We start from the raw sequence: 69,388 nt of genomic DNA, 5'->3' as shown, positions 1-69,388 counted from the left end.
TCGCTCAGGCCGCCCTCCTTCAGGGATCTTGCAACACTTTGAAGCCTGCACAGTAAATGGTACTTAGCGAAGTTCCCAGGGTTTCGCCATGCTCTCCCTCGGCAGCTCCACTCCTGCAGGGACTCATGTTTGCTGTGAACTAGGATAGGTGGCCCTGCTTCGAAAAGCAGTCTTCTCCCCTTTGAAAATGTGGATTCTTGTAGCCTCGGAGCTGCTTGCGAAACCCTAGGAAGGCTAGGCTTCTACTCACTGCAGGCACGCCCGGGGAGGAAACGAGTATGTTCCCCCAGAGAAACAGGCTGCTTGCAAGTGTCGAGGGGAGCTTCTCAGGTGCCCAGTGGGTCCCGTTTGTTTCCCTTCGCAGCTCCCATCCTGCAGGTCCTTATGCTGGGTGCTAACAAGAGTAGGTGGCTCTGCCGACAAAAGCAGCCTTTTCCCTTTGGAAGCTTGGATTCTAGTGTCTCAGGGGCTGCTTGCCAAACCTTGAAGTTGCCCAGGATCTAACCTCCGTAGGTACGCTTGCGTAGCAAACGAGCACTTTCCCCCGAGAAACCGGGTTCCTGCCACGTTGGAGAAGAGTTAATCCCGCAGACCTCGTTCCTCCTGGGAAAGCGCAAGGCCACACTGAGACTCAGGGTAGTGCCTAAGTTTCCACCCGGTAAGCTCTGCGTGCCTCCGTTTCCATGAGGTCTCCACCGTTGTTGTGTTTCAATGGAAAGCGAGGATAGCTTTCAGGACTCCAAGCACTCTTGCCTCCGTACCGTTTCCCATGCTACCACACGGATCCCCCCCACGTCTCCTCTCAGTCTGCTGAGCCACAAGCTGCCGTGTAGGCCCTTCGGAACACTTCTTGCATGCACAGCCCAAGGCGTCATACTGCTCTCTCTCTACCTTTTGAAACCTAGGTTGCCGCAGCTTCTCCCAGCTCACGAAGACAGTCAGAGCCGGTCTCATGTGCTGGGTAACGTGGACTCACTGAGGACAAGGGCCCTACCTGCACTCAGAAAAACACTCTGCTCAGCTCTCCATCCAGGAGCTCACACCGCCTGACTCGGTTTAGCAGGACGTCGATGTGAGGTCCAAGCTGAGCAAAGAGCACAATTCCTCCTTTACCCTGCTAGGCCGCGGAAGAGGTAGTGCCAACTAGGCCTCGCTCAGGCCAGCCCTCCTTCAGGGATCTTGCCACACTTTGAAGCCTGCACAATAAAAGGTACTTAGCGAAGTTCCCAGGGTTTCGTCATGCTCTCCCTCGGCAGCTCCACTCCTGCAGGGACTCATGTTTGCTGTGAACTAGGATAGGTGGCCCTGCTTCGAAAAGCAGTCTTTTCCCCTTTGAAAATGCGGATTCTTGTAACCTCGGAGCTGTTTGCGAAACCCTAGGAAGGCCCAGCTTCTAGTCACTGCAGGCACGCCCGTTGAGGAAACGAGTATGTTCCCCCAGAGAAACAGGCTGCTTGCAAGTGTCGAGGGGAGCTTCTCAGGTGCCCAGTGGGTCCCGTTTGTTTCCCTTCGCAGCTCCCATCCTGCAGGTCCTTATGCTGGGTGCTAACAAGAGTAGGTGGCTCTGCCGACAAAAGCAGCCTTTTCCCTTTGGAAGCTTTGATTCTAGTGTCTAAGGGGCTGCTTGCCAAACCTTGAAGTTGCCCAGGATCTAACCTCCGTAGGTACGCTTGCGTAGCAAACGAGCACTTTCCCTCGAGAAATCGGGTTCCTGCCACGTTGGAGAAGAGTTAATCCCGCAGACCTCGTTCCTCCTGGGAAAGCGCAAGGCCACACTGAGCCTCAGGGTAGTGCCTAAGTTTCCACCCGGTAAGCTCTGCGTGCCTCCGTTTCCATGAGGTCTCCACCGTTGTTGTGTTTCAATGGAAAGCGAGGATAGCTTTCAGGACTCCAAGCACTCTTGCCTCCGTACCGTTTCCCATGCTACCACACGAATCCCCCCCACGTCTCCTCTCTGTCTGCTGAGCCACAAGCAGCCGTGTAGGCCCTTCGGAACACTTCTTGCATGCACAGCCCAAGGCGTCACACTGCTCTCTCTCTACCTTTTGAAACCTAGGTTGCCGCAGCTTCTCCCAGCTCACGAAGACAGTCAGAGTCGGTCTCATGTGCTGGGTAACGTGGACTCAGTGAGGACAAGGGCCCTACCTGCACTCAGAAAAACACTCTGCTCAGCTCTCCATCCAGGAGCTCACACCGCCTGACTCGGTTTAGCAGGACGTCGATGTGAGGTCCAAGCTGAGCAAAGAGCACAATTCCTCCTTTACCCTGCAAGGCCCCGGAAGAGGTAATGCCAACTAGGCCTCGCTCAGGCCAGCCCTCTTTCAGGGATCTTGCCACACTTTGAAGCCTGCAGTGTAAAAGGTACTTAGCGAAGTTCCCAGGGTTTCGCCATGCTCCCCCTCGGCAGCTCCACTCCTGCAGGGACTCATGTTTGCTGTGAACTAGGATAGGTGGCCCTGCTTCGAAAAGCAGTCTTTTCCCCTTTGGAAATGTGGATTCTTCTAGCCTCGGAGCTGCTTGCGAAACCCTAGGAAGGCCAGGCTTCTACTCACTGCAGGCACGCCCGGGGAGGAAACGAGTATGTTCCCCCAGAGAAACAGGCTGCTTGCAAGTGTCGAGGGGAGCTTCTCAGGTGCCCAGTGGGTCCCGTTTGTTTCCCTTCGCAGCTCCCATCCTGCAGGTCCTTATGCTGGGTGCTAACAAGAGTAGGTGGCTCTGCCGACAAAAGCAGCCTTTTCCCTTTGGAAGCTTGGATTCTAGTGTCTCAGGGGCTGCTTGCCAAACCTTGAAGTTGCCCAGGTTCTAACCTCAATAGGTACGCTTGCGAAGCAAACGAGCACTTTCCCCCGAGAAACCGGGTTCCTGCCACGTTGGAGAAGAGTTAATCCCGCAGACCTCGTTCCTCCTGGGAAAGCGCAAGGCCACACTGAGACTCAGGTTAGTTCCTAAGTTTCCACCGGGCAAGCTCTGCGTGCCTCGGTTTCCATGAGGTCTCCACCGTTGTTCTGCTTCAATGGAAAGCGAGGATAGCTTTCAGGACTCCAAGCACTCTTGCCTCCGTACAGTTTCCCATGCTACCACACGGATCCCCCCCACGTCTCCTCTCTGTCTGCTGAGCCACAAGCTGTCGTGTAGGCCCTTCGGAACACTTCTTGCATGCACAGCCCAAGGCGTCACACTTCTCTCTCTCTACCATTTGAAACCTAGGTTGCCGCAGCTTCTCCCAGCTCAGGAAGACAGTCAGAGCCGGTCTCATGTGCTGGGTACCGTGGACTCAGTGAGGACAAGGGCCCTACCTGCACTCAGAAAAACACTCTGCTCAGCTCTCCATCCAGGAGCTCACACCGCCTGACTCGGTTTAGCAGGACGTCGATGTGAGGTCCAAGCTGAGCAAAGAGCACAATTCCTCCTTTACCCTGCTAGGCCGCGGAAGAGGTAGTGCCAACTAGGCCTCGCTCAGGCCAGCCCTCCTTCAGGGATCTTGCCACACTTTGAAGCCTGCACAATAAAAGGTACTTAGCGAAGTTCCCAGGGTTTCGTCATGCTCTCCCTCGGCAGCTCCACTCCTGCAGGGACTCATGTTTGCTGTGAACTAGGATAGGTGGCCCTGCTTCGAAAAGCAGTCTTTTCCCCTTTGAAAATGCGGATTCTTGTAACCTCGGAGCTGTTTGCGAAACCCTAGGAAGGCCCAGCTTCTAGTCACTGCAGGCACGCCCGTTGAGGAAACGAGTATGTTCCCCCAGAGAAACAGGCTGCTTGCAAGTGTCGAGGGGAGCTTCTCAGGTGCCCAGTGGGTCCCGTTTGTTTCCCTTCGCAGCTCCCATCCTGCAGGTCCTTATGCTGGGTGCTAACAAGAGTAGGTGGCTCTGCCGACAAAAGCAGCCTTTTCCCTTTGGAAGCTTTGATTCTAGTGTCTAAGGGGCTGCTTGCCAAACCTTGAAGTTGCCCAGGATCTAACCTCCGTAGGTACGCTTGCGTAGCAAACGAGCACTTTCCCTCGAGAAATCGGGTTCCTGCCACGTTGGAGAAGAGTTAATCCCGCAGACCTCGTTCCTCCTGGGAAAGCGCAAGGCCACACTGAGCCTCAGGGTAGTGCCTAAGTTTCCACCCGGTAAGCTCTGCGTGCCTCCGTTTCCATGAGGTCTCCACCGTTGTTGTGTTTCAATGGAAAGCGAGGATAGCTTTCAGGACTCCAAGCACTCTTGCCTCCGTACCGTTTCCCATGCTACCACACGGATCCCCCCCACGTCTCCTCTCTGTCTGCTGAGCCACAAGCAGCCGTGTAGGCCCTTCGGAACACTTCTTGCATGCACAGCCCAAGGCGTCACACTGCTCTCTCTCTACCTTTTGAAACCTAGGTTGCCGCAGCTTCTCCCAGCTCACGAAGACAGTCAGAGTCGGTCTCATGTGCTGGGTAACGTGGACTCAGTGAGGACAAGGGCCCTACCTGCACTCAGAAAAACACTCTGCTCAGCTCTCCATCCAGGCGGTCACACCGCCTGACTCGGTTTAGCAGGACGTCGATGTGAGGTCCAAGCTGAGCAAAGAGCACAATTCCTCCTTTACCCTGCAAGGCCCCGGAAGAGGTAATGCCAACTAGGCCTCGCTCAGGCCAGCCCTCCTTCAGGGATCTTGCCACACTTTGAAGCCTGCACTGTAAAAGGTACTTAGCGAAGTTCCCAGGGTTTCGCCATGCTCCCCCTCGGCAGCTCCACTCCTGCAGGGACTCATGTTTGCTGTGAACTAGGATAGGTGGCCCTGCTTCGAAAAGCAGTCTTTTCCCCTTTGGAAATGTGGATTCTTGTAGCCTCGGAGCTGCTTGCGAAACCCTAGGAAGGCCAGGCTTCTACTCACTGCAGGCACGCCCGGGGAGGAAACGAGTATGTTCCCCCAGAGAAACAGGCTGCTTGCAAGTGTCGAGGGGAGCTTCTCAGGTGCCCAGTGGGTCCCGTTTGTTTCCCTTCGCAGCTCCCATCCTGCAGGTCCTTATGCTGGGTGCTAACAAGAGTAGGTGGCTCTGCCGACAAAAGCAGCCTTTTCCCTTTGGAAGCTTGGATTCTAGTGTCTCAGGGGCTGCTTGCCAAACCTTGAAGTTGCCCAGGTTCTAACCTCAATAGGTACGCTTGCGAAGCAAACGAGCACTTTCCCCCGAGAAACCGGGTTCCTGCCACGTTGGAGAAGAGTTAATCCCGCAGACCTCGTTCCTCCTGGGAAAGCGCAAGACCACACTGAGACTCAGGTTAGTTCCTAAGTTTCCACCGGGCAAGCTCTGCGTGCCTCGGTTTCCATGAGGTCTCCACCGTTGTTCTGCTTCAATGGAAAGCGAGGATAGCTTTCAGGACTCCAAGCACTCTTGCCTCCGTACAGTTTCCCATGCTACCACACGGATCCCCCCCACGTCTCCTCTCTGTCTGCTGAGCCACAAGCTGTCGTGTAGGCCCTTCGGAACACTTCTTGCATGCACAGCCCAAGGCGTCACACTGCTCTCTCTCTACCATTTGAAACCTAGGTTGCCGCAGCTTCTCCCAGCTCAGGAAGACAGTCAGAGCCGGTCTCATGTGCTGGGTACCGTGGACTCAGTGAGGACAAGGGCCCTACCTGCACTCAGAAAAACACTCTGCTCAGCTCTCCATCCAGGCGGTCACACCGCCTGACTCGGTTTAGCAGGACGTCGATGTGAGGTCCAAGCTGAGCAAAGAGCACAATTCCTCCTTTACCCTGCTAGGCCGCGGAAGAGGTAGTGCCAACTAGGCCTCGCTCAGGCCAGCCCTCCTTCAGGGATCTTGCCACACTTTGAAGCCTGCACAATAAAAGGTACTTAGCGAAGTTCCCAGGGTTTCGTCATGCTCTCCCTCGGCAGCTCCACTCCTGCAGGGACTCATGTTTGCTGTGAACTAGGATAGGTGGCCCTGCTTCGAAAAGCAGTCTTTTCCCCTTTGAAAATGCGGATTCTTGTAACCTCGGAGCTGTTTGCGAAACCCTAGGAAGGCCCAGCTTCTAGTCACTGCAGGCACGCCCGGTGAGGAAACGAGTATGTTCCCCCAGAGAAACAGGCTGCTTGCAAGTGTCGAGGGGAGCTTCTCAGGTGCCCAGTGGGTCCCGTTTGTTTCCCTTCGCAGCTCCCATCCTGCAGGTCCTTATGCTGGGTGCTAACAAGAGTAGGTGGCTCTGCCGACAAAAGCAGCCTTTTCCCTTTGGAAGCTTTGATTCTAGTGTCTAAGGGGCTGCTTGCCAAACCGTGAAGTTGCCCAGGATCTAACCTCCGTAGGTACGCTTGCGTAGCAAACGAGCACTTTCCCTCGAGAAACCGGGTTCCTGCCACGTTGGAGAAGAGTTAATCCCGCAGACCTCGTTCCTCCTGGGAAAGCGCAAGGCCACACTGAGACTCAGGGTAGTGCCTAAGTTTCCACCGGGCAAGCTCTGCGTGCCTCGGTTTCCATGAGGTCTCCACCGTTGTTGTGCTTCAATGGAAAGCGAGGATAGCTTTCAGGACTCCAAGCACTCTTGCCTCCGTACCGTTTCCCATGCTACCACACGGATCCCCCCCACGTCTCCTCTCAGTCTGCTGAGCCACAAGCTGCCGTGTAGGCCCTTCGGAACACTTCTTGCATGCACAGCCCAAGGCGTCATACTGCTCTCTCTCTACCTTTTGAAACCTATGTTGCCGCAGCTTCTCCCAGCTCACGAAGACAGTCAGAGCCGGTCTCATGTGCTGGGTAACGTGGACTCAGTGAGGACAAGGGCCCTACCTGCACTCAGAAAAACACTCTGCTCAGCTCTCCATCCAGGAGCTCACACCGCCTGACTCGGTTTAGCAGGACGTCGATGTGAGGTCCAAGCTGAGCAAAGAGCACAATTCCTCCTTTACCCTGCTAGGCCCCGGAAGAGGTAGTGCCAACTAGGCCTCGCTCAGGCCAGACCTCCTTCAGGGATCTTGCCACACTTTGAAGCCTGCACAGTAAAAGGTACTTAGCGAAGTTCCCAGGGTTTCGCCATGCTCTCCCTCGGCAGCTCCACTCCTGCAGGGACTCATGTTTGCTGTGAACTAGGATAGGTGGCCCTGCTTCGAAAAGCAGTCTTTTCCCCTTTGAAAATGTGGATTCTTGTAGCCTCGGAGCTGTTTGCGAAACCCTAGGAAGGCCCAGCTTCTAGTCACTGCAGGCACGCCCGGGGAGGAAACGAGTATGTTCTCCCAGAGTAACAGGCTGCTTGCAAGTGTCGAGGGGAGCTTCTCAGGTGCCCAGTGGGTCCCGTTTGTTTCCCTTCGCAGATCCCATCCTGCAGGTCCTTATGCTGGGTGCTAACAAGAGTAGGTGGCTCTGCCGACAAAAGCAGCCTTTTCCCTTTGGAAGCTTGGATTCTAGTGTCTAAGGGGCTGCTTGCCAAACCTTGAAGTTGCCCAGGTTCTAACCTCCGTAGGTACGCTTGCGTAGCAAACGAGCACTTTCCCCCGAGAAACCGGGTTCCTGCCACGTTGGAGAAGAGTTAATCCCGCAGACCTCGTTCCTCCTGGGAAAGCGCAAGGCCACACTGAGCCTCAGGGTAGTGCCTAAGTTTCCACCCGGTAAGCTCTGCGTACCTCCGTTTCCATGAGGTCTCCACCGTTGTTGTGCTTCAATGGAAAGCGAGGATAGCTTTCAGGACTCCAAGCACTCTTGCCTCCGTACCGTTTCCCATGCTACCACACGGATCCCCCACACGTCTCCTCTCTGTCTGCTGAGCCACAAGCTGCCGTGTAGGCCCTTCGGAAAACTTCTTGCATGCACAGCCCAAGGCGTCACACTGCTCTCTCTCTACCTTTTGAAACCTAGGTTGCCGCAGCTTCTCCCAGCTGACGAAGACAGTCAGAGCCGGTCTCATGTGCTGGGTAACGTGGACTCAGTGAGGACAAGGGCCCTACCTGCACTCAGAAAAACACTCTGCTCAGCTCTCCATCCAGGAGCTCACACCGCCTGACTCGGTTTAGCAGGACGTCAATGTGAGGTCCAAGCTGAGCAAAGAGCACAATTCCTCCTTTACCCTGCTAGGCCCCGGAAGAGGTAGTGCCAACTAGGCCTCGCTCAGGCCATACCTCCTTCAGGGATCTTGCCACACTTTGAAGCCTGCACAGTAAAAGGTACTTAGCGAAGTTCCCATGGTTTCGCCATGCTCTCCCTCGGCAGCTCCACTCCTGCAGGGACTCATGTTTGCTGTGAACTAGGATAGGTGGCCCTGCTTCGAAAAGCAGTCTTTTCCCCTTTGAAAATGTGGATTCTTGTAGCCTCGGAGCTGTTTGCGAAACCCTAAGAAGGCCCAGCTTCTACTCACTGCAGGCACGCCCGGGGAGGAAAGGAGTATGTTCCCCCAGAGAAACAGGCTGCTTGCAAGTGTCGAGGGGAGCTTCTCAGGTGCCCAGTGGGTCCCGTTTGTTTCCCTTCGCAGCTCCCATCCTGCAGGTACTTATGCTGGGTGCTAACAAGAGTAGGTGGCTCTGCCGACAAAAGCAGCCTTTTCCCTTTGGAAGCTTTGATTCTAGTGTCTAAGGGGCTGCTTGCCAAACCTTGAAGTTGCCCAGGTTCTAACCTCCGTAGGTACGCTTGCTTAGCAAACGAGCACTTTCCCCCGAGAAACCGGGTTCCTGCCACGTTGGAGAAGAGTTAATCCCGCAGACCTCGTTCCTCCTGGGAAAGCGCAAGGCCACACTGAGCCTCAGGGTAGTGCCTAAGTTTCCACCCGGTAAGCTCTGCGTGCCTCCGTTTCCATGAGGTCTCCACCGTTGTTGTGTTTCAATGGAAAGCGAGGATAGCTTTCAGGACTCCAAGCACTCTTGCCTCCGTACCGTTTCCCATGCTACCACACGGATCCCCCCCACGTCTCCTCTCAGTCTGCTGAGCAACAAGCTGCCGTGTAGGCCCTTCGGAACACTTCTTGCATGCACAGCCCAAGGCGTCATACTGCTCTCTCTCTACCTTTTGAAACCTAGGTTGCCGCAGCTTCTCCCAGCTCACGAAGACAGTCAGAGCCGGTCTCATGTGCTGGGTAACGTGGACTCAGTGAGGACAAGGGCCCTACCTGCACTCAGAAAAACACTCTGCTCAGCTCTCCATCCAGGAGCTCACACCGCCTGACTCGGTTTAGCAGGACGTCGATGTGAGGTCCAAGCTGAGCAAAGAGCACAATTCCTCCTTTACCCTGCTAGGCCCCGGAAGAGGTAGTGCCAACTAGGCCTCGCTCAGGCCAGACCTCCTTCAGGGGTCTTGCCACACTTTGAAGCCTGCACAGTAAAAGGTACTTAGCGAAGTTCCCAGGGTTTCGCCATGATCTCCCTCGGCAGCTCCACTCCTGCAGGGACTCATGTTTGCTGTGAACTAGGATAGGTGGCCCTGCTTCGAAAAGCAGTCTTTTCCCCTTTGAAAATGTGGATTCTTGTAGCCTCGGAGCTGTTTGCGAAACCCTAGGAAGGCCCAGCTTCTAGTCACTGCAGGCACGCCCGGGGAGGAAACGAGTATGTTCCCCCAGAGAAACAGGCTGCTTGCAAGTGTCGAGGGGAGCTTCTCAGGTGCCCAGTGGGTCCCGTTTGTTTCCCTTCGCAGCTCCCATCCTGCAGGTCCTTATGCTGGGTTCTAACAAGAGTAGGTGGCTCTGCCGACAAAAGCAGCCTTTTCCCTTTGGAAGCTTTGATTCTAGTGTCTAAGGGGCTGCTTGCCAAACCTTGAAGTTGCCTAGGTTCTAACCTCCGTAGGTACGCTTGCTTAGCAAACAAGCACTTTCCCCCGAGAAACCGGGTTCCTGCCACGTTGGAGAAGAGTTAATCCCGCAGACCTCGTTCCTCCTGGGAAAGCGCAAGGCCACACTGAGCCTCAGGGTAGTGCCTAAGTTTCCACCCGGTAAGCTCTGCGTGCCTCCGTTTCCATGAAGTCTCCACCATTGTTGTGTTTCAATGGAAAGCGAGGATAGCTTTCAGGACTCCAAGCACTCTTGCCTCCGTACCGTTTCCCATGCTACCACACGGATCCCCCCCACGTCTCCTCTCTGTCTGCCGAGCCACAAGCAGCCGTGTAGGCCCTTCGGAACACTTCTTGCATGCACAGCCCAAGGCGTCACACTGCTCTCTCTCTACCTTTTGATACCTAGGTTGCCGCAGCTTCTCCCAGCTCACGAAGACAGTCAGAGCCGGTCTCATGTGCTGGGTAACGTGGACTCAGTGAGGACAAGGGCCCTACCTGCACTCAGAAAAACACTCTGCTCAGCTCTCCATCCAGGAGCTCACACCGCCTGACTCGGTTTAGCAGGACGTCGATGTGAGGTCCAAGCTGAGCAAAGAGCACAATTCCTCCTTTACCCTGCTAGGCCACGGAAGAGGTAATGCCAACTAGGCCTCGCTCAGGCCAGCCCTCCTTCAGGGATCTTGCCACACTTTGAAGCCTGCACAGTAAAAGGTACTTAGCGAAGTTCCCAGGGTTTCGTCATGCTCTCCCTCGGCAGCTCCACTCCTGCAGGGACTCATGTTTGCTGTGAACTAGGATAGGTGGCCCTGCTTCGAAAAGCAGTCTTTTCCCCTTTGAAAATGCGGATTCTTGTAGCCTCGGAGCTGTTTGCGAAACCCTAGGAAGGCCCAGCTTCTAGTCACTGCAGGCACGCCCGGTGAGGAAACGAGTATGTTCCCCCAGAGAAACAGGCTGCTTGCAATTGTCGAGGGGAGCTTCTCAGGTGCCCAGTAGGTCCCGTTTGTTTCCCTTCGCAGCTCCCATCCTGCAGGTCCTTATGCTGGGTGCTAACAAGAGTAGGTGGCTCTGCCGACAAAAGCAGCCTTTTCCCTTTGGAAGCTTTGATTCTAGTGTCTAAGGGGCTGCTTGCCAAACCTTGAAGTTGCCCAGGTTCTAACCTCCGTAGGTACGCTTGCTTAGCAAACGAGCACTTTCCCCCGAGAAACCGGGTTCCTGCCACGTTGGAGAAGAGTTAATCCCGCAGACCTCGTTCCTCCTGGGAAAGCGCAAGGCCACACTGAGCCTCAGGGTAGTGCCTAAGTTTCCACCCGGTAAGCTCTGCGTGCCTCCGTTTCCATGAGGTCTCCACCGTTGTTGTGTTTCAATGGAAAGCGAGGATAGCTTTCAGGACTCCAAGCACTCTTGCCTCCGTACCGTTTCCCATGCTACCACACGGATCCCCCCCACGTCTCCTCTCTGTCTGCTGAGCCACAAGCTGCCGTGTAGGCCCTTCGGAACACTTCTTGCATGCACAGCCCAAGGCGTCACACTGCTCTCTCTCTACCTTTTGAAACCTACGTTGCCGCAGCTTCTCCCCGCTGACGAAGACAGTCAGAGCCGGTCTCATGTGCTGGGTAACGTGGACTCAGTGAGGACAAGGGCCCTACCTGCACTCAGAAAAACACTCTGCTCAGATCTCCATCCAGGAGCTCACACCGCCTGACTCGGTTTAGCAGGACGTCGATGTGAGGTCCAAGCTGAGCAAAGAGCACAATTCCTCCTTTACCCTGCTAGGTCCCGGAAGAGGTAGTGCCAACTAGGCCTCGCTCAGGCCGCCCTCCTTCAGGGATCTTGCAACACTTTGAAGCCTGCACAGTAAATGGTACTTAGCGAAGTTCCCAGGGTTTCGCCATGCTCTCCCTCGGCAGCTCCACTCCTGCAGGGACTCATGTTTGCTGTGAACTAGGATAGGTGGCCCTGCTTCGAAAAGCAGTCTTCTCCCCTTTGAAAATGTGGATTCTTGTAGCCTCGGAGCTGCTTGCGAAACCCTAGGAAGGCCAGGCTTCTACTCACTGCAGGCACGCCCGGGGAGGAAACGAGTATGTTCCCCCAGAGAAACAGGCTGCTTGCAAGTGTCGAGGGGAGCTTCTCAGGTGCCCAGTGGGTCCCGTTTGTTTCCCTTCGCAGCTCCCATCCTGCAGGTCCTTATGCTGGGTGCTAACAAGAGTAGGTGGCTCTGCCGACAAAAGCAGCCTTTTCCCTTTGGAAGCTTGGATTCTAGTGTCTAAGGGGCTGCTTGCCAAACCTTGAAGTTGCCCAGGTTCCAACCTCCGTAGGTACGCTTGCGTAGCAAACGAGCACTTTGCCCCGAGAAACCGGGTTCCTGCCAGGTTGGAGCAGAGTTAATCCCGCAGACCTCGTTTCTCCTGGGAAAGCGCAAGGCCACACTGAGCCTCAGGGTTGCCTAAGTTTCCACCGGGTAAGCTCTGCGTGCCTCCGTTTCCATGAGGTCTCCACCGTTGTTGTGCTTCAATGGAAAGCGAGGATAGCTTTCAGGACTCCAAGCACTCTTGCCTCCGTACCGTTTCCCATGCTACCACACGGATCCCCCCCACGTCTCCTCTCAGTCTGCTGAGCCACAAGCTGCCGTGTAGGCCCTTCGGAACACTTCTTGCATGCACAGCCCAAGGCGTCACACTGCTCTCTCTCTACCTTTTGAAACCTAGGTTGCCGCAGCTTCTCCCAGCTCACGAAGACAGTCAGAGCCGGTCTCATGTGCTGGGTAACGTGGACTCAGTGAGGACAAGGGCCCTACCTGCACTCAGAAAAACACTCTGCTCAGCTCTCCATCCAGGAGCTCACACCGCCTGACTCGGTTTAGCAGGACGTCGATGTGAGGTCCAAGCTGAGCAAAGAGCACAATTCCTCCTTTACCCTGCTAGGTCCCGGAAGAGGTAGTGCCAACTAGGCCTCGCTCAGGCCGCCCTCCTTCAGGGATCTTGCAACACTTTGAAGCCTGCACAGTAAATGGTACTTAGCGAAGTTCCCAGGGTTTCGCCATGCTCTCCCTCGGCAGCTCCACTCCTGCAGGGACTCATGTTTGCTGTGAACTAGGATAGGTGGCCCTGCTTCGAAAAGCAGTCTTTTCCCCTTTGAAAATGTGGATTCTTGTAGCCTCGGAGCTGCTTGCGAAACCCTAGGAAGGCCAGGCTTCTACTCACTGCAGGCACGCCCGGGGAGGAAACGAGTATGTTCCCCCAGAGAAACAGGCTGCTTGCAAGTGTCGAGGGGAGCTTCTCAGGTGCCCAGTGGGTCCCGTTTGTTTCCCTTCGCAGCTCCCATCCTGCAGGTCCTTATGCTGGGTGCTAACAAGAGTAGGTGGCTCTGCCGACAAAAGCAGCCTTTTCCCTTTGGAAGCTTGGATTCTAGTGTCTAAGGGGCTGCTTGCCAAACCTTGAAGTTGCCCAGGTTCTAACCTCCGTAGGTACGCTTGCGTAGCAAACGAGCACTTTCCCCCGAGAAACCGGGTTCCTGCCACGTTGGAGAAGAGTTAATCCCGCAGACCTCGTTCCTCCTGGGAAAGCGCAAGGCCACACTGAGACTCACGGTAGTTCCTAAGTTTCCACCGGGCAAGCTCTGCGTGCCTCGGTTTCCATGAGGTCTCCACCGTTGTTGTGCTTCAATGGAAAGCGAGGATAACTTTCAGGACTCCAAGCACTCTTGCCTCCGTACAGTTTCCCATGCTACCACACGGATCCCCCCCACGTCTCCTCTCTGTCTGCTGAGCCACAAGCTGTCGTGTAGGCCCTTCGGAACACTTCTTGCATGCACAGCCCAAGGCGTCACACTGCTCTCTCTCTACCTTTTGAAACCTAGGTTGCCGCAGCTTCTCCCAGCTCACGAAGACAGTCAGAGTCGGTCTCATGTGCTGGGTAACGTGGACTCAGTGAGGACAAGGGCCCTACCTGCACTCAGAAAAACACTCTGCTCAGCTCTCCATCCAGGAGCTCACACCGCCTGACTCGGTTTAGCAGGACGTCGATGTGAGGTCCAAGCTGAGCAAAGAGCACAATTCCTCCTTTACCCTGCAAGGCCCGGAAGAGGTAATGCCAACTAGGCCTCGCTCAGGCCAGCGCTCCTTCAGGGATCTTGCCACACTTTGAAGCCTGCACTGTAAAAGGTACTTAGCGAAGTTCCCAGGGTTTCGCCATGCTCCCCCTCGGCAGCTCCACTCCTGCAGGGACTCATGTTTGCTGTGAACTAGGATAGGTGGCCCTGCTTCGAAAAGCAGTCTTTTCCCCTTTGGAAATATGGATTCTTGTAGCCTCGGAGCTGCTTGCGAAACCCTAGGAAGGCCAGGCTTCTACTCACTGCAGGCACGCCCGGGGAGGAAACGATTATGTTCCCCCAGAGAAACAGGCTGCTTGCAAGTGTCGAGGGGAGCTTCTCAGGGGCCCAGTGGGTCCCGTTTGTTTCCCTTCGCAGCTCCCATCCTGCAGGTCCTTATGCTGGGTGCTAACAAGAGTAGGTGGCTCTGCCGACAAAAGCAGCCTTTTCCCTTTGGAAGCTTGGATTCTAGTGTCTCAGGGGCTGCTTGCCAAACCTTGAAGTTGCCCAGGTTCTAACCTCAATAGGTACGATTGCGAAGCAAACGAGCACTTTCCCCCGAGAAACCGGGTTCCTGCCACGTTGGAGAAGAGTTAATCCCGCAGACCTCGTTCCTCCTGGGAAAGCGCAAGGCCACACTGAGACTCAGGGTAGTTCCTAAGTTTCCACCGGGCAAGCTCTGCGTGCCTCGGTTTCCATGAGGTCTCCACCGTTGTTCTGCTTCAATGGAAAGCGAGGATAGCTTTCAGGACTCCAAGCACTGTTGCCTCCGTACAGTTTCCCATGCTACCACACGGATCCCCCCCACGTCTCCTCTCTGTCTGCTGAGCCACAAGCTGTCGTGTAGGCCCTTCGGAACACTTCTTGCATGCACAGCCCAAGGCGTCACAGTGCTCTCTCTCTACCATTTGAAACCTAGGTTGCCGCAGCTTCTCCCAGCTCAGGAAGACAGTCAGAGCCGGTTTCATGTGCTGGGTACCGTGGACCCAGTGAGGACAAGGGCCCTACCTGCACTCAGAAAAACACTCTGCTCAGCTCTCCATCCAGGAGCTCACAACGCCTGACTCGGTTTAGCAGGACGTCGATGTGAGGTCCAAGCTGAGCAAAGAGCACAATTCCTCCTTTACCCTGCTAGGCCGCGGAAGAGGTAGTGCCAACTAGGCCTCGCTCAGGCCAGCCCTCCTTCAGGGATCTTGCCACACTTTGAAGCCTGCACAGTAAAAGGTACTTAGCGAAGTTCCCAGGGTTTCGTCATGCTCTCCCTCGGCAGCTCCACTCCTGCAGGGACTCATGTTTGCTGTGAACTAGGATAGGTGGCCCTGCTTCGAAAAGCAGTCTTTTCCCCTTTGAAAATGCGGATTCTTGTAGCCTCGGAGCTGTTTGCGAAACCCTAGGAAGGCCCAGCTTCTAGTCACTGCAGGCACGCCCGGTGAGGAAACGAGTATGTTCCCCCAGAGAAACAGGCTGCTTGCAAGTGTCGAGGGGAGCTTCTCAGGTGCCCAGTGGATCCCGTTTGTTTCCCTTCACAGCTCCCATCCTGCAGGTCCTTATGCTGGGTGCTAACAAGAGTAGGTGGCTCTGCCGACAAAAGCAGCCTTTTCCCTTTGGAAGCTTGGATTCTAGTGTCTAAGGGGCTGCTTGCCAAACCTTGAAGTTGCCCAGGTTCTAACCTCAGTAGGTACGCTGGCGTAGCAAACGAGCACTTTCCCCCGAGTAACCGGGTTCATGCCACGTTGGAGAAGAGTTAAACCCGCAGACCTCGTTCCTCCTGGGAAAGCGCAAGGCCACATTGAGCCTCAGGGTAGTGCCTAAGTTTCCACCTGGTAAGCTCTGCGTACCTCCGTTTCCATGAGGTCTCCACCGTTGTTGTGCTTCAATGGAAAGCGAGGATAGCTTTCAGGACTCCAAGCACTCTTGCCTCCGTACCGTTTCCCATGCTACCACACGGATCCCCCCCACGTCTCCTCTCAGTCTGCTGAGCCACAAGCTGCTGTGTAGGCCCTTCGGAACACTTCTTGCATGCACAGCCCAAGGCGTCACACTGCTCTCTCTCTACCTTTTGAAACCTAGGTTGCCGCAGCTTCTCCCAGCTCACGAAGACAGTCAGAGCCGGTCTCATGTGCTGGGTAACGTGAACTCAGTGAGGACAAGGGCCCTACCTGCACTCAGAAAAACACTCTGCTCAGCTCTCCATCCAGGAGCTCACACCGCCTGACTCGGTTTAGCAGGACGTCAATGTGAGGTCCAAGCTGAGCAAAGAGCACAACTCCTCCTTTACCCTGCTAGGCCCCGGAAGAGGTAGTGCCAACTAGGCCTCGCTCAGGCCATACCTCCTTCAGGGATCTTGCCACACTTTGAAGCCTGCACAGTAAAAGGTACTTAGCGAAGTTCCCAGGGTTTCGCCATGCTCTCCCTCGGCAGCTCCACTCCTGCAGGGACTCATGTTTGCTGTGAACTAGGATAGGTGGCCCTGCTTCGAAAAGCAGTCTTTCCCCCTTTGAAAATGTGGATTCTTGTAGCCTCGGAGCTGTTTGCGAAACCCTAGGAAGGCCCAGCTTCTACTCACTGCAGGCACGCCCGGGGAGGAAAAGAGTATGTTCCCCCAGAGAAACAGGCTGCTTGCAAGTGTCGAGGGGAGCTTCTCAGGTGCCCAGTGGGTCCCGTTTGTTTCCCTTCGCAGCTCCCATCCTGCAGGTACTTATGCTGGCTGCTAACAAGAGTAGGTGGCTCTGCCGACAAAAGCAGCCTTTTCCCTTTGGAAGCTTTGATTCTAGTGTCTAAGGGGCTGCTTGCCAAACCTTGAAGTTGCCCAGGTTCTAACCTCCGTAGGTACGCTTGCTTAGCAAACGAGCACTTTCCCCCGAGAAACCGGGTTCCTGCCACGTTGGAGAAGAGTTAATCCCGCAGACCTCGTTCCTCCTGGGAAAGCGCAAGGCCACACTGAGCCTCAGGGTAGTGCCTAAGTTTCCACCCGGTAAGCTCTGCGTGCCTCCGTTTCCATGAGGTCTCCACCGTTGTTGTGTTTCAATGGAAAGCGAGGATAGCTTTCAGGACTCCAAGCACTCTTGCCTCCGTACCGTTTCCCATGCTACCACACGGATCCCCCCCACGTCTCCTCTCTGTCTGCTGAGCCACAAGCAGCCGTGTAGGCCCTTCGGAACACTTCTTGCATGCACAGCCCAAGGCGTCACACTGCTCTCTCTCTACCTTTTGAAACCTAGGTTGCCGCAGCTTCTCCCAGCTCACGAAGACAGTCAGAGTCGGTCTCATGTGCTGGGTAACGTGGACTCAGTGAGGACAAGGGCCCTACCTGCACTCAGAAAAACACTCTGCTCAGCTCTCCATCCAGGCGGTCACACCGCCTGACTCGGTTTAGCAGGACGTCGATGTGAGGTCCAAGCTGAGCAAAGAGCACAATTCCTCCTTTACCCTGCTAGGTCCCGGAAGAGGTAGTGCCAACTAGGCCTCGCTCAGGCCGCCCTCCTTCAGGGATCTTGCAACACTTTGAAGCCTGCACAGTAAATGGTACTTAGCGAAGTTCCCAGGGTTTCGCCATGCTCTCCCTCGGCAGCTCCACTCCTGCAGGGACTCATGTTTGCTGTGAACTAGGATAGGTGGCCCTGCTTCGAAAAGCAGTCTTCTCCCCTTTGAAAATGTGGATTCTTGTAGCCTCGGAGCTGCTTGCGAAACCCTAGGAAGGCTAGGCTTCTACTCACTGCAGGCACGCCCGGGGAGGAAACGAGTATGTTCCCCCAGAGAAACAGGCTGCTTGCAAGTGTCGAGGGGAGCTTCTCAGGTGCCCAGTGGGTCCCGTTTGTTTCCCTTCGCAGCTCCCATCCTGCAGGTCCTTATGCTGGGTGCTAACAAGAGTAGGTGGCTCTGCCGACAAAAGCAGCCTTTTCCCTTTGGAAGCTTGGATTCTAGTGTCTCAGGGGCTGCTTGCCAAACCTTGAAGTTGCCCAGGTTCCAACCTCCGTAGGTACGCTTGCGTAGCAAACGAGCACTTTGCCCCGAGAAACCGGGTTCCTGCCAGGTTGGAGCAGAGTTAATCCCGCAGACCTCGTTTCTCCTGGGAAAGCGCAAGGCCACACTGAGCCTCAGGGTTGCCTAAGTTTCCACCGGGTAAGCTCTGCGTGCCTCCGTTTCCATGAGGTCTCCACCGTTGTTGTGCTTCAATGGAAAGCGAGGATAGCTTTCAGGACTCCAAGCACTCTTGCCTCCGTATCGTTTCCCATGCTACCACACGGATCCCCCCCACGTCTCCTCTCAGTCTGCTGAGCCACAAGCTGCCGTGTAGGCCCTTCGGAACACTTCTTGCATGCACAGCCCAAGGCGTCACACTGCTCTCTCTCTACCTTTTGAAACCTAGGTTGCCGCAGCTTCTCCCAGCTCACGAAGACAGTCAGAGTCGGTCTCATGTGCTGGGTAACGTGGACTCAGTGAGGACAAGGGCCCTACCTGCACTCAGAAAAACACTCTGCTCAGCTCTCCATCCAGGAGCTCACACCGCCTGACTCGGTTTAGCAGGACGTCGATGTGAGGTCCAAGCTGAGCAAAGAGCACAATTCCTCCTTTACCCTGCTAGGTCCCGGAAGAGGTAGTGCCAACTAGGCCTCGCTCAGGCCGCCCTCCTTCAGGGATCTTGCAACACTTTGAAGCCTGCACAGTAAATGGTACTTAGCGAAGTTCCCAGGGTTTCGCCATGCTCTCCCTCGGCAGCTCCACTCCTGCAGGGACTCATGTTTGCTGTGAACTAGGATAGGTGGCCCTGCTTCGAAAAGCAGTCTTTTCCCCTTTGAAAATGTGGATTCTTGTAGCCTCGGAGCTGCTTGCGAAACCCTAGGAAGGCCAGGCTTCTACTCACTGCAGGCACGCCCGGGGAGGAAACGAGTATGTTCCCCCAGAGAAACAGGCTGCTTGCAAGTGTCGAGGGGAGCTTCTCAGGTGCCCAGTGGGTCCCGTTTGTTTCCCTTCGCAGCTCCCATCCTGCAGGTCCTTATGCTGGGTGCTAACAAGAGTAGGTGGCTCTGCCGACAAAAGCAGCCTTTTCCCTTTGGAAGCTTGGATTCTACTGTCTAAGGGGCTGCTTGCCAAACCTTGAAGTTGCCCAGGTTCTAACCTCCGTAGGTACGCTTGCGTAGCAAACGAGCACTTTCCCCCGAGAAACCGGGTTCCTGCCACGTTGGAGAAGAGTTAATCCCGCAGACCTCGTTCCTCCTGGGAAAGCGCAAGGCCACACTGAGACTCACGGTAGTTCCTAAGTTTCCACCGGGCAAGCTCTGCGTGCCTCGGTTTCCATGAGGTCTCCACCGTTGTTGTGCTTCAATGGAAAGCGAGGATAACTTTCAGGACTCCAAGCACTCTTGCCTCCGTACCGTTTCCCATGCTACCACACGGATCCCCCCCACGTCTCCTCTCTGTCTGCTGAGCCACAAGCTGTCGTGTAGGCCCTTCGGAACACTTCTTGCATGCACAGCCCAAGGCGTCACAGTGCTCTCTCTCTACCATTTGAAACCTAGGTTGCCGCAGCTTCTCCCAGCTCAGGAAGACAGTCAGAGCCGGTCTCATGTGCTGGGTACCGTGAACCCAGTGAGGACAAGGGCCCTACCTGCACTCAGAAAAACACTCTGCTCAGCTCTCCATCCAGGAGCTCACAACGCCTGACTCGGTTTAGCAGGACGTCAATGTGAGGTCCAAGCTGAGCAAAGAGCACAACTCCTCCTTTACCCTGCTAGGCCCCGGAAGAGGTAGTGCCAACTAGGCCTCGCTCAGGCCATACCTCCTTCAGGGATCTTGCCACACTTTGAAGCCTGCACAGTAAAAGGTACTTAGCGAAGTTCCCAGGGTTTCGCCATGCTCTCCCTCGGCAGCTCCACTCCTGCAGGGACTCATGTTTGCTGTGAACTAGGATAGGTGGCCCTGCTTCGAAAAGCAGTCTTTCCCCCTTTGAAAATGTGGATTCTTGTAGCCTCGGAGCTGTTTGCGAAACCCTAGGAAGGCCCAGCTTCTACTCACTGCAGGCACGCCCGGGGAGGAAAAGAGTATGTTCCCCCAGAGAAACAGGCTGCTTGCAAGTGTCGAGGGGAGCTTCTCAGGTGCCCAGTGGGTCACGTTTGTTTCCCTTCGCAGCTCCCATCCTGCAGGTACTTATGCTGGCTGCTAACAAGAGTAGGTGGCTCTGCCGACAAAAGCAGCCTTTTCCCTTTGGAAGCTTTGATTCTAGTGTCTAAGGGGCTGCTTGCCAAACCTTGAAGTTGCCCAGGTTCTAACCTCCGTAGGTACGCTTGCTTAGCAAACGAGCACTTTCCCCCGAGAAACCGGGTTCCTGCCACGTTGGAGAAGAGTTAATCCCGCAGACCTCGTTCCTCCTGGGAAAGCGCAAGGCCACACTGAGCCTCAGGGTAGTGCCTAAGTTTCCACCCGGTAAGCTCTGCGTGCCTCCGTTTCCATGAGGTCTCCACCGTTGTTGTGTTTCAATGGAAAGCGAGGATAGCTTTCAGGACTCCAAGCACTCTTGCCTCCGTACCGTTTCCCATGCTACCACACGGATCCCCCCCACGTCTCCTCTCTGTCTGCTGAGCCACAAGCAGCCGTGTAGGCCCTTCGGAACACTTCTTGCATGCACAGCCCAAGGCGTCACACTGCTCTCTCTCTACCTTTTGAAACCTAGGTTGCCGCAGCTTCTCCCAGCTCACGAAGACAGTCAGAGTCGGTCTCATGTGCTGGGTAACTTGGACTCAGTGAGGACAAGGGCCCTACCTGCACTCAGAAAAACACTCTGCTCAGCTCTCCATCCAGGCGGTCACACCGCCTGACTCGGTTTAGCAGGACGTCGATGTGAGGTCCAAGCTGAGCAAAGAGCACAATTCCTCCTTTACCCTGCAAGGCCCCGGAAGAGGTAATGCCAACTAGGCCTCGCTCAGGCCAGCCCTCCTTCAGGGATCTTGCCACACTTTGAAGCCTGCACTGTAAAAGGTACTTAGCGAAGTTCCCAGGGTTTCGCCATGCTCCCCCTCGGCAGCTCCACTCCTGCAGGGACTCATGTTTGCTGTGAACTAGGATAGGTGGCCCTGCTTCGAAAAGCAGTCTTTTCCCCTTTGGAAATGTGGATTCTTCTAGCCTCGGAGCTGCTTGCGAAACCCTAGGAAGGCCAGGCTTCTACTCACTGCAGGCACGCCCGGGGAGGAAACGAGTATGTTCCCCCAGAGAAACAGGCTGCTTGCAAGTGTCGAGGGGAGCTTCTCAGGTGCCCAGTGGGTCCCGTTTGTTTCCCTTCGCAGCTCCCATCCTGCAGGTCCTTATGCTGGGTGCTAACAAGAGTAGGTGGCTCTGCCGACAAAAGCAGCCTTTTCCCTTTGGAAGCTTGGATTCTAGTGTCTCAGGGGCTGCTTGCCAAACCTTGAAGTTGCCCAGGTTCTAACCTCAATAGGTACGCTTGCGAAGCAAACGAGCACTTTCCCCCGAGAAACCGGGTTCCTGCCACGTTGGAGAAGAGTTAATCCCGCAGACCTCGTTCCTCCTGGGAAAGCGCAAGGCCACACTGAGACTCAGGTTAGTTCCTAAGTTTCCACCGGGCAAGCTCTGCGTGCCTCGGTTTCCATGAGGTCTCCACCGTTGTTCTGCTTCAATGGAAAGCGAGGATAGCTTTCAGGACTCCAAGCACTCTTGCCTCCGTACAGTTTCCCATGCTACCACACGGATCCCCCCCACGTCTCCTCTCTGTCTGCTGAGCCACAAGCTGTCGTGTAGGCCCTTCGGAACACTTCTTGCATGCACAGCCCAAGGCGTCACACTGCTCTCTCTCTACCATTTGAAACCTAGGTTGCCGCAGCTTCTCCCAGCTCAGGAAGACAGTCAGAGCCGGTCTCATGTGCTGGGTACCGTGGACTCAGTGAGGACAAGGGCCCTACCTGCACTCAGAAAAACACTCTGCTCAGCTCTCCATCCAGGAGCTCACACCGCCTGACTCGGTTTAGCAGGACGTCGATGTGAGGTCCAAGCTGAGCAAAGAGCACAATTCCTCCTTTACCCTGCTAGGCCGCGGAAGAGGTAGTGCCAACTAGGCCTCGCTCAGGCCAGCCCTCCTTCAGGGATCTTGCCACACTTTGAAGCCTGCACAATAAAAGGTACTTAGCGAAGTTCCCAGGGTTTCGTCATGCTCTCCCTCGGCAGCTCCACTCCTGCAGGGACTCATGTTTGCTGTGAACTAGGATAGGTGGCCCTGCTTCGAAAAGCAGTCTTTTCCCCTTTGAAAATGCGGATTCTTGTAACCTCGGAGCTGTTTGCGAAACCCTAGGAAGGCCCAGCTTCTAGTCACTGCAGGCACGCCCGTTGAGGAAACGAGTATGTTCCCCCAGAGAAACAGGCTGCTTGCAAGTGTCGAGGGGAGCTTCTCAGGTGCCCAGTGGGTCCCGTTTGTTTCCCTTCGCAGCTCCCATCCTGCAGGTCCTTATGCTGGGTGCTAACAAGAGTAGGTGGCTCTGCCGACAAAAGCAGCCTTTTCCCTTTGGAAGCTTTGATTCTAGTGTCTAAGGGGCTGCTTGCCAAACCTTGAAGTTGCCCAGGATCTAACCTCCGTAGGTACGCTTGCGTAGCAAACGAGCACATTCCCTCGAGAAATCGGGTTCCTGCCACGTTGGAGAAGAGTTAATCCCGCAGACCTCGTTCCTCCTGGGAAAGCGCAAGGCCACACTGAGCCTCAGGGTAGTGCCTAAGTTTCCACCCGGTAAGCTCTGCGTGCCTCCGTTTCCATGAGGTCTCCACCGTTGTTGTGTTTCAATGGAAAGCGAGGATAGCTTTCAGGACTCCAAGCACTCTTGCCTCCGTACCGTTTCCCATGCTACCACACGGATCCCCCCCACGTCTCCTCTCTGTCTGCTGAGCCACAAGCAGCCGTGTAGGCCCTTCGGAACACTTCTTGCATGCACAGCCCAAGGCGTCACACTGCTCTCTCTCTACCTTTTGAAACCTAGGTTGCCGCAGCTTCTCCCAGCTCACGAAGACAGTCAGAGTCGGTCTCATGTGCTGGGTAACGTGGACTCAGTGAGGACAAGGGCCCTACCTGCACTCAGAAAAACACTCTGCTCAGCTCTCCATCCAGGCGGTCACACCGCCTGACTCGGTTTAGCAGGACGTCGATGTGAGGTCCAAGCTGAGCAAAGAGCACAATTCCTCCTTTACCCTGCAAGGCCCCGGAAGAGGTAATGCCAACTAGGCCTCGCTCAGGCCAGCCCTCCTTCAGGGATCTTGCCACACTTTGAAGCCTGCACTGTAAAAGGTACTTAGCGAAGTTCCCAGGGTTTCGCCATGCTCCCCCTCGGCAGCTCCACTCCTGCAGGGACTCATGTTTGCTGTGAACTAGGATAGGTGGCCCTGCTTCGAAAAGCAGTCTTTTCCCCTTTGGAAATGTGGATTCTTGTAGCCTCGGAGCTGCTTGCGAAACCCTAGGAAGGCCAGGCTTCTACTCACTGCAGGCACGCCCGGGGAGGAAACGAGTATGTTCCCCCAGAGAAACAGGCTGCTTGCAAGTGTCGAGGGGAGCTTCTCAGGTGCCCAGTGGGTCCCGTTTGTTTCCCTTCGCAGCTCCCATCCTGCAGGTCCTTATGCTGGGTGCTAACAAGAGTAGGTGGCTCTGCCGACAAAAGCAGCCTTTTCCCTTTGGAAGCTTGGATTCTAGTGTCTAAGGGGCTGCTTGCCAAACCGTGAAGTTGCCCAGGATCTAACCTCCGTAGGTACGCTTGCGTAGCAAACGAGCACTTTCCCTCGAGAAACCGGGTTCCTGCCACGTTGGAGAAGAGTTAATCCCGCAGACCTCGTTCCTCCTGGGAAAGCGCAAGGCCACACTGAGACTCAGGGTAGTGCCTAAGTTTCCACCGGGCAAGCTCTGCGTGCCTCGGTTTCCATGAGGTCTCCACCGTTGTTGTGCTTCAATGGAAAGCGAGGATAGCTTTCAGGACTCCAAGCACTCTTGCCTCCGTACCGTTTCCCATGCTACCACACGGATCCCCCCCACGTCTCCTCTCAGTCTGCTGAGCCACAAGCTGCCGTGTAGGCCCTTCGGAACACTTCTTGCATGCACAGCCCAAGGCGTCATACTGCTCTCTCTCTACCTTTTGAAACCTATGTTGCCGCAGCTTCTCCCAGCTCACGAAGACAGTCAGAGCCGGTCTCATGTGCTGGGTAACGTGGACTCAGTGAGGACAAGGGCCCTACCTGCACTCAGAAAAACACTCTGCTCAGCTCTCCATCCAGGAGCTCACACCGCCTGACTCGGTTTAGCAGGACGTCGATGTGAGGTCCAAGCTGAGCAAAGAGCACAATTACTCCTTTACCCTGCTAGGCCCCGGAAGAGGTAGTGCCAACTAGGCCTCGCTCAGGCCAGACCTCCTTCAGGGATCTTGCCACACTTTGAAGCCTGCACAGTAAAAGGTACTTAGCGAAGTTCCCAGGGTTTCGCCATGCTCTCCCTCGGCAGCTCCACTCCTGCAGGGACTCATGTTTGCTGTGAACTAGGATAGGTGGCCCTGCTTCGAAAAGCAGTCTTTTCCCCTTTGAAAATGTGGATTCTTGTAGCCTCGGAGCTGTTTGCGAAACCCTAGGAAGGCCCAGCTTCTAGTCACTGCAGGCACGCCCGGGGAGGAAACGAGTATGTTCTCCCAGAGAAACAGGCTGCTTGCAAGTGTCGAGGGGAGTTTCTCAGGTGCCCAGTGGGTCCCGTTTGTTTCCCTTCACACCTCCCATCCTGCAGGTACTTATGCTGGGTTCTAACAAGAGTAGGTGGCTCTGCCGACAAAAGCAGCCTTTTCCCTTTGGAAGCTTTGATTCTAGTGTCTAAGGGGCTGCTTGCCAAACCTTGAAGTTGCCTAGGTTCTAACCTCCGTAGGTACGCTTGCTTAGCAAACGAGCACTTTCCCCCGAGAAACCGGGTTCCTGCCCCGTTGGAGAAGAGTTAATCCCGCAGACCTCGTTCCTCCTGGGAAAGCGCAAGGCCACACTGAGCCTCAGGGTAGTGCCTAAGTTTCCACCCGGTAAGCTCTGCGTGCCTCCGTTTCCATGAAGTCTCCACCGTTGTTGTGTTTCAATGGAAAGCGAGGATAGCTTTCAGGACTCCAAGCACTCTTGCCTCCGTACCGTTTCCCATGCTACCACACGGATCCCCCCCACGTCTCCTCTCTGTCTGCCGAGCCACAAGCAGCCGTGTAGGCCCTTCGGAACACTTCTTGCATGCACAGCCCAAGGCGTCACACTGCTCTCTCTCTACCTTTTGATACCTAGGTTGCCGCAGCTTCTCCCAGCTCACGAAGACAGTCAGAGCCGGTCTCATGTGCTGGGTAACGTGGACTCAGTGAGGACAAGGGCCCTACCTGCACTCAGAAAAACACTCTGCTCAGCTCTCCATCCAGGAGCTCACACCGCCTGACTCGGTTTAGCAGGACGTCGATGTGAGGTCCAAGCTGAGCAAAGAGCACAATTCCTCCTTTACCCTGCTAGGCCACGGAAGAGGTAATGCCAACTAGGCCTCGCTCAGGCCAGCCCTCCTTCAGGGATCTTGCCACACTTTGAAGCCTGCACAGTAAAAGGTACTTAGCGAAGTTCCCAGGGTTTCGTCATGCTCTCCCTCGGCAGCTCCACTCCTGCAGGGACTCATGTTTGCTGTGAACTAGGATAGGTGGCCCTGCTTCGAAAAGCAGTCTTTTCCCCTTTGAAAATGCGGATTCTTGTAGCCTCGGAGCTGTTTGCGAAACCCTAGGAAGGCCCAGCTTCTAGTCACTGCAGGCACGCCCGGTGAGGAAACGAGTATGTTCCCCCAGAGAAACAGGCTGCTTGCAAGTGTCGAGGGGAGCTTCTCAGGTGCCCAGTGGGTCCCGTTTGTTTCCCTTCGCAGATCCCATCCTGCAGGTCCTTATGCTGGGTGCTAACAAGAGTAGGTGGCTCTGCCGACAAAAGCAGCCTTTTCCCTTTGGAAGCTTGGATTCTAGTGTCTAAGGGGCTGCTTGCCAAACCTTGAAGTTGCCCAGGTTCTAACCTCCGTAGGTACGCTTGCGTAGCAAACGAGCACTTTCCCCCGAGAAACCGGGTTCCTGCCACGTTGGAGAAGAGTTAATCCCGCAGACCTCGTTCCTCCTGGGAAAGCGCAAGGCCACACTGAGCCTCAGGGTAGTGCCTAAGTTTCCACCCGGTAAGCTCTGCGTACCTCCGTTTCCATGAGGTCTCCACCGTTGTTGTGCTTCAATGGAAAGCGAGGATAGCTTTCAGGACTCCAAGCACTCTTGCCTCCGTACCGTTTCCCATGCTACCACACGGATCCCCCACACGTCTCCTCTCTGTCTGCTGAGCCACAAGCTGCCGTGTAGGCCCTTCGGAACACTTCTTGCATGCACAGCCCAAGGCGTCACACTGCTCTCTCTCTACCTTTTGAAACCTAGGTTGCCGCAGCTTCTCCCAGCTGACGAAGACAGTCAGAGCCGGTCTCATGTGCTGGGTACCGTGGACTCAGTGAGGACAAGGGCCCTACCTGCACTCAGAAAAACACTCTGCTCAGCTCTCCATCCAGGAGCTCACACCGCCTGACTCGGTTTAGCAGGACGTCAATGTGAGGTCCAAGCTGAGCAAAGAGCACAATTCCTCCTTTACCCTGCTAGGCCCCGGAAGAGGTAGTGCCAACTAGGCCTCGCTCAGGCCATACCTCCTTCAGGGATCTTGCCACACTTTGAAGCCTGCACAGTAAAAGGTACTTAGCGAAGTTCCCATGGTTTCGCCATGCTCTCCCTCGGCAGCTCCACTCCTGCAGGGACTCATGTTTGCTGTGAACTAGGATAGGTGGCCCTGCTTCGAAAAGCAGTCTTTTCCCCTTTGAAAATGTGGATTCTTGTAGCCTCGGAGCTGTTTGCGAAACCCTAAGAAGGCCCAGCTTCTACTCACTGCAGGCACGCCCGGGGAGGAAAGGAGTATGTTCCCCCAGAGAAACAGGCTGCTTGCAAGTGTCGAGGGGAGCTTCTCAGGTGCCCAGTGGGTCCCGTTTGTTTCCCTTCGCAGCTCCCATCCTGCAGGTACTTATGCTGGGTGCTAACAAGAGTAGGTGGCTCTGCCGACAAAAGCAGCCTTTTCCCTTTGGAAGCTTTGATTCTAGTGTCTAAGGGGCTGCTTGCCAAACCTTGAAGTTGCCCAGGTTCTAACCTCCGTAGGTACGCTTGCTTAGCAAACGAGCACTTTCCCCCGAGAAACCGGGTTCCTGCCACGTTGGAGAAGAGTTAATCCCGCAGACCTCGTTCCTCCTGGGAAAGCGCAAGGCCACACTGAGCCTCAGGGTAGTGCCTAAGTTTCCACCCGGTAAGCTCTGCGTGCCTCCGTTTCCATGAGGTCTCCACCGTTGTTGTGTTTCAATGGAAAGCGAGGATAGCTTTCAGGACTCCAAGCACTCTTGCCTCCGTACCGTTTCCCATGCTACCACACGGATCCCCCCCACGTCTCCTCTCAGTCTGCTGAGCCACAAGCTGCCGTGTAGGCCCTTCGGAACACTTCTTGCATGCACAGCCCAAGGCGTCATACTGCTCTCTCTCTACCTTTTGAAACCTAGGTTGCCGCAGCTTCTCCCAGCTCACGAAGACAGTCAGAGCCGGTCTCATGTGCTGGGTAACGTGGACTCAGTGAGGACAAGGGCCCTACCTGCACTCAGAAAAACACTCTGCTCAGCTCTCCATCCAGGAGCTCACACCGCCTGACTCGGTTTAGCAGGACGTCGATGTGAGGTCCAAGCTGAGCAAAGAGCACAATTCCTCCTTTACCCTGCTAGGTCCCGGAAGAGGTAGTGCCAACTAGGCCTCGCTCAGGCCGCCCTCCTTCAGGGATCTTGCAACACTTTGAAGCCTGCACAGTAAATGGTACTTAGCGAAGTTCCCAGGGTTTCGCCATGCTCTCCCTCGGCAGCTCCACTCCTGCAGGGACTCATGTTTGCTGTGAACTAGGATAGGTGGCCCTGCTTCGAAAAGCAGTCTTCTCCCCTTTGAAAATGTGGATTCTTGTAGCCTCGGAGCTGCTTGCGAAACCCTAGGAAGGCCAGGCTTCTACTCACTGCAGGCACGCCCGGGGAGGAAACGAGTATGTTCCCCCAGAGAAACAGGCTGCTTGCAAGTGTCGAGGGGAGCTTCTCAGGTGCCCAGTGGGTCCCGTTTGTTTCCCTTCGCAGCTCCCATCCTGCAGGTCCTTATGCTGGGTGCTAACAAGAGTAGGTGGCTCTGCCGACAAAAGCAGCCTTTTCCCTTTGGAAGCTTGGATTCTAGTGTCTAAGGGGCTGCTTGCCAAACCTTGAAGTTGCCCAGGTTCCAACCTCCGTAGGTACGCTTGTGTAGCAAACGAGCACTTTGCCCCGAGAAACCGGGTTCCTGCCAGGTTGGAGCAGAGTTAATCCCGCAGACCTCGTTTCTCCTGGGAAAGCGCAAGGCCACACTGAGCCTCAGGGTTGCCTAAGTTTCCACCGGGCAAGCTCTGCGTGCCTCCGTTTCCATGAGGTCTCCACCGTTGTTCTGCTTCAATGGAAAGCGAGGATAGCTTTCAGGACTCCAAGCACTCTTGCCTCCGTACCGTTTCCCATGCTACCACACGGATCCCCCCCACGTCTCCTCTCAGTCTGCTGAGCCACAAGCTGCCGTGTAGGCCCTTCGGAACACTTCTTGCATGCACAGCCCAAGGCGTCACACTGCTCTCTCTCTACCTTTTGAAACCTAGGTTGCCGCAGCTTCTCCCAGCTCACGAAGACAGTCAGAGCCGGTCTCATGTGCTGGGTAACGTGGACTCAGTGAGGACAAGGGCCCTACCTGCACTCAGAAAAACACTCTGCTCAGCTCTCCATCCAGGAGCTCACACCCCCTGACTCGGTTTAGCAGGACGTCGATGTGAGGTCCAAGCTGAGCAAAGAGCACAATTCCTCCTTTACCCTGCTAGGTCCCGGAAGAGGTAGTGCCAACTAGGCCTCGCTCAGGCCGCCCTCCTTCAGGGATCTTGCAACACTTTGAAGCCTGCACAGTAAATGGTACTTAGCGAAGTTCCCAGGGTTTCGCCATGCTCTCCCTCGGCAGCTCCACTCCTGCAGGGACTCATGTTTGCTGTGAACTAGGATAGGTGGCCCTGCTTCGAAAAGCAGTCTTTTCCCCTTTGAAAATGTGGATTCTTGTAGCCTCGGAGCTGCTTGCGAAACCCTAGGAAGGCCAGGCTTCTACTCACTGCAGGCACGCCCGGGGAGGAAACGAGTATGTTCCCCCAGAGAAACAGGCTGCTTGCAAGTGTCGAGGGGAGCTTCTCAGGTGCCCAGTGGGTCCCGTTTGTTTCCCTTCGCAGCGCCCATCCTGCAGGTCCTTATGCTGGGTGCTAACAAGAGTAGGTGGCTCTGCCGACAAAAGCAGCCTTTTCCCTTTGGAAGCTTGGATTCTAGTGTCTAAGGGGCTGCTTGCCAAACCTTGAAGTTGCCCAGGTTCTAACCTCCGTAGGTACGCTTGCGTAGCAAACGAGCACTTTCCCCCGAGAAACCGGGTTCCTGCCACGTTGGAGAAGAGTTAATCCCGCAGACCTCGTTCCTCCTGGGAAAGCGCAAGGCCACACTGAGACTCACGGTAGTTCCTAAGTTTCCACCGGGCAAGCTCTGCGTGCCTCGGTTTCCATGAGGTCTCCACCGTTGTTGTGCTTCAATGGAAAGCGAGGATAACTTTCAGGACTCCAAGCACTCTTGCCTCCGTACAGTTTCCCATGCTACCACACGGATCCCCCCCACGTCTCCTCTCTGTCTGCTGAGCCACAAGCTGTCGTGTAGGCCCTTCGGAACACTTCTTGCATGCACAGCCCAAGGCGTCACACTGCTCTCTCTCTACCTTTTGAAACCTAGGTTGCCGCAGCTTCTCCCAGCTCACGAAGACAGTCAGAGTCGGTCTCATGTGCTGGGTAACGTGGACTCAGTGAGGACAAGGGCCCTACCTGCACTCAGAAAAACACTCTGCTCAGCTCTCCATCCAGGAGCTCACACCGCCTGACTCGGTTTAGCAGGACGTCGATGTGAGGTCCAAGCTGAGCAAAGAGCACAATTCCTCCTTTACCCTGCAAGGCCCCGGAAGAGGTAATGCCAACTAGGCCTCGCTCAGGCCAGCGCTCCTTCAGGGATCTTGCCACACTTTGAAGCCTGCACTCTAAAAGGTACTTAGCGAAGTTCCCAGGGTTTCGCCATGCTCCCCCTCGGCAGCTCCACTCCTGCAGGGACTCATGTTTGCTGTGAACTAGGATAGGTGGCCCTGCTTCGAAAAGCAGTCTTTTCCCCTTTGGAAATATGGATTCTTGTAGCCTCGGAGCTGTTTGCGAAACCCTAGGAAGGCCAGGCTTCTACTCACTGCAGGCACGCCCGGGGAGGAAACGAGTATGTTCCCCCAGAGAAACAGGCTGCTTGCAAGTGTCGAGGGGAGCTTCTCAGGGGCCCAGTGGGTCCCGTTTGTTTCCCTTCGCAGCTCCCATCCTGCAGGTCCTTATGCTGGGTGCTAACAAGAGTAGGTGGCTCTGCCGACAAAAGCAGCCTTTTCCCTTTGGAAGCTTGGATTCTAGTGTCTCAGGGGCTGCTTGCCAAACCTTGAAGTTGCCCAGGTTCTAACCTCAATAGGTACGATTGCGAAGCAAACGAGCACTTTCCCCCGAGAAACCGGGTTCCTGCCACGTTGGAGAAGAGTTAATCCCGCAGACCTCGTTCCTCCTGGGAAAGCGCAAGGCCACACTGAGACTCAGGGTAGTTCCTAAGTTTCCACCGGGCAAGCTCTGCGTGCCTCGGTTTCCATGAGGTCTCCACCGTTGTTCTGCTTCAATGGAAAGCGAGGATAGCTTTCAGGACTCCAAGCACTGTTGCCTCCGTACAGTTTCCCATGCTACCACACGGATCCCCCCCACGTCTCCTCTCTGTCTGCTGAGCCACAAGCTGTCGTGTAGGCCCTTCGGAACACTTCTTGCATGCACAGCCCAAGGCGTCACACTGCTCTCTCTCTACCATTTGAAACCTAGGTTGCCGCAGCTTCTCCCAGCTCAGGAAGACAGTCAGAGCCGGTCTCATGTGCTGGGTACCGTGGACCCAGTGAGGACAAGGGCCCTACCTGCACTCAGAAAAACACTCTGCTCAGCTCTCCATCCAGGAGCTCACAACGCCTGACTCGGTTTAGCAGGACGTCGATGTGAGGTCCAAGCTGAGCAAAGAGCACAATTCCTCCTTTACCCTGCTAGGCCGCGGAAGAGGTAGTGCCAACTAGGCCTCGCTCAGGCCAGCCCTCCTTCAGGGATCTTGCCACACTTTGAAGCCTGCACAGTAAAAGGTACTTAGCGAAGTTCCCAGGGTTTCGTCATGCTCTCCCTCGGCAGCTCCACTCCTGCAGGGACTCATGTTTGCTGTGAACTAGGATAGGTGGCCCTGCTTCGAAAAGCAGTCTTTTCCCCTTTGAAAATGCGGATTCTTGTAGCCTCGGAGCTGTTTGCGAAACCCTCGGAAGGCCCAGCTTCTAGTCACTGCAGGCACGCCCGGTGAGGAAACGAGTATGTTCCCCCAGAGAAACAGGCTGCTTGCAAGTGTCGAGGGGAGCTTCTCAGGTGCCCAGTGGGTCCCGTTTGTTTCCCTTCGCAGCTCCCATCCTGCAGGTCCTTATGCTGGGTGCTAACAAGAGTAGGTGGCTCTGCCGACAAAAGCAGCCTTTTCCCTTTGGAAGCTTGGATTCTAGTGTCTAAGGGGCTGCTTGCCAAACCTTGAAGTTGCCCAGGTTCTAACCTCAGTAGGTACGCTGGCGTAGCAAACGAGCACTTTCCCCCGAGAAACCGGGTTCATGCCACGTTGGAGAAGAGTTAATCCCGCAGACCTCGTTCCTCCTGGGAAAGCGCAAGGCCACATTGAGCCTCAGGGTAGTGCCTAAGTTTCCACCCGGTAAGCTCTGCGTACCTCCGTTTCCATGAGGTCTCCACCGTTGTTGTGCTTCAATGGAAAGCGAGGATAGCTTTCAGGACTCCAAGCACTCTTGCCTCCGTACCGTTTCCCATGCTACCACACGGATCCCCCCCACGTCTCCTCTCAGTCTGCTGAGCCACAAGCTGCCGTGTAGGCCCTTCGGAACACTTCTTGCATGCACAGCCCAAGGCGTCACACTGCTCTCTCTCTACCTTTTGAAACCTAGGTTGCCGCAGCTTCTCCCAGCTGACGAAGACAGTCAGAGCAGGTCTCATGTGCTGGGTAACGTGAACTCAGTGAGGACAAGGGCCCTACCTGCACTCAGAAAAACACTCTGCTCAGCTCTCCATCCAGGAGCTCACACCGCCTGACTCGGTTTAGCAGGACGTCAATGTGAGGTCCAAGCTGAGCAAAGAGCACAACTCCTCCTTTACCCTGCTAGGCCCCGGAAGAGGTAGTGCCAACTAGGCCTCGCTCAGGCCATACCTCCTTCAGCGTTCTTGCCACACTTTGAAGCCTGCACAGTAAAAGGTACTTAGCGAAGTTCCCAGGGTTTCGCCATGCTCTCCCTCGGCAGCTCCACTCCTGCAGGGACTCATGTTTGCTGTGAACTAGGATAGGTGGCCCTGCTTCGAAAAGCAGTCTTTCCCCCTTTGAAAATGTGGATTCTTGTAGCCTCGGAGCTGTTTGCGAAACCCTAGGAAGGCCCAGCTTCTACTCACTGCAGGCACGCCCGGGGAGGAAACGAGTATGTTCCCCCAGAGAAACAGGCTGCTTGCAAGTGTCGAGGGGAGCTTCTCAGGTGCCCAGTGGGTCCCGTTTGTTTCCCTTCGCAGCTCCCATCCTGCAGGTACTTATGCTGGCTTCTAACAAGAGTAGGTGGCTCTGCCGACAAAAGCAGCCTTTTCCCTTTGGAAGCTTTGATTCTAGTGTCTAAGGGGCTGCTTGCCAAACCTTGAAGTTGCCCAGGTTCTAACCTCCGTAGGTACGCTTGCTTAGCAAACGAGCACTTTCCCCCGAGAAACCGGGTTCCTGCCACGTTGGAGAAGAGTTAATCCCGCAGACCTCGTTCCTCCTGGGAAAGCGCAAGGCCACACTGAGCCTCAGGGTAGTGCCTAAGTTTCCACCCGGTAAGCTCTGCGTGCCTCCGTTTCCATGAGGTCTCCACCGTTGTTGTGTTTCAATGGAAAGCGAGGTTAGCTTTCAGGACTCCAAGCACTCTTGCCTCCGTACCGTTTCCCATGCTACCACACGGATCCCCCCCACGTCTCCTCTCTGTCTGCTGAGCCACAAGCAGCCGTGTAGGCCCTTCGGAACACTTCTTGCATGCACAGCCCAAGGCGTCACACTGCTCTCTCTCTACCTTTTGAAACCTAGGTTGCCGCAGCTTCTCCCAGCTCACGAAGACAGTCAGAGTCGGTCTCATGTGCTGGGTAACGTGGACTCAGTGAGGACAAGGGCCCTACCTGCACTCAGAAAAACACTCTGCTCAGCTCTCCATCCAGGAGCTCACACCGCCTGACTCGGTTTAGCAGGACGTCGATGTGAGGTCCAAGCTGAGCAAAGAGCACAATTCCTCCTTTACCCTGCAAGGCCCCGGAAGAGGTAATGCCAACTAGGCCTCGCTCAGGCCAGCGCTCCTTCAGGGATATTGCCACACTTTGAAGCCTGCACTGTAAAAGGTACTTAGCGAAGTTCCCAGGGTTTCGCCATGCTCCCCCTCGGCAGCTCCACTCCTGCAGGGACTCATGTTTGCTGTGAACTAGGATAGGTGGCCCTGCTTCGAAAAGCAGTCTTTTCCCCTTTGGAAATATGGATTCTTGTAGCCTCGGAGCTGCTTGCGAAACCCTAGGAACGCCAGGCTTCTACTCACTGCAGGCACGCCCGGGGAGGAAACGAGTATGTTCCCCCAGAGAAACAGGCTGCTTGCAAGTGTCGAGGGGAGCTTCTCAGGGGCCCAGTGGGTCCCGTTTGTTTCCCTTCGCAGCTCCCATCCTGCAGGTCCTTATGCTGGGTGCTAACAAGAGTAGGTGGCTCTGCCGACAAAAGCAGCCTTTTCCCTTTGGAAGCTTGGATTCTAGTGTCTCAGGGGCTGCTTGCCAAACCTTGAAGTTGCCCAGGTTCTAACCTCAATAGGTACGATTGCGAAGCAAACGAGCACTTTCCCCCGAGAAACCGGGTTCCTGCCACGTTGGAGAAGAGTTAATCCCGCAGACCTCGTTCCTCCTGGGAAAGCGCAAGGCCACACTGAGACTCAGGGTAGTTCCTAAGTTTCCACCGGGCAAGCTCTGCGTGCCTCGGTTTCCATGAGGTCTCCACCGTTGTTCTGCTTCAATGGAAAGCGAGGATAGCTTTCAGGACTCCAAGCACTGTTGCCTCCGTACAGTTTCCCATGCTACCACACGGATCCCCCCCACGTCTCCTCTCTGTCTGCTGAGCCACAAGCTGTCGTGTAGGCCCTTCGGAACACTTCTTGCATGCACAGCCCAAGGCGTCACACTGCTCTCTCTCTACCATTTGAAACCTAGGTTGCCGCAGCTTCTCCCAGCTCAGGAAGACAGTCAGAGCCGGTCTCATGTGCTGGGTACCGTGGACCCAGTGAGGACAAGGGCCCTACCTGCACTCAGAAAAACACTCTGCTCAGCTCTCCATCCAGGAGCTCACAACGCCTGACTCGGTTTAGCAGGACGTCGATGTGAGGTCCAAGCTGAGCAAAGAGCACAATTCCTCCTTTACCCTGCTAGGCCGCGGAAGAGGTAGTGCCAACTAGGCCTCGCTCAGGCCAGCCCTCCTTCAGGGATCTTGCCACACTTTGAAGCCTGCACAGTAAAAGGTACTTAGCGAAGTTCCCAGGGTTTCGTCATGCTCTCCCTCGGCAGCTCCACTCCTGCAGGGACTCATGTTTGCTGTGAACTAGGATAGGTGGCCCTGCTTCGAAAAGCAGTCTTTTCCCCTTTGAAAATGCGGATTCTTGTAGCCTCGGAGCTGTTTGCGAAACCCTCGGAAGGCCCAGCTTCTAGTCACTGCAGGCACGCCCGGTGAGGAAACGAGTATGTTCCCCCAGAGAAACAGGCTGCTTGCAAGTGTCGAGGGGAGCTTCTCAGGTGCCCAGTGGGTCCCGTTTGTTTCCCTTCGCAGCTCCCATCCTGCAGGTCCTTATGCTGGGTGCTAACAAGAGTAGGTGGCTCTGCCGACAAAAGCAGCCTTTTCCCTTTGGAAGCTTGGATTCTAGTGTCTAAGGGGCTGCTTGCCAAACCTTGAAGTTGCCCAGGTTCTAACCTCAGTAGGTACGCTGGCGTAGCAAACGAGCACTTTCCCCCGAGAAACCGGGTTCATGCCACGTTGGAGAAGAGTTAATCCCGCAGACCTCGTTCCTCCTGGGAAAGCGCAAGGCCACATTGAGCCTCAGGGTAGTGCCTAAGTTTCCACCCGGTAAGCTCTGCGTACCTCCGTTTCCATGAGGTCTCCACCGTTGTTGTGCTTCAATGGAAAGCGAGGATAGCTTTCAGGACTCCAAGCACTCTTGCCTCCGTACCGTTTCCCATGCTACCACACGGATCCCCCCCACGTCTCCTCTCAGTCTGCTGAGCCACAAGCTGCCGTGTAGGCCCTTCGGAACACTTCTTGCATGCACAGCCCAAGGCGTCACACTGCTCTCTCTCTACCTTTTGAAACCTAGGTTGCCGCAGCTTCTCCCAGCTGACGAAGACAGTCAGAGCAGGTCTCATGTGCTGGGTAACGTGAACTCAGTGAGGACAAGGGCCCTACCTGCACTCAGAAAAACACTCTGCTCAGCTCTCCATCCAGGAGCTCACACCGCCTGACTCGGTTTAGCAGGACGTCAATGTGAGGTCCAAGCTGAGCAAAGAGCACAACTCCTCCTTTACCCTGCTAGGCCCCGGAAGAGGTAGTGCCAACTAGGCCTCGCTCAGGCCATACCTCCTTCAGCGTTCTTGCCACACTTTGAAGCCTGCACAGTAAAAGGTACTTAGCGAAGTTCCCAGGGTTTCGCCATGCTCTCCCTCGGCAGCTCCACTCCTGCAGGGACTCATGTTTGCTGTGAACTAGGATAGGTGGCCCTGCTTCGAAAAGCAGTCTTTCCCCCTTTGAAAATGTGGATTCTTGTAGCCTCGGAGCTGTTTGCGAAACCCTAGGAAGGCCCAGCTTCTACTCACTGCAGGCACGCCCGGGGAGGAAAAGAGTATGTTCCCCCAGAGAAACAGGCTGCTTGCAAGTGTCGAGGGGAGCTTCTCAGGTGCCCAGTGGGTCCCGTTTGTTTCCCTTCGCAGCTCCCATCCTGCAGGTACTTATGCTGGCTTCTAACAAGAGTAGGTGGCTCTGCCGACAAAAGCAGCCTTTTCCCTTTGGAAGCTTTGATTCTAGTGTCTAAGGGGCTGCTTGCCAAACCTTGAAGTTGCCCAGGTTCTAACCTCCGTAGGTACGCTTGCTTAGCAAACGAGCACTTTCCCCCGAGAAACCGGGTTCCTGCCACGTTGGAGAAGAGTTAATCCCGCAGACCTCGTTCCTCCTGGGAAAGCGCAAGGCCACACTGAGCCTCAGGGTAGTGCCTAAGTTTCCACCCGGTAAGCTCTGCGTGCCTCCGTTTCCATGAGGTCTCCACCGTTGTTGTGTTTCAATGGAAAGCGAGGTTAGCTTTCAGGACTCCAAGCACTCTTGCCTCCGTACCGTTTCCCATGCTACCACACGGATCCCCCCCACGTCTCCTCTCTGTCTGCTGAGCCACAAGCAGCCGTGTAGGCCCTTCGGAACACTTCTTGCATGCACAGCCCAAGGCGTCACACTGCTCTCTCTCTACCTTTTGAAACCTAGGTTGCCGCAGCTTCTCCCAGCTCACGAAGACAGTCAGAGTCGGTCTCATGTGCTGGGTAACGTGGACTCAGTGAGGACAAGGGCCCTACCTGCACTCAGAAAAACACTCTGCTCAGCTCTCCATCCAGGAGCTCACACCGCCTGACTCGGTTTAGCAGGACGTCGATGTGAGGTCCAAGCTGAGCAAAGAGCACAATTCCTCCTTTACCCTGCAAGGCCCCGGAAGAGGTAATGCCAACTAGGCCTCGCTCAGGCCAGCGCTCCTTCAGGGATCTTGCCACACTTTGAAGCCTGCACTGTAAAAGGTACTTAGCGAAGTTCCCAGGGTTTCGCCATGCTCCCCCTCGGCAGCTCCACTCCTGCAGGGACTCATGTTTGCTGTGAACTAGGATAGGTGGCCCTGCTTCGAAAAGCAGTCTTTTCCCCTTTGGAAATATGGATTCTTGTAGCCTCGGAGCTGCTTGCGAAACCCTAGGAACGCCAGGCTTCTACTCACTGCAGGCACGCCCGGGGAGGAAACGAGTATGTTCCCCCAGAGAAACAGGCTGCTTGCAAGTGTCGAGGGGAGCTTCTCAGGGGCCCAGTGGGTCCCGTTTGTTTCCCTTCGCAGCTCCCATCCTGCAGGTCCTTATGCTGGGTGCTAACAAGAGTAGGTGGCTCTGCCGACAAAAGCAGCCTTTTCCCTTTGGAAGCTTGGATTCTAGTGTCTCAGGGGCTGCTTGCCAAACCTTGAAGTTGCCCAGGTTCTAACCTCAATAGGTACGATTGCGAAGCAAACGAGCACTTTCCCCCGAGAAACCGGGTTCCTGCCACGTTGGAGAAGAGTTAATCCCACAGACCTCGTTCCTCCTGGGAAAGCGCAAGGCCACACTGAGACTCAGGGTAGTTCCTAAGTTTCCACCGGGCAAGCTCTGCGTGCCTCGGTTTCCATGAGGTCTCCACCGTTGTTCTGCTTCAATGGAAAGCGAGGATAGCTTTCAGGACTCCAAGCACTGTTGCCTCCGTACAGTTTCCCATGCTACCACACGGATCCCCCCCACGTCTCCTCTCTGTCTGCTGAGCCACAAGCTGTCGTGTAGGCCCTTCGGAACACTTCTTGCATGCACAGCCCAAGGCGTCACACTGCTCTCTCTCTACCATTTGAAACCTAGGTTGCCGCAGCTTCTCCCAGCTCAGGAAGACAGTCAGAGCCGGTCTCATGTGCTGGGTACCGTGGACCCAGTGAGGACAAGGGCCCTACCTGCACTCAGAAAAACACTCTGCTCAGCTCTCCATCCAGGAGCTCACAACGCCTGACTCGGTTTAGCAGGACGTCGATGTGAGGTCCAAGCTGAGCAAAGAGCACAATTCCTCCTTTACCCTGCTAGGCCGCGGAAGAGGTAGTGCCAACTAGGCCTCGCTCAGGCCAGCCCTCCTTCAGGGATCTTGCCACACTTTGAAGCCTGCACAGTAAAAGGTACTTAGCGAAGTTCCCAGGGTTTCGTCATGCTCTCCCTCGGCAGCTCCACTCCTGCAGGGACTCATGTTTGCTGTGAACTAGGATAGGTGGCCCTGCTTCGAAAAGCAGTCTTTTCCCCTTTGAAAATGCGGATTCTTGTAGCCTCGGAGCTGTTTGCGAAACCCTCGGAAGGCCCAGCTTCTAGTCACTGCAGGCACGCCCGGTGAGGAAACGAGTATGTTCCCCCAGAGAAACAGGCTGCTTGCAAGTGTCGAGGGGAGCTTCTCAGGTGCCCAGTGGGTCCCGTTTGTTTCCCTTCGCAGCTCCCATCCTGCAGGTCCTTATGCTGGGTGCTAACAAGAGTAGGTGGCTCTGCCGACAAAAGCAGCCTTTTCCCTTTGGAAGCTTGGATTCTAGTGTCTAAGGGGCTGCTTGCCAAACCTTGAAGTTGCCCAGGTTCTAACCTCCGTAGGTACGCTTCCTTAGCAAACGAGCACTTTCCCCCGAGAAACCGGGTTCCTGCCACGTTGGAGAAGAGTTAATCCCGCAGACCTCGTTCCTCCTGGGAAAGCGCAAGGCCACACTGAGCCTCAGGGTAGTGCCTAAGTTTCCACCCGGTAAGCTCTGCGTGCCTCCGTTTCCATGAGGTCTCCACCGTTGTTGTGTTTCAATGGAAAGCGAGGATAGCTTTCAGGACTCCAAGCACTCTTGCCTCCGTACCGTTTCCCATGCTACCACACGGATCCCCCCCACGTCTCCTCTCTGTCTGCTGAGCCACAAGCAGCCGTGTAGGCCCATCGGAACACTTCTTGCATGCACAGCCCAAGGCGTCACACTGCTCTCTCTCTACCTTTTGAAACCTAGGTTGCCGCAGCTTCTCCCAGCTCACGAAGACAGTCAGAGTCGGTCTCATGTGCTGGGTAACGTGGACTCAGTGAGGACAAGGGCCCTACCTGCACTCAGAAAAACACTCTGCTCAGCTCTCCATCCAGGCGGTCACACCGCCTGACTCGGTTTAGCAGGACGTCGATGTGAGGTCCAAGCTGAGCAAAGAGCACAATTCCTCCTTTACCCTGCAAGGCCCCGGAAGAGGTAATGCCAACTAGGCCTCGCTCAGGCCAGCCCTCCTTCAGGGATCTTGCCACACTTTGAAGCCTGCACTGTAAAAGTTACTTAGCGAAGTTCCCAGGGTTTCGCCATGCTCCCCCTCGGCAGCTCCACTCCTGCAGGGACTCATGTTTGCTATGAACTAGGATAGGTGGCCCTGCTTCGAAAAGCACTCTTTTCCCCTTTGGAAATGTGGATTCTTGTAGCCTCGGAGCTGCTTGCGAAACCCTAGTAAGGCCAGGCTTCTACTCACTGCAGGCACGCCCGGGGAGGAAACGAGTATGTTCCCCCAGAGAAACAGGCTGCTTGCAAGTGTCGAGGGGAGCTTCTCAGGGGCCCAGTGGGTCCCGTTTGTTTCCCTTCGCAGCTCCCATCCTGCAGGTCCTTATCCTGGGTGCTAACAAGAGTAGGTGGCTCTGCCGACAAAAGCAGCCTTTTCCCTTTGGAAGCTTGGATTCTAGTGTCTCAGGGGCTGCTTGCCAAACCTTGAAGTTGCCCAGGTTCTAACCTCAATAGGTACGATTGCGAAGCAAACGAGCACTTTCCCCCGAGAAACCGGGTTCCTGCCACGTTGGAGAAGAGTTAATCCCACAGACCTCGTTCCTCCTGGGAAAGCGCAAGGCCACACTGAGACTCAGGGTAGTTCCTAAGTTTCCACCGGGCAAGCTCTGCGTGCCTCGGTTTCCATGAGGTCTCCACCGTTGTTCTGCTTCAATGGAAAGCGAGGATAGCTTTCAGGACTCCAAGCACTGTTGCCTCCGTACAGTTTCCCATGCTACCACACGGATCCCCCCCACGTCTCCTCTCTGTCTGCTGAGCCACAAGCTGTCGTGTAGGCCCTTCGGAACACTTCTTGCATGCACAGCCCAAGGCGTCACACTGCTCTCTCTCTACCATTTGAAACCTAGGTTGCCGCAGCTTCTCCCAGCTCAGGAAGACAGTCAGAGCCGGTCTCATGTGCTGGGTACCGTGGACCCAGTGAGGACAAGGGCCCTACCTGCACTCAGAAAAACACTCTGCTCAGCTCTCCATCCAGGAGCTCACAACGCCTGACTCGGTTTAGCAGGACGTCGATGTGAGGTCCAAGCTGAGCAAAGAGCACAATTCCTCCTTTACCCTGCTAGGCCGCGGAAGAGGTAGTGCCAACTAGGCCTCGCTCAGGCCAGCCCTCCTTCAGGGATCTTGCCACACTTTGAAGCCTGCACAGTAAAAGGTACTTAGCGAAGTTCCCAGGGTTTCGTCATGCTCTCCCTCGGCAGCTCCACTCCTGCAGGGACTCATGTTTGCTGTGAACTAGGATAGGTGGCCCTGCTTCGAAAAGCAGTCTTTTCCCCTTTGAAAATGCGGATTCTTGTAGCCTCGGAGCTGTTTGCGAAACCCTCGGAAGGCCCAGCTTCTAGTCACTGCAGGCACGCCCGGTGAGGAAACGAGTATGTTCCCCCAGAGAAACAGGCTGCTTGCAAGTGTCGAGGGGAGCTTCTCAGGTGCCCAGTGGGTCCCGTTTGTTTCCCTTCGCAGCTCCCATCCTGCAGGTCCTTATGCTGGGTGCTAACAAGAGTAGGTGGCTCTGCCGACAAAAGCAGCCTTTTCCCTTTGGAAGCTTGGATTCTAGTGTCTAAGGGGCTGCTTGCCAAACCTTGAAGTTGCCCAGGTTCTAACCTCCGTAGGTACGCTTCCTTAGCAAACGAGCACTTTCCCCCGAGAAACCGGGTTCCTGCCACGTTGGAGAAGAGTTAATCCCGCAGACCTCGTTCCTCCTGGGAAAGCGCAAGGCCACACTGAGCCTCAGGGTAGTGCCTAAGTTTCCACCCGGTAAGCTCTGCGTGCCTCCGTTTCCATGAGGTCTCCACCGTTGTTGTGTTTCAATGGAAAGCGAGGATAGCTTTCAGGACTCCAAGCACTCTTGCCTCCGTACCGTTTCCCATGCTACCACACGGATCCCCCCCACGTCTCCTCTCTGTCTGCTGAGCCACAAGCAGCCGTGTAGGCCCATCGGAACACTTCTTGCATGCACAGCCCAAGGCGTCACACTGCTCTCTCTCTACCTTTTGAAACCTAGGTTGCCGCAGCTTCTCCCAGCTCACGAAGACAGTCAGAGTCGGTCTCATGTGCTGGGTAACGTGGACTCAGTGAGGACAAGGGCCCTACCTGCACTCAGAAAAACACTCTGCTCAGCTCTCCATCCAGGCGGTCACACCGCCTGACTCGGTTTAGCAGGACGTCGATGTGAGGTCCAAGCTGAGCAAAGAGCACAATTCCTCCTTTACCCTGCAAGGCCCCGGAAGAGGTAATGCCAACTAGGCCTCGCTCAGGCCAGCCCTCCTTCAGGGATCTTGCCACACTTTGAAGCCTGCACTGTAAAAGTTACTTAGCGAAGTTCCCAGGGTTTCGCCATGCTCCCCCTCGGCAGCTCCACTCCTGCAGGGACTCATGTTTGCTATGAACTAGGATAGGTGGCCCTGCTTCGAAAAGCACTCTTTTCCCCTTTGGAAATGTGGATTCTTGTAGCCTCGGAGCTGCTTGCGAAACCCTAGTAAGGCCAGGCTTCTACTCACTGCAGGCACGCCCGGGGAGGAAACGAGTATGTTCCCCCAGAGAAACAGGCTGCTTGCAAGTGTCGAGGGGAGCTTCTCAGGGGCCCAGTGGGTCCCGTTTGTTTCCCTTCGCAGCTCCCATCCTGCAGGTCCTTATCCTGGGTGCTAACAAGAGTAGGTGGCTCTGCCGACAAAAGCAGCCTTTTCCCTTTGGAAGCTTGGATTCTAGTGTCTCAGGGGCTGCTTGCCAAACCTTGAAGTTGCCCAGGTTCTAACCTCAATAGGTACGATTGCGAAGCAAACGAGCACTTTCCCCCGAGAAACCGGGTTCCTGCCACGTTGGAGAAGAGTTAATCCCACAGACCTCGTTCCTCCTGGGAAAGCGCAAGGCCACACTGAGACTCAGGGTAGTTCCTAAGTTTCCACCGGGCAAGCTCTGCGTGCCTCGGTTTCCATGAGGTCTCCACCGTTGTTCTGCTTCAATGGAAAGCGAGGATAGCTTTCAGGACTCCAAGCACTGTTGCCTCCGTACAGTTTCCCATGCTACCACACGGATCCCCCCCACGTCTCCTCTCTGTCTGCTGAGCCACAAGCTGTCGTATAGGCCCTTCGGAACACTTCTTGCATGCACAGCCCAAGGCGTCACACTGCTCTCTCTCTACCATTTGAAACCTAGGTTGCCGCAGCTTCTCCCAGCTCAGGAAGACAGTCAGAGCCGGTCTCATGTGCTGGGTACCGTGGACTCAGTGAGGACAAGGGCCCTACCTGCACTCAGAAAAACACTCTGCTCAGCTCTCCATCCAGGAGCTCACACCGCCTGACTCGGTTTAGCAGGACGTCGATGTGAGGTCCAAGCTGAGCAAAGAGCACAATTCCTCCTTTACCCTGCTAGGCCGCGGAAGAGGTAGTGCCAACTAGGCCTCGCTCAGGCCAGCCCTCCTTCAGGGATCTTGCCACACTTTGAAGCCTGCACAGTAAATGGTACTTAGCGAAGTTCCCAGGGTTTCGTCATGCTCTCCCTCGGCAGCTCCACTCCTGCAGGGACTCATGTTTGCTGTGAACTAGGATAGGTGGCCCTGCTTCGAAAAGCAGTCTTTTCCCCTTTGAAAATGCGGATTCTTGTAACCTCGGAGTTGTTTGCGAAACCCTAGGAAGGCCCAGCTTCTAGTCACTGCAGGCACGCCCGGTGAGGAAACGAGTATGTTCCCCCAGAGAAACAGGCTGCTTGCAAGTGTCGAGGGGAGCTTCTCAGGTGCCCAGTGGGTCCCGTTTGTTTCCCTTCGCAGCTCCCATCCTGCAGGTCCTTATGCTGGGTGCTAACAAGAGTAGGTGGCTCTGCCGACAAAAGCAGCCTTTTCCCTTTGGAAGCTTGGATTCTAGTGTCTAAGGGGCTGCTTGCCAAACCTTGAAGTTGCCCAGGATCTAACCTCCGTAGGTACGCTTGCGTAGCAAACGAGCACTTTCCCCCGAGAAACCGGGTTCCTGCCACGTTGGAGAAGAGTTAATCCCGCAGACCTCGTTCCTCCTGGGAAAGCGCAAGGCCACACTGAGCCTCAGGGTAGTGCCTAAGTTTCCACCGGGCAAGCTCTGCGTGCTTCGGTTTCCATGAGGTCTCCACCGTTGTTGTGCTTCAATGGAAAGCGAGGATAGCTTTCAGGACTCCAAGCACTCTTGCCTCCGTACCGTTTCCCATGCTACCACACGGATCCCCCCCACGTCTCCTCTCAGTCTGCTGAGCCACAAGCTGCCGTGTAGGCCCTTCGGAACACTTCTTGCATGCACAGCCCAAGGCGTCATACTGCTCTCTCTCTACCTTTTGAAACCTAGGTTGCCGCAGCTTCTCCCAGCTCACGAAGACAGTCAGAGCCGGTCTCATGTGCTGGGTAACGTGGACTCAGTGAGGACAAGGGCCCTACCTGCACTCAGAAAAACACTCTGCTCAGCTCTCCATCCAGGAGCTCACACCGCCTGACTCGGTTTAGCAGGACGTCGATGTGAGGTCCAAGCTGAGCAAAGAGCACAATTACTCCTTTACCCTGCTAGGCCCCGGAAGAGGTAGTGCCAACTAGGCCTCGCTCAGGCCAGACCTCCTTCAGGGATCTTGCCACACTTTGAAGCCTGCACAGTAAAAGGTACTTAGCGAAGTTCCCAGGGTTTCGCCATGCTCTCCCTCGGCAGCTCCACTCCTGCAGGGACTCATGTTTGCTGTGAACTAGGATAGGTGGCCCTGCTTCGAAAAGCAGTCTTTTCCCCTTTGAAAATGTGGATTCTTGTAGCCTCGGAGCTGTTTGCGAAACCCTAGGAAGGCCCAGCTTCTAGTCACTGCAGGCACGCCCGGGGAGGAAACGAGTATGTTCCCCCAGAGAAACAGGCTGCTTGCAAGTGTCGAGGGGAGCTTCTCAGGTGCCCAATGGGTCCCGTTTGTTTCCCTTCGCACCTCCCATCCTGCAGGTACTTATGCTGGGTTCTAACAAGAGTAGGTGGCTCTGCCGACAAAAGCAGCCTTTTCCCTTTGGAAGCTTTGATTCTAGTGTCTAAGGGGCTGCTTGCCAAACCTTGAAGTTGCCTAGGTTCTAACCTCCGTAGGTACGCTTGCTTAGCAAACGAGCACTTTCCCCCGAGAAACCGGGTTCCTGCCACGTTGGAGAAGAGTTAATCCCGCAGACCTCGTTCCTCCTGGGAAAGCGCAAGGCCACACTGAGCCTCAGGGTAGTGCCTACGTTTCCACCCGGTAAGCTCTGCGTGCCTCCGTTTCCATGAAGTCTCCACCGTTGTTGTGTTTCAATGGAAAGCGAGGATAGCTTTCAGGACTCCAAGCACTCTTGCCTCCGTACCGTTTCCCATGCTACCACACGGATCCCCCCCACGTCTCCTCTCTGTCTGCCGAGCCACAAGCAGCCGTGTAGGCCCTTCGGAACACTTCTTGCATGCACAGCCCAAGGCGTCACACTGCTCTCTCTCTACCTTTTGATACCTAGGTTGCCGCAGCTTCTCCCAGCTCACGAAGACAGTCAGAGCCGGTCTCATGTGCTGGGTAACGTGGACTCAGTGAGGACAAGGGCCCTACCTGCACTCAGAAAAACACTCTGCTCAGCTCTCCATCCAGGAGCTCACACCGCCTGACTCGGTTTAGCAGGACGTCGATGTGAGGTCCAAGCTGAGCAAAGAGCACAATTCCTCCTTTACCCTGCTAGGCCACGGAAGAGGTAATGCCAACTAGGCCTCGCTCAGGCCAGCCCTCCTTCAGGGATCTTGCCACACTTTGAAGCCTGCACAGTAAAAGGTACGTAGCAAAGTTCCCAGGGTTTCGTCATGCTCTCCCTCGGCAGCTCCACTCCTGCAGGGACTCATGTTTGCTGTGAACTAGGATAGGTGGCCCTGCTTCGAAAAGCAGTCTTTTCCCCTTTGAAAATGCGGATTCTTGTAACCTCGGAGTTGTTTGCGAAACCCTAGGAAGGCCCAGCTTCTAGTCACTGCAGGCACGCCCGGTGAGGAAACGAGTATGTTCCCCCAGAGAAACAGGCTGCTTGCAAGTGTCGAGGGGAGCTTCTCAGGTGCCCAGTGGGTCCCGTTTGTTTCCCTTCGCAGCTCCCATCCTGCAGGTCCTTATGCTGGGTGCTAACAAGAGTAGGTGGCTCTGCCGACAAAAGCAGCCTTTTCCCTTTGGAAGCTTGGATTCTAGTGTCTAAGGGGCTGCTTGCCAAACCTTGAAGTTGCCCAGGATCTAACCTCCGTAGGTACGCTTGCGTAGCAAACGAGCACTTTCCCCCGAGAAACCGGGTTCCTGCCACGTTGGAGAAGAGTTAATCCCGCAGACCTCGTTCCTCCTGGGAAAGCGCAAGGCCACACTGAGCCTCAGGGTAGTGCCTAAGTTTCCACCGGGCAAGCTCTGCGTGCTTCGGTTTCCATGAGGTCTCCACCGTTGTTGTGCTTCAATGGAAAGCGAGGATAGCTTTCAGGACTCCAAGCACTCTTGCCTCCGTACCGTTTCCCATGCTACCACACGGATCCCCCCCACGTCTCCTCTCAGTCTGCTGAGCCACAAGCTGCCGTGTAGGCCCTTCGGAACACTTCTTGCATGCACAGCCCAAGGCGTCATACTGCTCTCTCTCTACCTTTTGAAACCTAGGTTGCCGCAGCTTCTCCCAGCTCACGAAGACAGTCAGAGCCGGTCTCATGTGCTGGGTAACGTGGACTCAGTGAGGACAAGGGCCCTACCTGCACTCAGAAAAACACTCTGCTCAGCTCTCCATCCAGGAGCTCACACCGCCTGACTCGGTTTAGCAGGACGTCGATGTGAGGTCCAAGCTGAGCAAAGAGCACAATTACTCCTTTATCCTGCTAGGCCCCGGAAGAGGTAGTGCCAACTAGGCCTCGCTCAGGCCAGACCTCCTTCAGGGATCTTGCCACACTTTGAAGCCTGCACAGTAAAAGGTACTTAGCGAAGTTCCCAGGGTTTCGCCATGCTCTCCCTCGGCAGCTCCACTCCTGCAGGGACTCATGTTTGCTGTGAACTAGGATAGGTGGCCCTGCTTCGAAAAGCAGTCTTTTCCCCTTTGAAAATGTGGATTCTTGTAGCCTCGGAGCTGTTTGCGAAACCCTAGGAAGGCCCAGCTTCTAGTCACTGCAGGCACGCCCGGGGAGGAAACGAGTATGTTCCCCCAGAGAAACAGGCTGCTTGCAAGTGTCGAGGGGAGCTTCTCAGGTGCCCAGTGGGTCCCGTTTGTTTCCCTTCGCACCTCCCATCCTGCAGGTACTTATGCTGGGTTCTAACAAGAGTAGGTGGCTCTGCCGACAAAAGCAGCCTTTTCCCTTTGGAAGCTTTGATTCTAGTGTCTAAGGGGCTGCTTGCCAAACCTTGAAGTTGCCTAGGTTCTAACCTCCGTAGGTACGCTTGCTTAGCAAACGAGCACTTTCCCCCGAGAAACCGGGTTCCTGCCACGTTGGAGAAGAGTTAATCCCGCAGACCTCGTTCCTCCTGGGAAAGCGCAAGGCCACACTGAGCCTCAGGGTAGTGCCTAAGTTTCCACCCGGTAAGCTCTGCGTGCCTCCGTTTCCATGAAGTCTCCACCGTTGTTGTGTTTCAATGGAAAGCGAGGATAGCTTTCAGGACTCCAAGCACTCTTGCCTCCGTACCGTTTCCCATGCTACCACACGGATCCCCCCCACGTCTCCTCTCTGTCTGCCGAGCCACAAGCAGCCGTGTAGGCCCTTCGGAACACTTCTTGCATGCACAGCCCAAGGCGTCACACTGCTCTCTCTCTACCTTTTGATACCTAGGTTGCCGCAGCTTCTCCCAGCTCACGAAGACAGTCAGAGCCGGTCTCATGTGCTGGGTAACGTGGACTCAGTGAGGACAAGGGCCCTACCTGCACTCAGAAAAACACTCTGCTCAGCTATCCATCCAGGAGCTCACACCGCCTGACTCGGTTTAGCAGGACGTCGATGTGAGGTCCAAGCTGAGCAAAGAGCACAATTCCTCCTTTACCCTGCTAGGCCACGGAAGAGGTAATGCCAACTAGGCCTCGCTCAGGCCAGCCCTCCTTCAGGGATCTTGCCACACTTTGAAGCCTGCACAGTAAAAGGTACTTAGCGAAGTTCCCAGGGTTTCGTCATGCTCTCCCTCGGCAGCTCCACTCCTGCAGGGACTCATGTTTGCTGTGAACTAGGATAGGTGGCCCTGCTTCGAAAAGCAGTCTTTTCCCCTTTGAAAATGCGGATTCTTGTAACCTCGGAGTTGTTTGCGAAACCCTAGGAAGGCCCAGCTTCTAGTCACTGCAGGCACGCCCGGTGAGGAAACGAGTATGTTCCCCCAGAGAAACAGGCTGCTTGCAAGTGTCGAGGGGAGCTTCTCAGGTGCCCAGTGGGTCCCGTTTGTTTCCCTTCGCAGCTCCCATCCTGCAGGTCCTTATGCTGGGTGCTAACAAGAGTAGGTGGCTCTGCCGACAAAAGCAGCCTTTTCCCTTTGGAAGCTTGGATTCTAGTGTCTAAGGGGCTGCTTGCCAAACCTTGAAGTTGCCCAGGATCTAACCTCCGTAGGTACGCTTGCGTAGCAAACGAGCACTTTCCCCCGAGAAACCGGGTTCCTGCCACGTTGGAGAAGAGTTAATCCCGCAGACCTCGTTCCTCCTGGGAAAGCGCAAGGCCACACTGAGCCTCAGGGTAGTGCCTAAGTTTCCACCGGGCAAGCTCTGCGTGCTTCGGTTTCCATGAGGTCTCCACCGTTGTTGTGCTTCAATGGAAAGCGAGGATAGCTTTCAGGACTCCAAGCACTCTTGCCTCCGTACCGTTTCCCATGCTACCACACGGATCCCCCCCACGTCTCCTCTCAGTCTGCTGAGCCACAAGCTGCCGTGTAGGCCCTTCGGAACACTTCTTGCATGCACAGCCCAAGGCGTCATACTGCTCTCTCTCTACCTTTTGAAACCTAGGTTGCCGCAGCTTCTCCCAGCTCACGAAGACAGTCAGAGCCGGTCTCATGTGCTGGGTAACGTGGACTCAGTGAGGACAAGGGCCCTACCTGCACTCAGAAAAACACTCTGCTCAACTCTCCATCCAGGAGCTCACACCGCCTGACTCGGTTTAGCAGGACGTCGATGTGAGGTCCAAGCTGAGCAAAGAGCACAATTACTCCTTTACCCTGCTAGGCCCCGGAAGAGGTAGTGCCAACTAGGCCTCGCTCAGGCCATACCTCCTTCAGGGATCTTGCCACACTTTGAAGCCTGCACAGTAAAAGGTACTTAGCGAAGTTCCCAGGGTTTCGCCATGCTCTCCCTCGGCAGCTCCACTCCTGCAGGGACTCATGTTTGCTGTGAACTAGGATAGGTGGCCCTGCTTCGAAAAGCAGTCTTTTCCCCTTTGAAAATGTGGATTCTTGTAGCCTCGGAGCTGTTTGCGAAACCCTAGGAAGGCCCAGCTTCTAGTCACTGCAGGCACGCCCGGGGAGGAAACGAGTATGTTCCCCCAGAGAAACAGGCTGCTTGCAAGTGTCGAGGGGAGCTTCTCAGGTGCCCAGTGGGTCCCGTTTGTTTCCCTTCGCACCTCCCATCCTGCAGGTACTTATGCTGGGTTCTAACAAGAGTAGGTGGCTCTGCCGACAAAAGCAGCCTTTTCCCTTTGGAAGCTTTGATTCTAGTGTCTAAGGGGCTGCTTGCCAAACCTTGAAGTTGCCTAGGTTCTAACCTCCGTAGGTACGCTTGCTTAGCAAACGAGCACTTTCCCCCGAGAAACCGGGTTCCTGCCACGTTGGAGAAGAGTTAATCCCGCAGACCTCGTTCCTCCTGGGAAAGCGCAAGGCCACACTGAGCCTCAGGGTAGTGCCTAAGTTTCCACCCGGTAAGCTCTGCGTGCCTCCGTTTCCATGAAGTCTCCACCGTTGTTGTGTTTCAATGGAAAGCGAGGATAGCTTTCAGGACTCCAAGCACTCTTGCCTCCGTACCGTTTCCCATGCTACCACACGGATCCCCCCCACGTCTCCTCTCTGTCTGCCGAGCCACAAGCAGCCGTGTAGGCCCTTCGGAACACTTCTTGCATGCACAGCCCAAGGCGTCACACTGCTCTCTCTCTACCTTTTGATACCTAGGTTGCCGCAGCTTCTCCCAGCTCACGAAGACAGTCAGAGCCGGTCTCATGTGCTGGGTAACGTGGACTCAGTGAGGACAAGGGCCCTACCTGCACTCAGAAAAACACTCTGCTCAGCTCTCCATCCAGGAGCTCACACCGCCTGACTCGGTTTAGCAGGACGTCGATGTGAGGTCCAAGCTGAGCAAAGAGCACAATTCCTCCTTTACCCTGCTAGGCCACGGAAGAGGTAATGCCAACTAGGCCTCGCTCAGGCCAGCCCTCCTTCAGGGATCTTGCCACACTTTGAAGCCTGCACAGTAAAAGGTACTTAGCGAAGTTCCCAGGGTTTCGTCATGCTCTCCCTCGGCAGCTCCACTCCTGCAGGGACTCATGTTTGCTGTGAACTAGGATAGGTGGCCCTGCTTCGAAAAGCAGTCTTTTCCCCTTTGAAAATGCGGATTCTTGTAGCCTCGGAGCTGTTTGCGAAACCCTAGGAAGGCCCAGCTTCTAGTCACTGCAGGCACGCCCGGGGAGGAAACGAGTATGTTCCCCCAGAGAAACAGGCTGCTTGCAAGTGTCGAGGGGAGCTTCTCAGGTGCCCAGTGGGTCCCGTTTGTTTCCCTTCGCAGCTCCCATCCTGCAGGTCCTTATGCTGGGTGCTAACAAGAGTAGGTGGCTCTGCCGACAAAAGCAGCCTTTTCCCTTTGGAAGCTTGGATTCTAGTGTCTAAGGGGCTGCTTGCCAAACCTTGAAGTTGCCCAGGTTCTAACCTCCGTAGGTACGCTTGCGTAGCAAACGAGCACTTTCCCCCGAGAAACCGGGTTCCTGCCACGTTGGAGAAGAGTTAATCCCGCAGACCTCGTTCCTCCTGGGAAAGCGCAAGGCCACACTGAGCCTCAGGTTAGTGCCTAAGTTTCCACCCGGTAAGCTCTGCGTACCTCCGTTTCCATGAGGTCTCCACCGTTGTTGTGCTTCAATGGAAAGCGAGGATAGCTTTCAGGACTCCAAGCACTCTTGCCTCCGTACCGTTTCCCATGCTACCACACGGATCCCCCCCACGTCTCCTCTCTGTCTGCTGAGCCACAAGCTGCCGTGTAGGCCCTTCGGAACACTTCTTGCATGCACAGCTCAAGGCGTCACACTGCTCTCTCTCTATCTTTTGAAACCTACGTTGCCGCAGCTTCTCCCCGCTGACGAAGACAGTCAGAGCCGGTCTCATGTGCTGGGTAACGTGGACTCAGTGAGGACAAGGGCCCTACCTGCACTCAGAAAAACACTCTGCTCAGCTCTCCATCCAGGAGCTCACACCGCCTGACTCGGTTTAGCAGGACGTCGATGTGAGGTCCAAGCTGAGCAAAGAGCACAATTCCTCCTTTACCCTGCTAGGCCCCGGAAGAGGTAGTGCCAACTAGGCCTCGCTCAGGCCATACCTCTTTCAGGGATCTTGCCACACTTTGAAGCCTGCACAGTAAAAGGTACTTAGCGAAGTTCCCAGGGTTTCGCCATGCTCTCCCTCTGCAGCTCCACTCCTGCAGGGACTCATGTTTGCTGTGAACTAGGATAGGTGGCCCTGCTTCGAAAAGCAGTCTTCTCCCCTTTGGAAATGTGGATTCCTGTAGCCTCGGAGCTGCTTGCGAAACCCTAGGAAGGCCCAGCTTCTACTCACTGCAGGCACGCCCGGGGAGGAAACGAGTATGTTCCAACAGAGAAACAGGCTGCTTGCAAGTGTCGAGGGGAGCTTCTCAGGTGCCCAGTGGGTCCCGTTTGTTTCCCTTCGCAGCTCCCATCCCTCAAGTACTTATGCTGTGTGCTAACAAGAGTAGGTGGCTCTGCCGACAAAAGCAGCCTTTTCCCTTTGGAAGCTTGGATTCTAGTGTCTCAGGGGCTGCTTGCCAAACCTTGAAGTTGCCCAGGTTCCAACCTCCGTAGGTACGCTTGCGTAGCAAACGAGCACTTTGCCCCGAGAAACCGGGTTCCTGCCAGGTTGGAGCAGAGTTAATCCCGCAGACCTCGTTTCTCCTGGGAAAGCGCAAGGCCACACTGAGCCTCAGGGTTGCCTAAGTTTTGACCCGGTAAGCTCTGCGTGCCTCCGTTTCCATGAGGTCTCCACCGTTGTTGTGCTTCAATGGAAAGCGAGGATAGCTTTCAGGACTCCAAGCACTCTTGCCTCCGTACCGTTTCCCATGCTACCACACGGATCCCCCCCACGTCTCCTCTCAGTCTGCTGAGCCACAAGCTGCCGTGTAGGCCCTTCGGAACACTTCTTGCATGCACAGCCCAAGGCGTCACACTGCTCTCTCTCTACCTTTTGAAACCTAGGTTGCCGCAGCTTCTCCCAGCTCACGAAGACAGTCAGAGCCGGTCTCATGTGCTGGGTAACGTGGACTCAGTGAGGACAAGGGCCCTACCTGCACTCAGAAAAACACTCTGCTCAGCTCTCCATCCAGGAGCTCACACCGCCTGACTCGGTTTAGCAGGACGTCGATGTGAGGTCCAAGCTGAGCAAAGAGCACAATTCCTCCTTTACCCTGCTAGGTCCCGGAAGAGGTAGTGCCAACTAGGCCTCGCTCAGGCCGCCCTCCTTCAGGGATCTTGCAACAGTTTGAAGCCTGCACAGTAAATGGTACTTAGCGAAGTTCCCAGGGTTTCGCCATGCTCTCCCTCGGCAGCTCCACTCCTGCAGGGACTCATGTTTGCTGTGAACTAGGATAGGTGGCCCTGCTTCGAAAAGCAGTCTTTTCCCCTTTGAAAATGTGGATTCTTGTAGCCTCGGAGCTGTTTGCGAAACCCTAGGAAGGCCAGGCTTCTACTCACTGCAGGCACGCCAGGGGAGGAAACGAGTATGTTCCCCCAGAGAAACAGGCTGCTTGCAAGTGTCGAGGGGAGCTTCTCAGGTGCCCAGTGGGTCCCGTTTGTTTCCCTTCGCAGCTCCCATCCTGCAGGTCCTTATGCTGGGTGCTAACAAGAGTAGGTGGCTCTGCCGACAAAAGCAGCCTTTTCCCTTTGGAAGCTTGGATTCTAGTGTCTAAGGGGCTGCTTGCCAAACCTTGAAGTTGCCCAGGTTCTAACCTCCGTAGGTACGCTTGCGTAGCAAACGAGCACTTTCCCCCGAGAAACCGGGTTCCTGCCACGTTGGAGAAGAGTTAATCCCGCAGACCTCGTTCCTCCTGGGAAAGCGCAAGGCCACACTGAGACTCACGGTAGTTCCTAAGTTTCCACCGGGCAAGCTCTGCGTGCCTCGGTTTCCATGAGGTCTCCACCGTTGTTGTGCTTCAATGGAAAGCGAGGATAACTTTCAGGACTCCAAGCACTCTTGCCTCCGTACAGTTTCCCATGCTACCACACGGATCCCCCCCACGTCTCCTCTCTGTCTGCTGAGCCACAAGCTGTCGTGTAGGCCCTTCGGAACACTTCTTGCATGCACAGCCCAAGGCTTCACACTGCTCTCTCTCTACCATTTGAAACATAGGTTGCCGCAGCTTCTCCCAGCTCAGGAAGACAGTCAGAGCCGGTCTCATGTGCTGGATACCGTGGACTCAGTGAGGACAAGGGCCCTACCTGCACTCAGAAAAACACTCTGCTCAGCTCTCCATCCAGGAGCTCACACCGCCTGACTCGGTTTTGCAGGACGTCGATGTGAGGTCCAAGCTGAGCAAAGAGCACAATTCCTCCTTTACCCTGCTAGGCCCCGGAAGAGGTAGTGCCAACTAGGCCTCGCTCAGGCCATACCTCCTTCAGGGATCTTGCCACACTTTGAAGCCTGCACAGTAAAAGGTACTTAGCGAAGTTCCCAGGGTTTCGCCATGCTCTCCCTCGGCAGCTCCACTCCTGCAGGGACTCATGTTTGCTGTGAACTAGGATAGGTGGCCCTGCTTCGAAAAGCAGTCTTTTCCCCTTTGAAAATGTGGATTCTTGTAGCCTCGGAGCTGTTTGCGAAACCCTAGGAAGGCCCAGCTTCTACTCACTGCAGGCACGCCCGGGGAGGAAAAGAGTATGTTCCCCCAGAGAAACAGGCTGCTTGCAAGTGTCGAGGGGAGCTTCTCAGGTGCCCAGTGGGTCCCGTTTGTTTCCCTTCGCAGCTCCCATCCTGCAGGTACTTATGCTGGCTTCTAACAAGAGTAGGTGGCTCTGCCGACAAAAGCAGCCTTTTCCCTTTGGAAGCTTTGATTCTAGTGTCTAAGGGGCTGCTTGCCAAACCTTGAAGTTGCCCAGGTTCTAACCTCCGTAGGTACGCTTGCTTAGCAAACGAGCACTTTCCCCCGAGAAACCGGGTTCCTGCCACGTTGGAGAAGAGTTAATCCCGCAGACCTCGTTCCTCCTGGGAAAGCGCAAGGCCACACTGAGCCTCAGGGTAGTGCCTAAGTTTCCACCCGGTAAGCTCTGCGTGCCTCCGTTTCCATGAGGTCTCCACCGTTGTTGTGTTTCAATGGAAAGCGAGGTTAGCTTTCAGGACTCCAAGCACTCTTGCCTCCGTACCGTTTCCCATGCTACCACACGGATCCCCCCCACGTCTCCTCTCTGTCTGCTGAGCCACAAGCAGCCGTGTAGGCCCTTCGGAACACTTCTTGCATGCACAGCCCAAGGCGTCACACTGCTCTCTCTCTACCTTTTGAAACCTAGGTTGCCGCAGCTTCTCCCAGCTCACGAAGACAGTCAGAGTCGGTCTCATGTGCTGGGTAACGTGGACTCAGTGAGGACAAGGGCCCTACCTGCACTCAGAAAAACACTCTGCTCAGCTCTCCATCCAGGAGCTCACACCGCCTGACTCGGTTTAGCAGGACGTCGATGTGAGGTCCAAGCTGAGCAAAGAGCACAATTACTCCTTTACCCTGCTAGGCCCCGGAAGAGGTAGTGCCAACTAGGCCTCGCTCAGGCCATACCTCCTTCAGGGATCTTGCCACACTTTGAAGCCTGCACAGTAAAAGGTACTTAGCGAAGTTCCCAGGGTTTCGCCATGCTCTCCCTCGGCAGCTCCACTCCTGCAGGGACTCATGTTTGCTGTGAACTAGGATAGGTGGCCCTGCTTCGAAAAGCAGTCTTTTCCCCTTTGAAAATGTGGATTCTTGTAGCCTCGGAGCTGTTTGCGAAACCCTAGGAAGGCCCAGCTTCTAGTCACTGCAGGCACGCCCGGGGAGGAAACGAGTATGTTCCCCCAGAGAAACAGGCTGCTTGCAAGTGTCGAGGGGAGCTTCTCAGGTGCCCAGTGGGTCCCGTTTGTTTCCCTTCGCACCTCCCATCCTGCAGGTACTTATGCTGGGTTCTAACAAGAGTAGGTGGCTCTGCCGACAAAAGCAGCCTTTTCCCTTTGGAAGCTTTGATTCTAGTGTCTAAGGGGCTGCTTGCCAAACCTTGAAGTTGCCTAGGTTCTAACCTCCGTAGGTACGCTTGCTTAGCAAACGAGCACTTTCCCCCGAGAAACCGGGTTCCTGCCACGTTGGAGAAGAGTTAATCCCGCAGACCTCGTTCCTCCTGGGAAAGCGCAAGGCCACACTGAGCCTCAGGGTAGTGCCTAAGTTTCCACCCGGTAAGCTCTGCGTGCCTCCGTTTCCATGAAGTCTCCACCGTTGTTGTGTTTCAATGGAAAGCGAGGATAGCTTTCAGGACTCCAAGCACTCTTGCCTCCGTACCGTTTCCCATGCTACCACACGGATCCCCCCCACGTCTCCTCTCTGTCTGCCGAGCCACAAGCAGCCGTGTAGGCCCTTCGGAACACTTCTTGCATGCACAGCCCAAGGCGTCACACTGCTCTCTCTCTACCTTTTGATACCTAGGTTGCCGCAGCTTCTCCCAGCTCACGAAGACAGTCAGAGCCGGTCTCATGTGCTGGGTAACGTGGACTCAGTGAGGACAAGGGCCCTACCTGCACTCAGAAAAACACTCTGCTCAGCTCTCCATCCAGGAGCTCACACCGCCTGACTCGGTTTAGCAGGACGTCGATGTGAGGTCCAAGCTGAGCAAAGAGCACAATTCCTCCTTTACCCTGCTAGGCCACGGAAGAGGTAATGCCAACTAGGCCTCGCTCAGGCCAGCCCTCCTTCAGGGATCTTGCCACACTTTGAAGCCTGCACAGTAAAAGGTACTTAGCGAAGTTCCCAGGGTTTCGTCATGCTCTCCCTCGGCAGCTCCACTCCTGCAGGGACTCATGTTTGCTGTGAACTAGGATAGGTGGCCCTGCTTCGAAAAGCAGTCTTTTCCCCTTTGAAAATGCGGATTCTTGTAGCCTCGGAGCTGTTTGCGAAACCCTAGGAAGGCCCAGCTTCTAGTCACTGCAGGCACGCCCGGGGAGGAAACGAGTATGTTCCCCCAGAGAAACAGGCTGCTTGCAAGTGTCGAGGGGAGCTTCTCAGGTGCCCAGTGGGTCCCGTTTGTTTCCCTTCGCAGCTCCCATCCTGCAGGTCCTTATGCTGGGTGCTAACAAGAGTAGGTGGCTCTGCCGACAAAAGCAGCCTTTTCCCTTTGGAAGCTTGGATTCTAGTGTCTAAGGGGCTGCTTGCCAAACCTTGAAGTTGCCCAGGTTCTAACCTCCGTAGGTACGCTTGCGTAGCAAACGAGCACTTTCCCCCGAGAAACCGGGTTCCTGCCACGTTGGAGAAGAGTTAATCCCGCAGACCTCGTTCCTCCTGGGAAAGCGCAAGGCCACACTGAGCCTCAGGTTAGTGCCTAAGTTTCCACCCGGTAAGCTCTGCGTACCTCCGTTTCCATGAGGTCTCCACCGTTGTTGTGCTTCAATGGAAAGCGAGGATAGCTTTCAGGACTCCAAGCACTCTTGCCTCCGTACCGTTTCCCATGCTACCACACGGATCCCCCACACGTCTCCTGTCTGTCTGCTGAGCCACAAGCTGCCGTGTAGGCCCTTCGGAACACTTCTTGCATGCACAGCCCAAGGCGTCACACTGCTCTCTCTCTACCTTTTGAAACCTAGGTTGCCGCAGCTTCTCCCAGCTCACGAAGACAGTCAGAGCCGGTCTCATGTGCTGGGTAACGTGGACTCAGTGAGGACAAGGGCCCTACCTGCACTCAGAAAAACACTCTGCTCAGCTCTCCATCCAGGAGCTCACACCGCCTGACTCGGTTTAGCAGGACGTCGATGTGAGGTCCAAGCTGAGCAAAGAGCACAATTCCTCCTTTACCCTGCTAGGCCACGGAAGAGGTAATGCCAACTAGGCCTCGCTCAGGCCAGCCCTCCTTCAGGGATCTTGCCACACTTTGAAGCCTGCACAATAAAAGGTACTTAGCGAAGTTCCCAGGGTTTCGTCATGCTCTCCCTCGGCAGCTCCACTCCTGCAGGGACTCATGTTTGCTGTGAACTAGGATAGGTGGCCCTGCTTCGAAAAGCAGTCTTTTCCCCTTTGAAAATGCGGATTCTTGTAGCCTCGGAGCTGTTTGCGAAACCCTAGGAAGGCCCAGCTTCTAGTCACTGCAGGCACGCCCGGTGAGGAAACGAGTATGTTCCCCCAGAGAAACAGGCTGCTTGCAATTGTCGAGGGGAGCTTCTCAGGTGCCCAGTAGGTCCCGTTTGTTTCCCTTCGCAGCTCCCATCCTGCAGGTCCTTATGCTGGGTGCTAACAAGAGTAGGTGGCTCTGCCGACAAAAGCAGCCTTTTCCCTTTGGAAGCTTTGATTCTAGTGTCTAAGGGGCTGCTTGCCAAACCTTGAAGTTGCCCAGGTTCTAACCTCCGTAGGTACGCTTGCTTAGCAAACGAGCACTTTCCCCCGAGAAACCGGGTTCCTGCCACGTTGGAGAAGAGTTAATCCCGCAGACTTCGTTCCTCCTGGGAAAGCGCAAGGCCACACTGAGCCTCAGGGTAGTGCCTAAGTTTCCACCCGGTAAGCTCTGCGTGCCTCCGTTTCCATGAGGTCTCCACCGTTGTTGTGTTTCAATGGAAAGCGAGGATAGCTTTCAGGACTCCAAGCACTCTTGCCTCCGTACCGTTTCCCATGCTACCACACGGATCCCCCCCACGTCTCCTCTCTGTCTGCTGAGCCACAAGCTGCCGTGTAGGCCCTTCGGAACACTTCTTGCATGCACAGCTCAAGGCGTCACACTGCTCTCTCTCTATCTTTTGAAACCTACGTTGCCGCAGCTTCTCCCCGCTGACGAAGACAGTCAGAGCCGGTCTCATGTGCTGGGTAACGTGGACTCAGTGAGGACAAGGGCCCTACCTGCACTCAGAAAAACACTCTGCTCAGCTCTCCATCCAGGAGCTCACACCGCCTGACTCGGTTTAGCAGGACGTCGATGTGAGGTCCAAGCTGAGCAAAGAGCACAATTCCTCCTTTACCCTGCTAGGCCCCGGAAGAGGTAGTGCCAACTAGGCCTCGCTCAGGCCATACCTCTTTCAGGGATCTTGCCACACTTTGAAGCCTGCACAGTAAAAGGTACTTAGCGAAGTTCCCAGGGTTTCGCCATGCTCTCCCTCTGCAGCTCCACTCCTGCAGGGACTCATGTTTGCTGTGAACTAGGATAGGTGGCCCTGCTTCGAAAAGCAGTCTTCTCCCCTTTGGAAATGTGGATTCCTGTAGCCTCGGAGCTGCTTGCGAAACCCTAGGAAGGCCCAGCTTCTACTCACTGCAGGCACGCCCGGGGAGGAAACGAGTATGTTCCAACAGAGAAACAGGCTGCTTGCAAGTGTCGAGGGGAGCTTCTCAGGTGCCCAGTGGGTCCCGTTTGTTTCCCTTCGCAGCTCCCATCCCTCAAGTACTTATGCTGTGTGCTAACAAGAGTAGGTGGCTCTGCCGACAAAAGCAGCCTTTTCCCTTTGGAAGCTTGGATTCTAGTGTCTCAGGGGCTGCTTGCCAAACCTTGAAGTTGCCCAGGTTCCAACCTCCGTAGGTACGCTTGCGTAGCAAACGAGCACTTTGCCCCGAGAAACCGGGTTCCTGCCAGGTTGGAGCAGAGTTAATCCCGCAGACCTCGTTTCTCCTGGGAAAGCGCAAGGCCACACTGAGCCTCAGGGTTGCCTAAGTTTTGACCCGGTAAGCTCTGCGTGCCTCCGTTTCCATGAGGTCTCCACCGTTGTTGTGCTTCAATGGAAAGCGAGGATAGCTTTCAGGACTCCAAGCACTCTTGCCTCCGTACCGTTTCCCATGCTACCACACGGATCCCCCCCACGTCTCCTCTCAGTCTGCTGAGCCACAAGCTGCCGTGTAGGCCCTTCGGAACACTTCTTGCATGCACAGCCCAAGGCGTCACACTGCTCTCTCTCTACCTTTTGAAACCTAGGTTGCCGCAGCTTCTCCCAGCTCACGAAGACAGTCAGAGCCGGTCTCATGTGCTGGGTAACGTGGACTCAGTGAGGACAAGGGCCCTACCTGCACTCAGAAAAACACTCTGCTCAGCTCTCCATCCAGGAGCTCACACCGCCTGACTCGGTTTAGCAGGACGTCGATGTGAGGTCCAAGCTGAGCAAAGAGCACAATTCCTCCTTTACCCTGCTAGGCCACGGAAGAGGTAATGCCAACTAGGCCTCGCTCAGGCCAGCCCTCCTTCAGGGATCTTGCCACACTTTGAAGCCTGCACAATAAAAGGTACTTAGCGAAGTTCCCAGGGTTTCGTCATGCTCTCCCTCGGCAGCTCCACTCCTGCAGGGACTCATGTTTGCTGTGAACTAGGATAGGTGGCCCTGCTTCGAAAAGCAGTCTTTTCCCCTTTGAAAATGCGGATTCTTGTAGCCTCGGAGCTGTTTGCGAAACCCTAGGAAGGCCCAGCTTCTAGTCACTGCAGGCACGCCCGGTGAGGAAACGAGTATGTTCCCCCAGAGAAACAGGCTGCTTGCAATTGTCGAGGGGAGCTTCTCAGGTGCCCAGTAGGTCCCGTTTGTTTCCCTTCGCAGCTCCCATCCTGCAGGTCCTTATGCTGGGTGCTAACAAGAGTAGGTGGCTCTGCCGACAAAAGCAGCCTTTTCCCTTTGGAAGCTTTGATTCTAGTGTCTAAGGGGCTGCTTGCCAAACCTTGAAGTTGCCCAGGTTCTAACCTCCGTAGGTACGCTTGCTTAGCAAACGAGCACTTTCCCCCGAGAAACCGGGTTCCTGCCACGTTGGAGAAGAGTTAATCCCGCAGACTTCGTTCCTCCTGGGAAAGCGCAAGGCCACACTGAGCCTCAGGGTAGTGCCTAAGTTTCCACCCGGTAAGCTCTGCGTGCCTCCGTTTCCATGAGGTCTCCACCGTTGTTGTGTTTCAATGGAAAGCGAGGATAGCTTTCAGGACTCCAAGCACTCTTGCCTCCGTACCGTTTCCCATGCTACCACACGGATCCCCCCCACGTCTCCTCTCTGTCTGCTGAGCCACAAGCTGCCGTGTAGGCCCTTCGGAACACTTCTTGCATGCACAGCTCAAGGCGTCACACTGCTCTCTCTCTATCTTTTGAAACCTACGTTGCCGCAGCTTCTCCCCGCTGACGAAGACAGTCAGAGCCGGTCTCATGTGCTGGGTAACGTGGACTCAGTGAGGACAAGGGCCCTACCTGCACTCAGAAAAACACTCTGCTCAGCTCTCCATCCAGGAGCTCACACCGCCTGACTCGGTTTAGCAGGACGTCGATGTGAGGTCCAAGCTGAGCAAAGAGCACAATTCCTCCTTTACCCTGCTAGGCCCCGGAAGAGGTAGTGCCAACTAGGCCTCGCTCAGGCCATACCTCTTTCAGGGATCTTGCCACACTTTGAAGCCTGCACAGTAAAAGGTACTTAGCGAAGTTCCCAGGGTTTCGCCATGCTCTCCCTCTGCAGCTCCACTCCTGCAGGGACTCATGTTTGCTGTGAACTAGGATAGGTGGCCCTGCTTCGAAAAGCAGTCTTCTCCCCTTTGGAAATGTGGATTCCTGTAGCCTCGGAGCTGCTTGCGAAACCCTAGGAAGGCCCAGCTTCTACTCACTGCAGGCACGCCCGGGGAGGAAACGAGTATGTTCCAACAGAGAAACAGGCTGCTTGCAAGTGTCGAGGGGAGCTTCTCAGGTGCCCAGTGGGTCCCGTTTGTTTCCCTTCGCAGCTCCCATCCCTCAAGTACTTATGCTGTGTGCTAACAAGAGTAGGTGGCTCTGCCGACAAAAGCAGCCTTTTCCCTTTGGAAGCTTGGATTCTAGTGTCTCAGGGGCTGCTTGCCAAACCTTGAAGTTGCCCAGGTTCCAACCTCCGTAGGTACGCTTGCGTAGCAAACGAGCACTTTGCCCCGAGAAACCGGGTTCCTGCCAGGTTGGAGCAGAGTTAATCCCGCAGACCTCGTTTCTCCTGGGAAAGCGCAAGGCCACACTGAGCCTCAGGGTTGCCTAAGTTTTGACCCGGTAAGCTCTGCGTGCCTCCGTTTCCATGAGGTCTCCACCGTTGTTGTGCTTCAATGGAAAGCGAGGATAGCTTTCAGGACTCCAAGCACTCTTGCCTCCGTACCGTTTCCCATGCTACCACACGGATCCCCCCCACGTCTCCTCTCAGTCTGCTGAGCCACAAGCTGCCGTGTAGGCCCTTCGGAACACTTCTTGCATGCACAGCCCAAGGCGTCACACTGCTCTCTCTCTACCTTTTGAAACCTAGGTTGCCGCAGCTTCTCCCAGCTCACGAAGACAGTCAGAGCCGGTCTCATGTGCTGGGTAACGTGGACTCAGTGAGGACAAGGGCCCTACCTGCACTCAGAAAAACACTCTGCTCAGCTCTCCATCCAGGAGCTCACACCGCCTGACTCGGTTTAGCAGGACGTCGATGTGAGGTCCAAGCTGAGCAAAGAGCACAATTCCTCCTTTACCCTGCTAGGTCCCGGAAGAGGTAGTGCCAACTAGGCCTCGCTCAGGCCGCCCTCCTTCAGGGATCTTGCAACACTTTGAAGCCTGCACAGTAAATGGTACTTAGCGATGTTCCCAGGGTTTCGCCATGCTCTCCCTCGGCAGCTCCACTCCTGCAGGGACTCATGTTTGCTGTGAACTAGGATAGGTGGCCCTGCTTCGAAAAGCAGTCTTTTCCCCTTTGAAAATGTGGATTCTTGTAGCCTCGGAGCTGTTTGCGAAACCCTAGGAAGGCCCAGCTTCTACTCACTGCAGGCACGCCCGGGGAGGAAAAGAGTATGTTCCCCCAGAGAAACAGGCTGCTTGCAAGTGTCGAGGGGAGCTTCTCAGGTGCCCAGTGGGTCCCGTTTGTTTCCCTTCGCAGCTCCCATCCTGCAGGTACTTATGCTGGCTTCTAACAAGAGTAGGTGGCTCTGCCGACAAAAGCAGCCTTTTCCCTTTGGAAGCTTTGATTCTAGTGTCTAAGGGGCTGCTTGCCAAACCTTGAAGTTGCCCAGGTTCTAACCTCCGTAGGTACGCTTGCTTAGCAAACGAGCACTTTCCCCCGAGAAACCGGGTTCCTGCCACGTTGGAGAAGAGTTAATCCCGCAGACCTCGTTCCTCCTGGGAAAGCGCAAGGCCACACTGAGCCTCAGGGTAGTGCCTAAGTTTCCACCCGGTAAGCTCTGCGTGCCTCCGTTTCCATGAGGTCTCCACCGTTGTTGTGTTTCAATGGAAAGCGAGGTTAGCTTTCAGGACTCCAAGCACTCTTGCCTCCGTACCGTTTCCCATGCTACCACACGGATCCCCCCCACGTCTCCTCTCTGTCTGCTGAGCCACAAGCAGCCGTGTAGGCCCTTCGGAACACTTCTTGCATGCACAGCCCAAGGCGTCACACTGCTCTCTCTCTACCTTTTGAAACCTAGGTTGCCGCAGCTTCTCCCAGCTCACGAAGACAGTCAGAGTCGGTCTCATGTGCTGGGTAACGTGGACTCAGTGAGGACAAGGGCCCTACCTGCACTCAGAAAAACACTCTGCTCAGCTCTCCATCCAGGAGCTCACACCGCCTGACTCGGTTTAGCAGGACGTCGATGTGAGGTCCAAGCTGAGCAAAGAGCACAATTCCTCCATTACCCTGCAAGGCCCCGGAAGAGGTAATGCCAACTAGGCCTCGCTCAGGCCAGCGCTCCTTCAGGGATCTTGCCACACTTTGAAGCCTGCACTGTAAAAGGTACTTAGCGAAGTTCCCAGGGTTTCGCCATGCTCCCCCTCGGCAGCTCCACTCCTGCAGGGACTCATGTTTGCTGTGAACTAGGATAAGTGGCCCTGCTTCGAAAAGCAGTCTTTTCCCCTTTGGAAATGTGGATTCTTGTTGCCTCGGAGCTGCTTGCGAAACCCTAGGAAGGCCAGGCTTCTACTCACTGCAGGCACGCCCGGGGAGGAAACGAGTATGTTCCCCCAGAGAAACAGGCTGCTTGCAAGTGTCGAGGGGAGCTTCTCAGGGGCCCAGTGGGTCCCGTTTGTTTCCCTTCGCAGCTCCCATCCTGCAGGTCCTTATGCTGGGTGCTAACAAGAGTAGGTGGCTCTGCCGACAAAAGCAGCCTTTTCCCTTTGGAAGCTTGGATTCTAGTGTCTCAGGGGCTGCTTGCCAAACCTTGAAGTTGCCCAGGTTCTAACCTCAATAGGTACGATTGCGAAGCAAACGAGCACTTTCCCCCGAGAAACCGGGTTCCTGCCACGTTGGAGAAGAGTTAATCCCGCAGACCTCGTTCCTCCTGGGAAAGCGCAAGGCCACACTGAGACTCAGGGTAGTTCCTAAGTTTCCACCGGGCAAGCTCTGCGTGCCTCGGTTTCCATGAGGTCTCCACCGTTGTTCTGCTTCAATGGAAAGCGAGGATAGCTTTCAGGACTCCAAGCACTGTTGCCTCCGTACAGTTTCCCATGCTACCACACGGATCCCCCCCACGTCTCCTCTCTGTCTGCTGAGCCACAAGCTGTCGTGTAGGCCCTTCGGAACACTTCTTGCATGCACAGCCCAAGGCGTCACACTGCTCTCTCTCTACCATTTGAAACCTAGGTTGCCGCAGCTTCTCCCAGCTCAGGAAGACAGTCAGAGCCGGTCTCATGTACTGGGTACCGTGGACTCAGTGAGGACAAGGGCCCTACCTGCACTCAGAAAAACACTCTGCTCAGCTCTCCATCCAGGAGCTCACAACGCCTGACTCGGTTTAGCAGGACGTCGATGTGAGGTCCAAGCTGAGCAAAGAGCACAATTCCTCCTTTACCCTGCTGGCCGCGGAAGAGGTAGTGCCAACTAGGCCTCGCTCAGGCCAGCCCTCCTTCAGGGATCTTGCCACACTTTGAAGCCTGCACAGTAAAAGGTACTTAGCGAAGTTCCCAGGGTTTCGTCATGCTCTCCCTCGGCAGCTCCACTCCTGCAGGGACTCATGTTTGCTGTGAACTAGGATAGGTGGCCCTGCTTCGAAAAGCAGTCTTTTCCCCTTTGAAAATGCGGATTCTTGTAACCTCGGAGTTGTTTGCGAAACCCTAGGAAGGCCCAGCTTCTAGTCACTGCAGGCACGCCCGGTGAGGAAACGAGTATGTTCCCCCAGAGAAACAGGCTGCTTGCAAGTGTCGAGGGGAGCTTCTCAGGTGCCCAGTGGGTCCCGTTTGTTTCCCTTCGCAGCTCCCATCCTGCAGGTCCTTATGCTGGGTGCTAACAAGAGTAGGTGGCTCTGCCGACAAAAGCAGCCTTTTCCCTTTGGAAGCTTGGATTCTAGTGTCTAAGGGGCTGCTTGCCAAACCTTGAAGTTGCCCAGGATCTAACCTCCGTAGGTACGCTTGCGTAGCAAACGAGCACTTTCCCCCGAGAAACCGGGTTCCTGCCACGTTGGAGAAGAGTTAATCCCGCAGACCTCGTTCCTCCTGGGAAAGCGCAAGGCCACACTGAGCCTCAGGGTAGTGCCTAAGTTTCCACCGGGCAAGCTCTGCGTGCTTCGGTTTCCATGAGGTCTCCACCGTTGTTGTGCTTCAATGGAAAGCGAGGATAGCTTTCAGGACTCCAAGCACTCTTGCCTCCGTACCGTTTCCCATGCTACCACACGGATCCCCCCCACGTCTCCTCTCAGTCTGCTGAGCCACAAGCTGCCGTGTAGGCCCTTCGGAACACTTCTTGCATGCACAGCCCAAGGCGTCATACTGCTCTCTCTCTACCTTTTGAAACCTAGGTTGCCGCAGCTTCTCCCAGCTCACGAAGACAGTCAGAGCCGGTCTCATGTGCTGGGTAACGTGGACTCAGTGAGGACAAGGGCCCTACCTGCACTCAGAAAAACACTCTGCTCAACTCTCCATCCAGGAGCTCACACCGCCTGACTCGGTTTAGCAGGACGTCGATGTGAGGTCCAAGCTGAGCAAAGAGCACAATTACTCCTTTACCCTGCTAGGCCCCGGAAGAGGTAGTGCCAACTAGGCCTCGCTCAGGCCATACCTCCTTCAGGGATCTTGCCACACTTTGAAGCCTGCACAGTAAAAGGTACTTAGCGAAGTTCCCAGGGTTTCGCCATGCTCTCCCTCGGCAGCTCCACTCCTGCAGGGACTCATTTTTGCTGTGAACTAGGATAGGTGGCCCTGCTTCGAAAAGCAGTCTTTTCCCCTTTGAAAATGTGGATTCTTGTAGCCTCGGAGCTGTTTGCGAAACCCTAGGAAGGCCCAGCTTCTAGTCACTGCAGGCACGCCCGGGGAGGAAACGAGTATGTTCCCCCAGAGAAACAGGCTGCTTGCAAGTGTCGAGGGGAGCTTCTCAGGTGCCCAGTGGGTCCCGTTTGTTTCCCTTCGCACCTCCCATCCTGCAGGTACTTATGCTGGGTTCTAACAAGAGTAGGTGGCTCTGCCGACAAAAGCAGCCTTTTCCCTTTGGAAGCTTTGATTCTAGTGTCTAAGGGGCTGCTTGCCAAACCTTGAAGTTGCCTAGGTTCTAACCTCCGTAGGTACGCTTGCTTAGCAAACGAGCACTTTCCCCCGAGAAACCGGGTTCCTGCCACGTTGGAGAAGAGTTAATCCCGCAGACCTCGTTCCTCCTGGGAAAGCGCAAGGCCACACTGAGCCTCAGGGTAGTGCCTAAGTTTCCACCCGGTAAGCTCTGCGTGCCTCCGTTTCCATGAAGTCTCCACCGTTGTTGTGTTTCAATGGAAAGCGAGGATAGCTTTCAGGACTCCAAGCACTCTTGCCTCCGTACCGTTTCCCATGCTACCACACGGATCCCCCCCACGTCTCCTCTCTGTCTGCCGAGCCACAAGCAGCCGTGTAGGCCCTTCGGAACACTTCTTGCATGCACAGCCCAAGGCGTCACACTGCTCTCTCTCTACCTTTTGATACCTAGGTTGCCGCAGCTTCTCCCAGCTCACGAAGACAGTCAGAGCCGGTCTCATGTGCTGGGTAACGTGGACTCAGTGAGGACAAGGGCCCTACCTGCACTCAGAAAAACACTCTGCTCAGCTCTCCATCCAGGAGCTCACACCGCCTGACTCGGTTTAGCAGGACGTCGATGTGAGGTCCAAGCTGAGCAAAGAGCACAATTCCTCCTTTACCCTGCTAGGCCACGGAAGAGGTAATGCCAACTAGGCCTCGCTCAGGCCAGCCCTCCTTCAGGGATCTTGCCACACTTTGAAGCCTGCACAGTAAAAGGTACTTAGCGAAGTTCCCAGGGTTTCGTCATGCTCTCCCTCGGCAGCTCCACTCCTGCAGGGACTCATGTTTGCTGTGAACTAGGATAGGTGGCCCTGCTTCGAAAAGCAGTCTTTTCCCCTTTGAAAATGCGGATTCTTGTAGCCTCGGAGCTGTTTGCGAAACCCTAGGAAGGCCCAGCTTCTAGTCACTGCAGGCACGCCCGGGGAGGAAACGAGTATGTTCCCCCAGAGAAACAGGCTGCTTGCAAGTGTCGAGGGGAGCTTCTCAGGTGCCCAGTGGGTCCCGTTTGTTTCCCTTCGCAGCTCCCATCCTGCAGGTCCTTATGCTGGGTGCTAACAAGAGTAGGTGGCTCTGCCGACAAAAGCAGCCTTTTCCCTTTGGAAGCTTGGATTCTAGTGTCTAAGGGGCTGCTTGCCAAACCTTGAAGTTGCCCAGGTTCTAACCTCCGTAGGTACGCTTGCGTAGCAAACGAGCACTTTCCCCCGAGAAACCGGGTTCCTGCCACGTTGGAGAAGAGTTAATCCCGCAGACCTCGTTCCTCCTGGGAAAGCGCAAGGCCACACTGAGCCTCAGGTTAGTGCCTAAGTTTCCACCCGGTAAGCTCTGCGTACCTCCGTTTCCATGAGGTCTCCACCGTTGTTGTGCTTCAATGGAAAGCGAGGATAGCTTTCAGGACTCCAAGCACTCTTGCCTCCGTACCGTTTCCCATGCTACCACACGGATCCCCCACACGTCTCCTGTCTGTCTGCTGAGCCACAAGCTGCCGTGTAGGCCCTTCGGAACACTTCTTGCATGCACAGCCCAAGGCGTCACACTGCTCTCTCTCTACCTTTTGAAACCTAGGTTGCCGCAGCTTCTCCCAGCTCACGAAGACAGTCAGAGCCGGTCTCATGTGCTGGGTAACGTGGACTCAGTGAGGACAAGGGCCCTACCTGCACTCAGAAAAACACTCTGCTCAGCTCTCCATCCAGGAGCTCACACCGCCTGACTCGGTTTAGCAGGACGTCGATGTGAGGTCCAAGCTGAGCAAAGAGCACAATTCCTCCTTTACCCTGCTAGGCCACGGAAGAGGTAATGCCAACTAGGCCTCGCTCAGGCCAGCCCTCCTTCAGGGATCTTGCCACACTTTGAAGCCTGCACAGTAAAAGGTACTTAGCGAAGTTCCCAGGGTTTCGTCATGCTCTCCCTCGGCAGCTCCACTCCTGCAGGGACTCATGTTTGCTGTGAACTAGGATAGGTGGCCCTGCTTCGAAAAGCAGTCTTTTCCCCTTTGAAAATGCGGATTCTTGTAGCCTCGGAGCTGTTTGCGAAACCCTAGGAAGGCCCAGCTTCTAGTCACTGCAGGCACGCCCGGTGAGGAAACGAGTATGTTCCCCCAGAGAAACAGGCTGCTTGCAATTGTCGAGGGGAGCTTCTCAGGTGCCCAGTAGGTCCCGTTTGTTTCCCTTCGCAGCTCCCATCCTGCAGGTCCTTATGCTGGGTGCTAACAAGAGTAGGTGGCTCTGCCGACAAAAGCAGCCTTTTCCCTTTGGAAGCTTGGATTCTAGTGTCTAAGGGGCTGCTTGCCAAACCTTGAAGTTGCCCAAGTTCTAACCTCCGTAGGTACGCTTGCTTAGCAAACGAGCACTTTCCCCCGAGAAACCGGGTTCCTGCCACGTTGGAGAAGAGTTAATCCCGCAGACCTCGTTCCTCCTGGGAAAGCGCAAGGCCACACTGAGCCTCAGGGTAGTGCCTAAGTTTCCACCCGGTAAGCTCTGCGTGCCTCCGTTTCCATGAGGTCTCCACCGTTGTTGTGTTTCAATGGAAAGCGAGGATAGCTTTCAGGACTCCAAGCACTCTTGCCTCCGTACCGTTTCCCATGCTACCACACGGATCCCCCCCACGTCTCCTCTCTGTCTGCTGAGCCACAAGCTGCCGTGTAGGCCCTTCGGAACACTTCTTGCATGCACAGCTCAAGGCGTCACACTGCTCTCTCTCTATCTTTTGAAACCTACGTTGCCGCAGCTTCTCCCCGCTGACGAAGACAGTCAGAGCCGGTCTCATGTGCTGGGTAACGTGGACTCAGTGAGGACAAGGGCCCTACCTGCACTCAGAAAAACACTCTGCTCAGCTCTCCATCCAGGAGCTCACACCGCCTGACTCGGTTTAGCAGGACGTCGATGTGAGGTCCAAGCTGAGCAAAGAGCACAATTCCTCCTTTACCCTGCTAGGCCCCGGAAGAGGTAGTGCCAACTAGGCCTCGCTCAGGCCATACCTCTTTCAGGGATCTTGCCACACTTTGAAGCCTGCACAGTAAAAGGTACTTAGCGAAGTTCCCAGGGTTTCGCCATGCTCTCCCTCTGCAGCTCCACTCCTGCAGGGACTCATGTTTGCTGTGAACTAGGATAGGTGGCCCTGCTTCGAAAAGCAGTCTTCTCCCCTTTGGAAATGTGGATTCCTGTAGCCTCGGAGCTGCTTGCGAAACCCTAGGAAGGCCCAGCTTCTACTCACTGCAGGCACGCCCGGGGAGGAAACGAGTATGTTCCAACAGAGAAACAGGCTGCTTGCAAGTGTCGAGGGGAGCTTCTCAGGTGCCCATTGGGTCCCGTTTGTTTCCCTTCGCAGCTCCCATCCCTCAAGTACTTATGCTGTGTGCTAACAAGAGTAGGTGGCTCTGCCGACAAAAGCAGCCTTTTCCCTTTGGAAGCTTGGATTCTAGTGTCTCAGGGGCTGCTTGCCAAACCTTGAAGTTGCCCAGGTTCCAACCTCCGTAGGTACGCTTGCGTAGCAAACGAGCACTTTGCCCCGAGAAACCGGGTTCCTGCCAGGTTGGAGCAGAGTTAATCCCGCAGACCTCGTTTCTCCTGGGAAAGCGCAAGGCCACACTGAGCCTCAGGGTTGCCTAAGTTTTGACCCGGTAAGCTCTGCGTGCCTCCGTTTCCATGAGGTCTCCACCGTTGTTGTGCTTCAATGGAAAGCGAGGATAGCTTTCAGGACTCCAAGCACTCTTGCCTCCGTACCGTTTCCCATGCTACCACACGGATCCCCCCCACGTCTCCTCTCAGTCTGCTGAGCCACAAGCTGCCGTGTAGGCCCTTCGGAACACTTCTTGCATGCACAGCCCAAGGCGTCACACTGCTCTCTCTCTACCTTTTGAAACCTAGGTTGCCGCAGCTTCTCCCAGCTCACGAAGACAGTCAGAGCCGGTCTCATGTGCTGGGTAACGTGGACTCAGTGAGGACAAGGGCCCTACCTGCACTCAGAAAAACACTCTGCTCAGCTCTCCATCCAGGAGCTCACACCGCCTGACTCGGTTTAGCAGGACGTCGATGTGAGGTCCAAGCTGAGCAAAGAGCACAATTCCTCCTTTACCCTGCTAGGTCCCGGAAGAGGTAGTGCCAACTAGGCCTCGCTCAGGCCGCCCTCCTTCAGGGATCTTGCAACACTTTGAAGCCTGCACAGTAAATGGTACTTAGCGAAGTTCCCAGGGTTTCGCCATGCTCTCCCTCGGCAGCTCCACTCCTGCAGGGACTCATGTTTGCTGTGAACTAGGATAGGTGGCCCTGCTTCGAAAAGCAGTCTTTTCCCCTTTGAAAATGTGGATTCTTGTAGCCTCGGAGCTGTTTGCGAAACCCTAGGAAGGCCAGGCTTCTACTCACTGCAGGCACGCCAGGGGAGGAAACGAGTATGTTCCCCCAGAGAAACAGGCTGCTTGCAAGTGTCGAGGGGAGCTTCTCAGGTGCCCAGTGGGTCCCGTTTGTT

The sequence above is a fragment of the Balaenoptera physalus genome (assembly GCF_965194825.1).
Source record: "Balaenoptera physalus genome assembly, chromosome: 13".
In the NCBI taxonomy this organism is placed as follows: Eukaryota; Metazoa; Chordata; class Mammalia; order Artiodactyla; family Balaenopteridae; genus Balaenoptera; species Balaenoptera physalus.
The sequence above is the reverse complement of the archived record's forward strand: the minus strand, read 5'-3'. Positions refer to the sequence as shown.